The sequence below is a fragment of the Natrix helvetica genome, assembly GCF_964273705.1.
Source record: "Natrix helvetica genome assembly, chromosome: 3".
NCBI lineage: Eukaryota > Metazoa > Chordata > Lepidosauria > Squamata > Natricidae > Natrix > Natrix helvetica.
In genome coordinates, this window is record NC_138549.1 from 123,335,806 (window position 1) to 123,407,894 (window position 72,089).

Below are 72,089 nucleotides of genomic sequence, written 5' to 3' on the forward strand. Positions count from 1 at the left end.
ATGTGTGTGTATAATATATATTTTACAGACCCTGCTGTATAGCATTTATTTTCAACCAACAATGTGCTAGGCACTTCACAATTTGAGGATTTAAAAAAAAGTACATAAAAGATTCAGCTTTCTGGTAAAAACCCAATACATTTCCTCATGGATATGGCATACAATGAAATACTTATACATTTATGGTATATGATAAAGCACATTTTTTGTACCTCCAGAAATAATAGCAGCCCCCCTAGAGGTTCATTTCTTCTTTTTCTATGATAGAGGTAGAATGGAACCCACCTGTGGTTCTTTTTTACTTAAGACATGATTGATTTGATTATTTTCTTCATCCAACAACAGAAAAGTTTCTCCTCTTTGATATATTGTGGCCAGATGAAGCACCTCTACCAGTTGCCATCCTGTATTTAAATGTATTTTCAAACCTCAACCCAATGCAAGTAGAAAGGATAGTTAAGATCTCAACATCCTTCAAAAACCGAATTTATTCCAAAGCCTGTCTTTCTACACTTGGGTTTGACTGTACCTACCTACAGTACGTGATTTGAAAACTTCCAGAGGTATTTTGTGAGTGGAAAGCTCTTGCTTTCTCTGGCAATTCAAATTTCTAAATAAAATAATGGAAAAAAGGTGATTCTGGCTGCTTAGCAGAAAGGCTAGTACCTATTAAACAGTTCCCAGCCAGCGTGGGAATTTGGGGAATTGAAGTTGGCAAGTTTATTTGTTTAATTTCCTTTAATTCCCTTTAAACTCCTTTAGAAAGTGGGTTTTACAACAGGGTAAGATGCAATAAGTAGCCTTTTAAATTAGAGATGAAGCAACGTCATTCATTATTATATTTCTTTAAAATATAACTTAAAAACAGTATTTAATATTTAACTTAAAAAACAAAACAATGTATTTATTCATTGACTGGACAGTTCTTATTTAGTAAACCATTGTTTTTAACCTTCATGTATGTAAATTCAAAGTTGCCACAAAAATCATCAGGAATGTATACAATGCTTTAGTGAGGCACATGTTCCATGGTTCAGATGGAGAATTTAAATCAAATGGTGCTATCTAGTTCTCAAAAACCAGTTAATGCCAAGTCCTTTATGTACTGAGGCAAATACATCTTAAATCAACAGGGTGACAAAGATCAGGTTCTGTGTTACATGTTTATGGGTTAAAATACTATGCTCAGATTTGCCTCGCATTTTACACATAAAACTCACATTTTAAACCAAAAATGAAAAATTTGTTATCAGACATTGTTGTTCTCCCTCTCTCCCCCCATACAATACTGTAGTAACAGGCAAGATGATTTTGATTTTTAAACTGGGCTGGGAGTCCTGTCATACTTTCAGATCTTAATGGGGAAACTCAGTGTGATTAGCAATGGCAGGCAACTTTCTCTTAAAAAGGACTTTCTACCACTTCCGTGGTTTTTCCTGGTGGGTCAGGAAGAGCGGAATGTGGTGTAAGGCAGCCCTTTAGTTCAGACTGGGTGGCAGAACCAATGTTAGAGCATCTTGCGTGCCTTGCAACCTGCAGAAGGATTTTTGGCAGGGACTTGGAATTCCATAACAGTTATACCTATAATGAAATGTTTAAAAGGCCACATGCTGTCTTTTCTTGGGGGACGCCTGACAAAGCGAGGTCTCAAGCATCCACACCTAGTAAGAGGCAATTGGACCATCACAGGATATTTATTAAGCTTCTTCTGGCATATTTACCTATGAGCACAGTAGAAATGAGACCCGCATTTTCTCCAACTTGCAGGGAAGGACAACAGGTAGACGTACGAACATTTTATGCAGCAAGGCAAATTACGTTGTTTTAAGCCTATCTGCAGCTAGGCATTTATTCCATGCAATTATTTGCCTGCACTAGTCAACTGGAGTTCCTGAAGCTTCTGGAAAATGTCCTTGGAAGTCACATCCAGTTTTGCTTTGTAAATCTCACTGGGTATCCTCTTTTTGTTATTTATGCATTTGAGCCCTCACTTTCTCATTCATATAAAGCATTAGCCCAAAACGTTTTGTCACCTGAGGCAGAAGAGCAAAATTTCCTGCTACTTTTCTTGCTTGCAAAGTTAAGGATTATCATTCCAAAACTACCAAATTATTTTGACACCCAAGGCAGAAAAATCCATAAATTCCAGTCTCTCCTGTTGTAAAAACAATAATCAGTTCCAGGGTCTCCAGGAGGCACCTAAGGTAGCCTCAATGCTGCCTATAAACAAAGTTAGCCTAAAGCAAGAGAGAACTGTGTGGGAATGATGATGGCCTTCACATAAAACTGCCAAAGACCATAGAATAATGGCAGCAGAGAGAGGAAAACTTTGCTGCTTGGTATAGTAGGAGGACCAGAAACCTAGATCTCAACAAACTCTAGAGCCAATAATAGACGAAAAAGCACAGCCTATTACAGTCCCTGTAAGCCTATATAAGGAGTTACGGTTAACTGCACCTGGCTAAAAGATGTTCCTGTCCTGACTATGGTCAGTTTCGGTGATAGGCGCCTTGCTTTCCCTTGGGCCCAAACCTGAGGGTTCTGAGGTAGTTTCACCCACTAAGTGAAGGGAAACCTGTTAGGCAAACTTGAGATAAGGCCTCAAAAGTAGTTACTGAGGAAAAATACCCAATTCATGTGCACCACTGAGGAAGCAAAATTAACTGCAATAGATGCTTCCAGTACTTTGCAGATCCTAATGTTGATCCTAATATTACAAAAGATGATTTTTTTTCAATGCCCTTCCAAGTTTCTGCTCTGGACTGCTACATATCAGTAGCTGTTTTAGTACTGGTTTTGTGGACTACAGGTAAACTACTCACTGCTCTAACTGTATTCTATTTGCTCTGGTTGTAATTATGACCATCATACAACTCTTACTTACCAGAAACATCTGCCTGAACCCCTAACTATAAGTCATTTTATCTTAAGTTACTATGCTGAACCATTCAAACAGGAAGGTCTTTCGAAAGGGTTCTTTTACAAAGAATTTCTGGAAATAAGGTTTATTCTAAAGATTATGTTCCAGAATTGAAAGCATTGTCAGCAAGTTCCAGCACAAAAAAAGGGGGGACATCCTTTGAAGTAAGCAGGTGTAAGATAAACATGGCAGAGTACCATGTTTAGGAATAAGAAAGAAATGTGTTCAATTAGTATAAGAACTTATCAGGCTCACAAGCAGGGGTGAAATGCTACCATTTCGGGTGAACTGGTATTTCTGATGATCAGCTGTGACATGCAATTTATATTAGCTAGAAAGCAAGATTCCCTGCTTTCTAGCTAATCTAAATAGCATGGCACAGCAGATTTCCCCCCCTCCCCCTGCTATTTGCTTACCTTTGCAGGTGTGCTCGGTAGCATGCTCTGCCCACCTGCCTGAATGTTATCACATCCGTTTTTGACGCTCTGTGCATCCGCGCACTCACATTGCAACCGAACCGGTAAGCAAAGGTAAGTTGATTTCACCCTTGCTCACAAGTATGAATCTACATATTGCAATCTGCAGAATTTGCAATTCAAAAATAATAATATAATTGTGTATTCGTATATCTTGATGTGCACACAAAAATGTCTATATTAGGGTAAGATGTAAATACAGCTTTTTAAGGAAAGTTCAAGAAGAAAAGTGCATTAAAATGAGTATATTAGATTACTCTTCTGCCACAAGAGATTCAAACATTGGCCAAATCCTCAAACACTGATTCAGGTAAAAGGAAATAGATATATTTATCTATCCTTTGTCATGACAATTCGTTTAAGACTATGATCAGGTTCAGATTGATACTATCTTTAAACTGAAAACTGCTAATGTTTTTCAGTATTAAAAATAAATTGATATATGCATTCAGGAAATCTCAGGAGTATCTTTTTAAAAAAAAAATCAGAAATATAAAAAATATTCTTACTATATTCAAGTCATCTGCTTAAGAATTTTTGGTAACTGTATGGCAGGAAAAACTACTCAAGTTTCACTGTTGAGTTATGGCTTTATAAAGTGTGCAAAGAGAACAAACATGTATCCAAAATATCAGTTTTTCCTGACATAGTAGTAGTTTTATCTTAAATGTCAAAATGAGACTCAGCATTACAAAAAAAACCAAACAAAGTAAGCATTTGGGAGAGTATTGGATAAAAAAAATAACAGAATTGGCTCTGGATTTTTTTTTTAAAAAAACCAAAATAAAAAAACCCCAAGATGAAAAAAGCAATCATTTTGAACAGATAAAGTCAGCTTTGCATATTTGCCTGCTTTTGTTACAAACAATTCTGTATTCCCACTGAGATGTTTCATGAAACATGCAAGGAGGAAATTAGTTAAGCATGATCCAATTAATGTTAAACACTTATATATTCCACCAATTTCAGATGGAAGATTAAAAAAATATTCAACCTCTCACTGAAATCAATACAAGATTGAGCATGATTGTATGCATATTTACTTAGGAGCAAGCCTCACTAATTTAAAAGGAAGTGGCCTTAAAATTTGCTCAACTTGGCTGGATTTTGCCAATTTTTCATTAGGGAAAGCATATTCCAACTCCTGTGACAGCAGGAAATCACGTTTTGTCCATCCTTTGGGCAAGACAGATTTAACGATTGTCAAAAAAGAAAAAAGAAAAAGAAAAATGGAACCTGAAGAAATGTTCTCATTTCTTTGTCACCCAATCCCAAACACACATCCACCTTTGAGGTGAACCACAATCAAAAGGGAAATAGAGCACCGTCCTTTGAAAAGAAGCAAGCCTCATTTCTTAATCTTTACAAGAAGCTGACTCTCTTCACCTCAGAAGAGTCATTACAATATTGTTTCAAAGCAAGATGAGCTACTCTGCCCATAGTACAACCAACTTAAGACAGCAATTATCAAGTGCATGGAAAAAGTGCCTATAAAATAATGTCGCTACTATCACTTTTCTCTCTCTTCTCTTCTGGAATATCTAGATATATATTCATATCTAGCCTATCTAACTTTGCATGTGATTCTCAGATAAATTCAGAGAGCTCTATAATTACTCAATTATTTCAGCCCTTGTCCAGCTCCTAGGAGCAGAAATGCTCAAAATTGGTTTGCAGAGATCAAGGATCATTCCCCTTGTGGTTTTACTCTTTCTATGGTGATGAGGTTCAGCTGATTGAGAATTCAATTAATCCTGAGAATGTTCTTCTTAAAAAGACCTTGCAGAGGAAAGTGCATCTAATTTTCTCATCTGCAATACCATGAGTACCTGCCTGGAGTTTCCCATGAAGAACTGCTGGTCAATGGCTGCATGATGGAATGAATTCTGCCTCAGGCTTGGTTCCACTCTTCTTTTAACTAAACTACAGGTTCTTTTGCTTTGGAATCACCACGCAGAGGATAAATAAACAAATGTCCTGGTGGAATAGAAGCTGGTAACATGCATCATTTCCTCTTTTGTTGTTTCTTGAATCTTTCTTTCTTATGCAATAAACCAGCAGCATTTTCCTTTCCTGTCAGTCATTGAAGAAACGCCGTAGAACAAATTGGCCCAGCAAAATCACGCTTGCTACCATCAACATGTATTTCCAATAAACATTGCTCAAGTCCAGTGCTGCCACCTAGAGAGAGAACGGTACCATTATAGAACCAATTCTGTATTAGCCTTCTGCAAACCTGGTGCTATCTAGAAGTGTTGGTTTTAAATTCCCTGCGCTGCTATCAGCCTGCTCACTGGGAATTACAGCCCCCAAAAGAGGAAGCATTAAGTTGGGGCAGGCTGTTTTAAGAGCTTTTCTCGGCCTATTAACTCCAGAAAGGGACACTAATATCTGAAGAAGTGAAAAGTATACACTTGATTTTTAGAAGGAAGACAACCCTCCCCTGTGCCTTTCTTCACAATTATTCATCAACGTCCATGTATTATTTTACTGTTTGCTTAGCTGTTTTGCATCATGGTTCAGAGGCAGAATGGGTGCTTTAGAATCGGAAAATATTAGCTTCAGTATCCCCAGATAGATTTAGGAAACCACTTGGAGCATTTGTAAACTGAGTGGCATATAAATTATAGCAAAGCAATTGACCCATCTGCCAATCAATCAGTCTTGGACAGCCTCTATTAAACAATGCAAAGCTAGAAAGGCCAATTATTTGACCCAGCTGAAAAGACAGCTTCATAGATTCCAAAAGCCTCTGGCTCAAATCCCTGCCAAGAGCAGCTATGCATTTTCTTTGGCCTCTTCAGTTGAAGGAACCAAATAGGATGCTAGGCTTCCACACTGTCTAGAAGCCCTAAATACCGTACTTTTCAGAATATAAGACACACTCCCCCCCCAAAAAAAGGGGCTGAAAATTTGGGCGCATCTTATACTCTGAATGTAGCTTTTTCGAAGCTTTTATTCCAGCCCTAACGAGTGAAGCGATCTTTCCTGTTTTGCCTGCTTTTCTCATTGCTGCTCCCTCCTACGATCAGCTGTGCTTTAGAAGCTGTTTTTCAGCCCCAATGAAGCACTAATGAGTGAAGTGATCTTTCGGGCTTCCCCTGCTTTTCTCATTGCTTCTCTCTCTGATGATCAGCTGTGCTTTACAAACTGTTTTAGTCCCCAACCAGGGGATAAAAAGAGCATGCGCGCTCAAAATCAGCAAACCTATGTGCTGAAGTTGACCAGACTAAGGATGCTAACCAGATGTATACCTGGTAGGCAGAATTTTTTTCCCTATATTGCTCCCCCAAAACTAAGGTGCTTCTTATACTCCGGTGCATCTTATACTCTGAAAAATATGGTAGTTCTTGCCCATCAGAATAGATTCTAGTTGCCTAAATGGAGAAGTAGACTTTATACAAACTAGAAGCTTATGTAATTTATATTATTTCAAAGAATACTACTGTTTCTTCGGTTCACTTACCCATCCTCCTTGCTGAGCAATCCATTGTGCAATGTGATTGTGTAGCACAAATTCAGCCATGTAATGTGCAATTCTTCTCAGGAAGCCAGTGATGCCATGCTGGTATACATGGATTGCCATCCTGTAGCCGAAGCCCAGCAAGGCTATCACACGCCCCCAATTGATGCCACTTTCAAACAAACTGGGGAAGAGAAGGGTCAGTTGCAATTAAGAGATTTTCTAGAGCAGGTTCTTTGCTGGTTAAGGAAAGGCATTACACAGATGCCTTGATCACAGCAACTAACATCTAGTTCATGCTAATGGGTCTAAAGGGAAGAAGAACTGCAGCTCGATCCTGGGAAAACACTTCTGCAGTTTCAGGAACTGCTGACAGGTGTTATATGTGTACCTGTGCGCTTTCTAAAGCAGTGTTTCTTAACCTTAGCAACTTTATGATGAGTGTATTTCAACTCCCAGGATTCCCCAGCCAGCCAAGTCCACTCATCGTAAAGTTGAGAAACACTCTGTAAAGTACCTTCCTTCCTCTGAATCTGATGGACTTCCCAGACCAATAATAATAATTATTATCATGATGATTAGATTTTGATTCCAGCTTTTTTACATATAAAACTCAAGGCAATGAACATTCATACTCCTACCCCCGTTTCCTATGACTTGCCCTTACAGTAAATCTAGGAGAAAGGCTGAGATGCCACGTGTTTCAATCTCTAGGCTTTTTGAAATGGTTTTGAAAACTGGAAGTTAAACACAAAGATGGGTTCTATTTCAGACTGGACAACTTACCACCCACAATCCCCGTGTTTGCCAATCCTGAAAAACTAGAAAATGCCAACACCAAAACTGGCAACAAATCACTGAATTATAAGCAGTGCAAGTTCATACCAGTTTCTAAGGGGGGAAAGAAATTACAAATTAATTTTTGGGAAAAGCTCAGCCCAGTGGTGGGATTCAATTTTTTTTTTACTACTGGTTCTGTGGGTGTGGCTTCGTGGGCGTGGCAGGGGAAGGTTACTACAAAATCCACATTCCCGCCCGATCAGCTGGGACTTGGGAGGCAGAGAATAGATTGGGGGGGGGCAGTCTACCTCCTGGCATATATATTTCCTACTGGTTTTTTAGGGGACTTAATTTTATAGGACACTGGGGTTTTAAATTTTGTATATTTTAAATTATTTATTTAGCAATTACAGTTCTGTCTATTTTATCCTCCTCTTATTTATGTATTTATCCATTTAATAATTTTTAATTGTTATTGTATGATGTTTTTGATATGGACTGTACACCGCCCCGAGTCCCTTTTGGGAGAGGGGCGGTCTAGAAGTGCTAATTAAATTAAATTAAAATTAAATTATTCTGCCATCATGAAGTTGGAAAGCATCCTTTTTAAAAAAATCTGTGCTTGCATGTAGCTATAGATCTTTCATTTTTAACAGGCTGTCTGGTTGCTTAGAAATAATCTTTAGCTATCTGATGGGATGATTCTGATATCCAATTTTAAACATCCGCTTTATTAACATTAGAATTTCAATGCGGCTGAAAACACAGCAGGAATCGCATGGAGTATGTCCCCATACATAGCAACTGAAAAAGAGGAAAGAGTAGGTGCTGTTTTACCTCAAGGCAGCAAAATCGTGCAACTTCCCAAGGAGGAGACAGCAAGAAAAGAGGACAGGAGAGAGAGAGAGTTAAATATTCTTTACATGGAACAGGAAAACAATGCTTGTGAATGTAAAGATGCAAGTATACACATTGTCACTGTTTTCTCTCTGTTGGTGACTTTACACTTTGTCACTTCCTTTCTTTAATATAAATCAAAGGGAAAGGAAAGAAAGAAACAGAAGGGGAAACTGTGGCTAAATCTTTCCTAAGCGGAACACCATAGACCACTTTGGAGTTCCGTACGGTCTCTTGTCTAGGTATCACTGCCATTATAATCTCCAGGTTCATAGCAGTTTTCACGGCCTTCATGTTATTTCTGAAGGCTTAAGACAGGGGTCGGCAATCTTAAACCCTCAAGGAGCCATTTGGACCCTTTTCCCATAGAAAGGAAACACTGGGAGCCACAAAGCCCTTCCCGTGCATGACTATTTCCTGAGCGCCCACAAAACTAGCATATGTTTTTGAATTAAAGGTTCTGTTTTCTTCTGAAACGTTTCTTTTCTTGGATTTATCCATGGTTGGCCTACTGGGGGGGGGGGGGGTGTCAATAAATCGCGTGCTGGAGGGTGTCGCACATTGGCGGTTGTGATACATATTTTGAACGACAGGGAACTGCAGCAGAGGGATGAAAGAGCCACATGTGGCTATAGAGCCACGGATTGTTGACCCCTGGCCTAAGAACCTGAAGAGGAATTCTTCTGAATCAGATCAAAGGCTATTTTTTTTAGTCCAGCATCCTCTTTCCCATACTAAGATAACACATCTGGCAAGCTTATAGGCAGGCCAATAGTCTACTCTTGCTGCTGTACGCCAGCAACCAGCCCTGATTGGTGCCCACTGCTGTGTGTGATTGAAGACCCTCTTTTTCCAATCTGGCTTGGACCCCTTCCTGCATGGAGTTCCAGATGAGAGAGATATCCTGGCTCTGATTCTGGGGATGAACTGGTTTCATGTAGCTTCAGTGCAGTGACGTGCAGTCAGGGGAGGCAAGTGAGGCACAGCCTCACCGCTCTCATCATGAAAAGAAAAAAAAATGTAAAAGGAAAAAGCTGAGCTAGTTGCTGCCTCACCGTGGATGACTCTGCTTAACTGTGTTAAAAAAAGCCTCTAAAAAAGCGCCCTCTACTATGAGGCAGGAGAACTGCATGCCTCATCTAGTCTGACCTTAGGTGTTTTATGATCACTCGAGCAGAGTTAAGCAAGGGTTAAAAGCCTAAAAATTCCTGATGTAGGGGAGGCACGCAGTTCTTCTGCCTCATAGTAGAGGGCACTTTTTTAGAGGCTTTTTTAAACAGTTAAGCAGAGTCATCCATGGAAGCCAGGCAAAGAGCCATGCTGTAGCACACAGACTTTCCCCCAGCCTCTTTCTTTTGGAAGGCTCGGATCGGCTCCCCTCCGGCTTCTCTGCCTCTCCTCTCACCCCAGCATGCCAGCAGGAGGTGAGTGGATGAGCTTTATTGCGTTCCAGGCATTTCCCACCCAGACAGCAGGCTGCATTTGCAATGGTGGAGGTGTTTGGGGAAGGCAGCAGGGGAATGGGGGGGATGGCAGAGGAGCTGCTTTCAAGCCACTGGAAAAGCTATCCAATCCAACTTGTGTGTGTGTGTGTGTGTGTGTGTGTGTGTTTGAGAGAGGGGGAGGAAGGGAGAGAGGGAGGAAGGAGGGGAACGGAGAAGAAAAAGAAAATGAAAAAAGGAAACTTATTTCGCAAAGGAGAAAAATAAATGCTGTCGTTTTAAATCGGAACTGAGCATGCGTGGCTGTGGAATTCTAGGAGTTGAAGTCCACAAGTCTAAAAATATTTGAAACCCACCACTGTGTCAGTGCCTCACCAGCCATAAACCTCACTGCACGTCACTGCTTCAGTGAGGATGAGAGACAGCTTCTGAAATCAGAGCACCTTGTCCCAAGTTGATCCTTTCTCTCCACCTTCACAGGGAAAGATCTAACTTATCCTTTGCTCTGTGGGAACCTTTTCCAGAGGCCACAAAATTGCAGATTCCATGTAGTTAATACAGTAAACAGGAATGCAAATACATAAGTTTTTATAAGATGCAACAAGGCTGGCCTTGCATTCAGAAGATTTTTAAAAAAACCTGAAGAACCAATTGCCTTTACACTTCACACAGTAGTAAATCCAAGACCCTGCTATCAAGAGATGCTCTGTGTGACAGAGAAGATTCCCTAATCCTCCTGAAGGCTCAAAAACCATTTACACAGAACATGTGTTACCCAAAGCTACAGCAACATATGATTAAATTAGGGGCTGGATTTTGGAACCAAGGTAGTAATTAGCATATTTTTTTATAAAAAGTTTGATATATCTAATTATGAGAACAGCTTAAGCTAGGGCAGTGGTCGGCAAGCCGCGGCTCGCGAGCCACATGCGGCTCTTTACACCCTTTAATGCGGCTCTTCTGTGTGCTGGGCGCCCGCTCCCATCCCTCCTCTCGGGCTTCGGAGGGAAGCTTCTGCAAAAGCCCGGGCGAGTGACAACAAGTTCCCGCCGTTACGAAGTCTCCGAGGCTGTAATTTTCTGAGCTGTGCGCGCGCGCCTGTTTTCCACGGTGTGGAGCAGCGGCGAGCGATGATTCCGGAGGCCATCAGTGGGGGGGGGGGCAGGGTCCCCCCTCGCGTTCCTCATCTTCCTGGATGGCCCCCGGAATCATCGCTCGCCACGCAGAATCTCGCCGCTGCTCTACGCCGTGGAAAACAGGCGCGCGCGCACAGCTCAGAAAATTACAGCCTCGGAGACTTCGTAACGGCGGGAACTTGTTGTCACTCGCCCGGGCTTTTGCAGAAGCTTCCCTCCGAAGCGTTCAGAGGGAGGAAGGGCCAGTTGGGAAAGGGGCTTTGCTCCTGCTCCGGGCTGTAAGCTTCCCTCCGAAGTCTTGGGATGTTCTGAGGAGCCCCCCAAGGCAAAACGCCGCTGCCAGGTAGTTAAAAGTACCTCTCTGATTCTGTCAGACTCTGTCAGTCTCTCTCTGATTCCCTCTCTCACTCCCTCTCTCTGTTCCTCTCTCTATCTGTCTGTCTGTCTCACTCACACACACACACACACTGTGGTCACCTTGTTGAGTGTTCCAATCACATTTGAAACACTCAACAACTGGCCTGCATTTATGGTATTTTGCAGCATTCTGCAGTCATAGGACCAATGCAGGCCAGTTGTTGAGTGTTTCAAATGTGATTGGAACACTCAACAAGGTGACCACAGTGTGTGTGTGTATGTGAGTGAGACAGACAGACAGAGAGAGGAACAGAGAGGGAGTGAGGGAGGGAATCAGAGAGAGACTGACAGACACACACACACAGACAGAGGGAGGGAGAGAGGGGGAGGGAGGGAGAGAAAGATAGACAGACACAGAGAGAGACACACACAGAGTGAGTGATTAAGTGAATGAGTGAGAGACAGACACACCCACATACACAGAGTGACAGAGAGAGAGGAAGGGAGGGGAGAGAGACAGAGACAGAGACAGACACACACACACAGAGTGAGTGAGAGACAGACACACACAGAGAGAGAGAGAGAGAGAGAGTGACAGAGATGGGGGAAGGAGGAGAGAGAGACAGAGATACAGAGAGAGAGACAGACAGATAGGCACCCAGAGAAAATGACAGAGGGAGACAGAGAGGGAGGGAGGGAGAGAGAGACAAAGAGCCAGAGAGAGAGAGAAAGAAAAAGAAAGAAAGAAAGAAAGTGGGAGAGAGAGATGAAATTAAAAACAACAACATACAAACCTGACTTACTCAAACTATCCAAGGAAATGCAAGGCCAATGTTCACATTAGTGGTTGTGACTTTGTCAGTCATTGTCAGGATGTAATTTTCTCTACATTGTAAGGCAAATTTTACGGAATTTAACGTTATCGATAAATAATATCGTTCTAAAGTTTTTGTTTTATTAGTTGTGTTATTTGTATCCTCCCGACCTATGTGGATACTTGCATGCAGAATATTCTCAATAAAAACTTATTGAAACTAAAAACAGTGTACCATCCTATGTATTTTCGGTTTTAAAAATGTGGCTCTCAAAATAAATTTCAATCGTGGTTTTGGCGAGATTTGGCTCAGTTGAAAAAAAAGGTTGCCCACCACTGAGCTAGGGGAAAAGCAATCCCCCCCCCCCAAAAGATCAGAGTTGTGATTTTAGTCTGCTCCATCTTTGTTATTTATTTGGTTATTTGTTTGGTTTTGATACTACCAGGGATCCTTGTCATGTACAAGCAGTATAGAGGTTAACATCAACCACAACTTTAAAAAAAACCATAAGCATGAAACTCTAGTAGATGGCTCTGATCTCACTTACCTGGAGGCTATTCTGGTGAAGTACTCATATGCATTGTCCTTGGAAAGCTGCAAAGGCTTCAGCATCTCAGCGAAATCCTTGTCATACCGTTTATTGATGTCATCAGCAATGATAGCTAAGCGTCGACCCACCTGACTGTTGATGCTGCACAGTGAACAAATGAACCGGTTAAATTGGAACATGGAGGGAGACTAAGTAAGCATTTAAGAGCCTGTGGTACTTACCTGTTTGGCTCCTGCTGAATTGCGGCAATTTCTGGATCAACTGGCACATCCCCCTCAGTTTGCTCCTGCTCCTGCTGGTATCGATGGAAAGCATAGCTCTGGAACACCTCCTCAGTCTGCTGAGCTACCAAGTCCTCTGCAGAAGAGATAATAGGATCCTTCAGCTTCATTTTGAGCAGATGTAGGTCACAATTATTGAAGCCCAAGGCAGTCTCCTCACGAGCGAATGTCACGAACAAAAACATCAACTTTCAGCAGGACATGTTTTGCCCCCTTCCCTAAAACCCTGAGAATGTGTCTCTTAAGCCTTTAAAGCAGGGGTGTCAAACCTGATTTCATTGAGGGCTGCATCAGGGTGGGGGGAGGGGGCGTGGCTGGGAAGCGTGACCAGTTCGACATGTGGCCCTTTGCTGTTTCCAGGATGGGCCTGCGTGCCAGATCTAAACACCCCTGCTTTAAAGGCATTAACACATCTATTATTCTTCCAACCGCTCCACATCGACTTTTTCCCAAGTAGTCCAGGCCACAGAGATATGGTTTTCCCTTCTTTACTTGCTTATATTATTATCACAAAACCCTCTAAAGCAGGAGAGACATTTTTTTCCTGCTTTACAAATCCAGAAAACTTTCTTCATTGGATTTAATATGTTTTCCCAGTTAAAAGTTGCTCAAACCTGCTTATGGACAGAACATCACCTAATAATAATGTGCCAACATCATCACTCACCTTGATAGTCAAGTCAGAATTTGAATCTCATTTTCCTGGTTCAAGTATTTTCCAATTAATTCTCTTTAAATGTGTTCAGCAACATTGTCTATTATACCGCAGATGCTGATGGAAAAAGGCAGCTTCTGCTTAAGGATATTGACAGAGTTTGACCCACAATTCATCTTTTAAGAAATTCAAATTCTAGGTCTTAACTAATGTGCGGCTTGTTTCTTTATCCCATAAGGCAACTGAACTTTCTTGGGTTTTTTTTTTGGCTTGAAAACGTTTCGCTTCTCATCCAAGAAGCTTCTTCAGTTCATGAAAGTCCAGCTGCTTTTTGAAAAGCACCTTTGGGACAACCACGACCTGGATGATTGACATTCTCCATAGACTTGTTTCATTATGTTGCCAATCCACCAAAAGGGTGTCAAACTCAATGGGAGGGGGGGGGAGCTTTTCCATTGCCTTTCTTATCCAGTTTTGTTTTTTAATCTCAGCAAAGAGTTACAACAGGTGAGGCATGGCATTCTGAATGGCTGTCTTCACATACAAAGGAAGAACTACTTTTACTAAACAGCAATGTAACTATATTATAAAGAGCAAGGAAACTTCTTAAAAAGAACTGTGACTTATGAATTTACAGAACTTAATATCTGACACCTAGGAACAGCAGCGAAGAGCAATGGTGAAGCAGTAAAAACTGAATGGTAATTTGGTCACCGATATATTAAGTAACAGAAAAAAACCCCAAATCATATTATACAATAATACAATAGCAGAGTTGGAAGGGACCTTGGAGGTCTTCTAGTCCAACCCCCTGCCTAGGCAGGAAACCATATACCATTTCAGACAAATGGCTATCCAACATCTTTTTAAAGACTTCCAGTGTTGGAGCATTCACAACTTCTGGAGGCAAGCTGTTCCACTGATTAATTGTTCTAACTGTCAGGAAGTTTCTCCTCAGTTCTAAGTTGCTTCTCTCCTTGATTAGTTTCCACCCATTGCTTCTTGTTCTGTCCTCAGGTGCCTTGGAGAATAGCTTGACTCCCTCTTCTTTGTGGCAACCCCTGAGATATTGGAACACTGCTATCATGTCTCCCCTAGTCCTTCTTTCTCTTAAGCTAGACATACCTAGTTCCTGCAACCGTTCTTCATATGTTTTAGTCTCCAGTCCCCTAATCATCTTTGTTGCTCTTCTCTGCACTCTTTCTAGATTCTCCACATCTTTTCTACATCATGGTGACCAAAACTGAATGCAGTATTCCAAGTGTGGCCTTATCAAGGCATTATAAAGTGGTATTAACATTTCACATGATCTTGATTCTATTCTATAAATTAAGCATGATAGTATCTTAATCTTCCACAATATACTAAGGGCTACTTCACCACATTATCCCAAAGACCATCTAAAAAGCCAGGTCTTCATAGCTTTCCTGAATGAAACAGTAGTAGGAATATGGCTGTTCTCATCTCTGGGAGCGCCTTTTATTCAGAGAAAGGAGGAGAACTGCAGAGAACTCTCACCTAAGAGCCTATGATGATAAAATGCCCAAAGTCTCAATTCTGCAGCAAGCCTTCTTTTTTTTAAATTCATCAGATGGTCAAATTTCACTCAAGGAAGGCAGCCTTGAAGGAGCTAGAAGTAGGGATTGGGCTCAAATTTCCAATCCCCCTTCTTCTCCATCAGTATACACTTATGGGCTGAGTTCTATATATAGGTGAGGTACAGATCAGAGGTGGTATTCTGCCACCTCTGTCAGTTCACGTGAACTAGTAGTGGTGGCGGCTCCGCCCACTTGCCCAGACATCATCACGGACACTCTGTGCATGCGTAGAAGGTTCTGCACATGTGCAGAAGCGCTGTGCGCGAGCGCTCCCTGTTCTGAACCGGGAGTGAAGGTAAGAAGATTTCATGCCTGATACAGATGTCTATAATACTCATCACACATTGTCATAGTCCCGTGATGGCGAACCTATGGCACGCGTGCCACAAGTGGCACGCGGAGCCATTTGTCAGGGCACGCGAGGCGCTGCCCTGTCAACTAGCCAGCGCGCATGCGCGCGCTGGCCAGCTGACTTCACCTTTTTAAAAGCTATTTTTCGCCTTCCCCAGGCTCCAGAGGCTTTATTAGGAGCCTGGGGAGGGCGAAAAGAGCCTCCCCCGCCCCCCCGGAGGCTTCAGGGACCGTCCCTGAAGCCTTCGGAACGCTTAAAACCACCCTCCGAGCAAACCGGAAGTGACTTCCGGGTTGCTTGGAGGGTCGTTTTAAGCGCTCCGAAGGCTTCAGGGACCGTCCGAGGCTTCCCTGATGCCTTCGGAGCGCTTAAAACCACCCTCCGAGCAACCCGGAAGTCACTTCCGGTTTGCTCGGAGGGTGGCTTTAAGCGCTCCGAAGGCTTCAGGGACCGTCCGAGGCTTTCCTGATGCCTTCGGAGCGCTTAAAACGACGCTCCGAGCAACCCGGAAGTCACTTCCGGTTTGCTCAGAGGGTGGTTTTAAGCACTCCGAAGGCTTCAGGGAAGTCTCTGGACAGTCCCTGAAGCCTCTGGAGGGCCTCCGGGGGGGTCGGGGGAGGCTCTTTTCGCCTTCCCCAGGCTCCTATAAAGCCCCTGGAGCATGGGGAGGGCAAAAAAAAATGTAAAAATGGGGGGGTTGCGCGTTTTGCGCGCATGCGCACTGGGGGGGTCGCGCATTGCATTATGGGTGTGGCACGCCTGCACTCGACCCCCCTGCACTCCCCCCACTTGTGGCACGCGAGCCAAAAAAGGTTCGCCATCACTGTCATAGTCCATGCAGGCTGGAATATAACTATCCACAAGTAAGAATTCACTTAACAGAGCAGCAACATGGAAGAAGACAATGCAATCTGCAGAAAAACAACTGGAAATAGGATTATTCCCCCAACCCCGCCCCGTTTGCTTATCTCTCTACACTTCTCTCTCCCATAATTCTTTTTTTTTTAACCCATTAAAACACCCAAAAAGATTTCGCGGAGAAATTTTACTCTGGCTTTGAGAAGGAAGGGGGAAGAGGTGAAATGACTCAGCCCTGACAAACTGTATGAGAAAACATGAGAATCAGGATAGCTTTGTGTTGTCCTTTAAAAAGATAGTACAGATTCTGTTAATATATTCTGAAATGATAAAATAGCGTTCCTAGAATCCCTGTGGTGCCTATTTCTTGATCTGATTTACCTTGGAGGGCTGACAGATATTAATGTTTCATATGCTGGATGAGAAGAAATGCAGAAGAGAAGGCAGCAAAGAAAGAGATCAACCTTTTGTCATTGGTTACTTCTTCTAAACGGTGCCTGCCCCTCCGCCTCCCTATTTTTAGCTGCTTTGATAAAAGACCTAAGCCTATTGCCAGTTTGTGGCCTCTCTACTCAAAAGACAAAGCCACAGTAGAGAGGCTCCATGTACTTTCCCCTCTGTTCTCCTATATTTAAACAGATAATATGATTGTGTGTGCTTAATGGACATTATTTTAAATATTTTTGCTCCATTATCTTTCTTTTCAGCTAGCAAGGGAAGCCAAGAAATGCAAACTTTTGTTCATCTCATTTCCCAACAAAAAAGCAAGACATTTCTATTGCACTAACTTATTTTAAGGTAATTTCCAAAGCAACAAAGATGCTTTCCAACTGCAGGATCATTATCATAGGCTAAAGTGGGAGCCAGCACAATGTGTACACACACACACACACACACACACACACACAGCCACACACTTGGGGTAAGCTTCAGTTCAATTCCTTGCGACTTTAGGTACATGTCCATACTATTTTTCTTAATCACAGCAAGAGCACAGGGATGGTTTGATACTGCCTTCTTCCATGATCTCTCTCCCCCCCCCCCATTTAATGTTATACAGCAGGAGTGTCCAAACTTGGGAACTTTAAGACTTGTGGACTTCAACTCCCAGAATTCCCCAGCCAGCATGGCTGGCTGGGGAATTCTGGGAGTTGAAGTCCACAAGTCTTAAAGTTCCCAAGTTTGGACACCCCTGTTATACAGCCTTGGGACAGGAGCATCTGCAGAATTTGATGAATTTGTCAAAACGACAAAACAAATGTGGAGAGGGTACCACATGAAAGTTGCTTTTTGCATGTACAATATTACAATGAATAAGGGATGGATCTTGTATCACAATTGCAGTGTCTTTTGTGATCTGTACTCCTGTCTGGGATTTCCTTGTGATCCTCCTTCCAAGAGCTAAGTAAGCCTGACTCTGTTTATTTCTTGAGTCCAAACAAAGTCTTGTAGCAAAGAGATTGGAGTGATCTTGAAAATGCCCTCTTCTACAGGACTTTACGAATCATTATGAGGTTCTATGTACTTTTATTTGGATTATGTTATATTTATCATTTATGTTTTATATCTAACAACATTTAAAATCACCAAAGTTTCATGTAGGTCCTATACGCTCCTGCCACTTGCTATATACTTCACCATGTACTTACTGTTATTCCCAAAATCATTTAAGATCAGAAGCAAGTTGATGCCATAATTTTGTCCACACTGCGTGTGCCACTAATACTACTATATTACTGAGTTATCATGTTTGGGCTGCACATTTGACATTCAGCTTCCAGGTGGATTTAGGATTAGTATCTTTATACTAAATGCAATTAAGACATCTCGTCAAATGTTTATGTCATGTATGGCCACTGCAGGTTAAAATAAAACATTCATTTTCAGAGGGCTGCAAAGGACGATAGCTATAACCTACAACCTTAAATGAGATTTTGTGGTAAGTGCAGTGCCGTGTTCTTTACTTTCCGGTTAGGCATGAGTTTTTTTTAACCAACCAATCTGCAATCTTATGAAATATTCTGTGCCCCCTCACCAAACCTTCTCCAATTACATTCTTCTCTCCTTTCCACTCCAACAAGACTGCACTATTACCAACAGCCATTAGGAAAAAAAATCCCCAATGCTCTTTTTGTCTTTACAAAAACATTATTTCCTTTTGCTATCTAAGATTTTTGATATTTTTACAATAAATCTTAGTAGGATTTGTATTGTGAAAGGCAAAATAAAATTAGTATTGTGAATAAGAAATTATACCCAAGAAAGCTGTAATGCGGTTAACATTTTTTTTGTACTACTATAGTTTTCGGAGTATGAGACGCACCTTTTTTCCTCAAAAAAGAGGCTGAAAATCTGGGCGTGTCTTATACATCGAATACAGCATTTTTTGCCTTCTGAAGCCCCACCCCTTCACCAAAATGGCCGTGCATAATCTTATGGAGGCTTTCAGAGAGCTCCTGGGGGGCTGGGGAGGGCAGAAATGAGCAAAAAATGGGCCGTTTTATGCCCCTCAGCCCCCAGCAGCACTCTATAAGCCTCCATAAGGCTATGCATGCAATTTTTTAAACAAAAAACGGGCCAGTTTTTGCTTGTCCCCCCCCCCCCCCAGGAGCACTCTGCAAGCCCCCCCCCCCCCCCCCCAAGGCTATTCATTCATGAAAAATGGACCATTTTGGGGAGGTTTGCAGAATGCAAAAAATTTTTTTTTCCTTTTGGAAAGCTCTTTAACTGATTGATGAGAATTACATTGATCAAGTGCTGTGCCAGCAGAAACAAAGTTAGGTGCTGCAGATTGCCAGCGATTTCCTTCTCCAGCACATGGATAAATACACCTGGAAACATCCACTTACCTACCTACTCCCTGCAACCTAGTTTACTAAGAACACAGTTTCTATTTCTACCATTTCTTAGCAAGTACTGTAAATGAATCCTGAAAAAAAAGCGAATAGGAAAGTGAACTGCCTCTAAAAACAGCTATAAAATTGCATTTGTGTCATATATTATTAACAGAACTTCTGTTACCAAAAAATCAGGCCGCCTATTATTGACCACACTATTTTCCACTGCCTTAAGACCCTTCACCCCCAACCCAAAGGGACACCTGACAGCATAGATTTTATTCTATTTAATCTGCCTGAAAATCTAAACATTTCATCCTCCTCCTCTTCTTTCGTGACATCATTCTACCAGCATCATGTCACCAGCAGTCCTAAAAAACACAAAAGTAAAAAGCACAAAAAATATGCAAACCCCCCCCCCCCATCTTTAAAGGATTCTATTCCAGGTCAGATAAAGATGTAACCTTCCGAAAAAGAGAAAAAAACACAGCTCCATGCAATTTTGAACCACACTATGTTTATGGCATTATATAAGGATCTTTTTTGACATGCTTTTAAATAGATTTTCAAGTTTGGATGTTAATAGCCCATTCTTCTTGCCTCATAGGACCGTTTAAAATTGTTCTACTGTAATCAAGGAGAGAAGCAACTTAGAACTGAGGAGAAACTTCCTGACAGTTAGAACAATTAATCAGTGGAACAGAAGTTGCCTCCAGAAGTCGTGAATGCCCCAATACTGGAAGTCTTAAAGAAGATGTTGGATAGCCATTTGTCTGAAACGGTATAGGGTTTCCTGCCTAGGCAGGGGGTTGGACTAGAAGACCTCCAAGGTCCCTTCCAACTCTGCTATTGTATTGTATTGTATTGTATTGTATTGTATTGTAATTCACTAACAAATTCAAATAAAGCTGGTTGTTTCCTCCTTGCTAGTCCTTCTTGCATTAATCTCCTTGAACTATAAATTGTTGCCTCAAAGGCAAACAATGATTAATAATAAGTGGAGTGATAAATAAGTATCTCATGTGCAGCAGGTCAACGTTAGCTCATACAGCAGGATTTAAAGGAAGAGATGATTATTGTAGCACAAACAGGAAAGAAATGTGCTTGCTGGAATATAATAAAATGATTCCTAATTTGTACAAAAGACCCAGAATTAATTCTCTAGTTTTGTAAAACATCGCACATTGCTAACAAAACTTTTGTATATTTACATTTTATAATTAGTCATTTGTCCCGCCCCCCCCTGTAATGCTTAAAAGGATAAAAATAATAATTGAAGTAGAGCAAATTATGTAACATTATCTAAAAATCCTGCTCATGCAGTATATTTTGCTCCGTATCATATAATTAAGTCTGCTTTGGAACAAGCCTATGTAAGTTAAATATGCTCGATATTCATTCATTTCAATTTCTGCCCAACTCAACCAAGTGACTCTGGCTGGAGTCCAGGATATTTAAGGATGCAAAAACACAATGGTTTACACAAAGATCAAAGTATAAACAAATATATTGGTATTAGGTGCGTTGGAATGTGTAAATAATAGGGGCAATCTTAGAAGGAAAATTATTTTTTCAAAAAATCAGTCATCCAAGTTGAAACAAAGTTAAATATTCAAAATTTTCAAAGTAAAAAAGAGCATATTCATATACACATTCTTAATTTTGATCTCAAAGTTCCAATATCTTAGCAATGATTTTAATTTTGCACTAATTCTGTGTATTTACTTTTTAAAAATTCAGTAAATAAGACATTGTGATCCCAAAGTCATTGAAAACACCACTGTCATTCGTTGATTAGGAATTATTCATAATTACACATCGGGCAGGTGTGTTCTTTTGTACAGTGAGTTCTGCCGGGATATTTGCGGCCATGTAATTACCTCTTTTTCATCTATATTTCAGAGGCACCCTGATAATTTTTATTTGCAATGTCTGTTGGGTATCCAGGATAAATCTCCTTAAAAACTTTGCTCCATTATGTGTAAGCTTCACTCCCAAATGTCTTTTGAGATTCTCAGTCATCCAGGTCATGCTTGTCTCAAAGGTGCTTTTTCAAAAGGCAACTGGAGTTTGTTTTTCCTTGAAGACATTTTGCTTTTAAAAGAACTTTTGAAAAAGCACCTTTGGGACAACGGTGACCTGGATGACTGAGAATCTCCATAGACATTTGGGAGCGAAGCTTACACATAATGGAGCAAAATTATGGAAATATAAGGAAAAACAACGGAAGTCTAATTGCCTTTTGAAAAAACACCTTTGGGACTTCACTCACAAATCATTTCTGGTAGTCATTGATGTTATGAGTTAACTTTGCTTGTTTTGCCAAACATTTTTTTCAATGGTCAATGACTAAAATAAAATTTCTGTCTGCCATTTATTGTGCAGATTCAGAGGATGCAAATGAAGCTGTGGCAATGAAAACATACTCTATGCATTAATGCATACAAAATGATTCTGCAGAACTCATATCTCAAGGCAATGCAGTGGCATAGGAGCCAAGTATCCTAGTAACTAACATTTTATCTCAGATAATCTATACAGCAGGTATCCATTTAAGATTATTATCCCCATATGGTTGAGGCTAATAGCAAGCACTACAGTTTCTTAAAATTTCCAGAGTTTTAAGAGTTTTGCATTGAGAAAATAAGCAATTTTTTTCCTTATTAAATCTGCACATGCAAAAGTTGAACCAAATAGTCTATAAACTGCCACAAAATTTAAGGAGCTGCCAATAGGTGGGATGAATGCAAATGCCAATCCCAAGTGGTTTAGTGTATTAATGAATACATAATAGCAGACTAAATTTTCTTCTAAAACAGAAATCTGTAAAATTATAATCCAAAGTAATCTTGGACTTGATTCTGAACAATATACTGTCCCGTGTATTATTTGTATGTTAGTGACAAACCAGTGGTGGTATTCAGCCGGTTCGGATTGGTTCGGGTGAACTGGTAGTGGCAACCTGCCAGCACTACACCGTCTTATTTAGCCACGTTTTTTAAGCTGCGCACATGCGTGCAAGCCGCACGGGTGAGCAAAGTGCATGGTGTAAGGCCACGTGCATGTGTTGAAAGTGCGCGAATGAGCGAAGCAAGCTCACATTTTCAGTGTATGGCGAACCGGTAGTAAAATTATGTGAAACCCACCTCTGGACAAAGCTATGCTTAAATTTAATATTTGCACAGCCTTAGGTAACTGCATCCCTGGGATAGGAAATAAAAACCTGCAACAAGTTTATCTCTAATGAGATGTTAACACACTCCAAACAAAATATTTGACAATTATTTTGGGAAACAGCTTGAATCGTCTGCAGAGTCTAATCCAGCAGAATCCCTGGCCCCAATCTAAAAATTTTCATACCTTGGTCATTCACAAATAAGAACAAAAGTCCTCAGAAAATAAATTTACCTGCTGTCACATATTTTAAGATGGAGCTTACACATTGATCAATTTTTTCTAATGACTATTGCACATATGGGTGGATGACGCTGAAATATAACTGCCAAGCTGAAGGAATTATTCAAAATTGTAGCTTAGCTTCCAACAATCTACTATACAATGAACACACTCCAATAATAATTTTGAAACCCTTTCCTTGGGAGCAGGCTTGTCAAATGAGTAAATTACACCAGATACTTATTCATTTTTCCTTCATATCAGAATATAGAAAAAGGATTTTTTTTTCTGGGAAAGAAAAAGGTGCCAATAAATTCTTGGGCACAATCATAAAATACTACACATAGATTATGCCTACCATGACATCAACAACTCCACATTATCAAGAGCTGATGCAGATGTCATTTTATGGTTCCCATATATCAAAAGCTGGTAACTGAATGAAACCTCAGTGGAATTTTCTCCCCTTATAGCTGCTTATCATGTCCAACAAAAATTGTTATAAAGTGACAGCCACCAATAAAACATGAAGAATTATTTCAACCTGATGATTACTTATATAGTACTCCCCTTTATCTCCTTGATACAAAAGCAATACTGATTATATATATAGTTAGTCACTTTACAATGGCTTGATTACATACTTTGGTGCCCTCCAAATAATAGGGATGTTTATTATTGGTCACCCGGCAGGCAGAAGACATGGACGAGACTTTTCTGACACCAAGGCTTTCAAAGAGACATGTAACAGCGATAATGGGGGATGGAGGGGATATCAATTATCCTGATATGTGCTGTCAATCCAACTCTACCAGCAGCCAGAGATGCAACAAATTCTTGGACTCCATTGCTGGAAACTTTACTTGTCGGAGTAAGCAAAAAGAAGCAAAAAGAGAGAGGAAAGTGCTTTCTCCACTTAAGCAAAAGGTTTGGATGTAGTTTTTTTTGAATTTGAGAATTAAATAATAGGAAAAGCAGTCACAGCACACTTATTAATTCAAAGAAAGAAAGAAAGACAGAAAGCCCTAAACATGTGTGCTCAAAATCTGAATTCAAAAATCCTAAACAAGCTTGCTCCAAATTAGAACCCCCCCCCCCCAAAATCCAGGGGCATTATCAATATTAGGTATTAATTAGGTTTTATGTTTAGGATGGGGCACATTGGAAAACAGATGAGGATTGTAACTCTTAGTATATTATTTAGTATAATTTACTGCAATAAGTGAAGGGTTTCTCCCCTTCCTGTATGGTAATCCACCTTCTGTTTAAACCCTGGTGCTTCTGAGCTGGCATCGGGAGATGTGTTTGATGTACCCTATGCCATGATCCATTTGTTGTTCTGATCTGATCTCTCTACATAAATTCCTACAAAAAGCATTGAAATGTGATAAAGCTATATTCTTAGCAGAAGCCATTGCTACTGCCATGCTTAAGAAGATTGCCAATTGGTTATTCATCATCAAAGTCAATGGAAGAGCTGCAGCCATGTTTACCTGATGTTGTTTCTTGAGATGATCTGCGCCTTTCTCCTGTTCTTCTCCTGTCTGCTGAGTTGCTGCCATTCCTTGAGGCCATGTTGGTGGTATGTGCTTTGGTAGAACCGAATTAATCTGAAAAAGACAGACAAAATAGTCCTTATAAATGTTCCAGGATCACAAGCCCGTTCGCTTTCATCACTCAAACGTCTACCTCACTTTCTTTGAAAAGCAATCCTTCCCCCCAAACATTGATCCTTAACTTCCTTAACTTAATTTTTGACACACTCATTTCAATTGTTCTCATAGATATACAGCAAAACAGCTCCTGAAAAGCAGACTGGAAATGAGAGCTGCTTAAAAAACTTACAATGGTTTGAATTGATTCATTCATGTAGAAAATGTATATTTCCTCCTACTCTCACATGGAGATTCAAGGCAGCTTATAAGGATACAAAAACACCATATAAAAGAAATAAAAATAATAAAAGGAAAAATAATAAAATAATTGCTGAGGCAGTGTTGGACATCTACAGATAAATAAAATATACCTATATATGTAATACCCATTCCTTCAATTCTGAGATTGGCAAATTGATATCATAAATAAATATGTCAATATCTGATGAAGTTGCACAGCAATAAGAGAAACATTTATAAATAGATTTAGTCACATACTTGTACATTAGGATTTGTATAAAACATAAGACTTATTATTAAAATGTAATACTTCCAAATCCTAACCAAGAACCTAAGAATTATAGTGTCTTTAAAAAGAGGTAATTCCATGCAGGGTGTTGTTTTTGTAAAATTAGGGTGTTCAGGTCTGATAAACTCAATAATTCCAGATTTGAGAAAGTCTTTTATCTCTTTGATGGTTCCAATTATGCTTGCTGTAAAGCAAAAGATTTCTTTTCCTATAAGTGCTTATTATTAAATTAAACATAGTACAATTCTTAGTTTTCTTGGCCTCTAAAGAATAGATGAGCCATGGTCCCAATTCTTCTTGACAAAATTTTTTATTGGTTTTTCAACATTTATAGGGAAAAGGGTAAATGGACAGGTATACAAATTATGGCAGTTGCAAAGTGTGACAGGCGCCCCTCTCTCCATACTCTTAGTATACATTTATATATAATGCATTGGTATATAATTGATTACAATCAGCATATTAGTTATGTTACTAAATTCAATCAGATTAGACATTACAATATAAAATCCAGATATAATTCCATTATCACTTTCGGTCAGTTTATAATAATATGATTTTCTTGTTTATTTTTGTGATCTGAGTCTTCTTGCTATTGCCCCATCTCCCTCCACTGGCAGAGCTCTGGCCCCTCCCATGTCCTGCGTGTCCGCTGTAGTGTCTCGTGTTTTTTCTAGGAGTGTTCTGTTTTTTTCCATAAAGGCCTGCGCCTCTATGGGTGAATTGATTCCAATTCTTGTCTCCTCCCAGAATATCAGCATACCTTCAGGCATCAACCATCTAAACCACACCCCTTTCTGGTATAATTTATTCGCTAATTGCGAATAATTCTTCCTTTTTTCTCTAATCTTCTTAGGGATCTGCTTCAGAATGGTTATCTCCATATCATGGTATGTCAATGCTTGCCCCCTTTGTACACCCAGAATTTCATCTCTTGTGCTTTTTCTAAGAAATTTAATGTGAACCTCCCTGGGTACATTGTGAGTTCTAGCATAAGCTGAGTTCACTCTATAAACCAGGTCTATATCCCACCCCATCTGTTGTTTTTCTTTATGTGTGTAGTCAGCCAGGATGTTTATCATGATGTCCCTTATGTTTTCCCCATCTTCTTCTATAACATTTTGAAATCTAAGGTAATAGGACATTCTCTCAAATTCTATTTTCATCTGTTGGATGTCAAGATCTTTGTTCCCTTTCTGCACAGCTTCTACCCCCCCCCTCACCTCCTCCACCCCCCCCTTCCACAAGATTCAGTCTTTGTGAGTTCTTATATATTTGGGCTTGATTTTCTTTAATTTCATCTTTCATTTCCCTTAGCTGTTTCTTGATTTCCTCCTGGCCCTGTAAAATTTGTTGAAGCATTTGTTGAAAGTCCATCTCTGTAGTCTTATGTTGCATCAGTTCTGTTATCTTTGACTGTGTGGCTGGACTGGATGTTGCGGATGTTGGAGCAGAAGTGGCCAAGCCAGGTTTTCCAGGAGGGGGTCTCTTGGATGCCATCCTTTATAACGTTAGAAGTTCAATCCAAATATGAAGTAAACAGTTAGAAAAGAAGGGTAGCCAGGTGAATCCGGGAGCAGAAGAACCAGGCAGAAGAGAGTCTCTCCAATAAGTCTGGCAATAGATAGAAAATTTCCCCTAGAAGGTTTAAAAAATACCAATCCACAAGAGATTCCTCTGGGAGACACGGAGACAAAGACCGGAAGCCTGAATTTTAAAGGTGGAGTCAGGTTTCAGAGTTCATAAAGACAACGGAAGTGTGCCATCTTGCCCTGCCAGTTTTGGGCACAGAGGCATAACAGAGTTTTAAAAAGTTCCAAAAGTCCTCAAATCATTGTAATATGTAGGATTAAATTGAAAAGAAAATCATCTCAGCCTAAGTGAGGCTTCATTCGTTGGCTCTCCCCCCTCCTCCTTCCCCGGGGGCTGAGAGCAAAATTGTTCCTCGCCGCTTGTCCAAGGGGGGGGGGAAACCCCCCTCCCTCCAGCCGCACCTCCAAAATGCTCCGAAAGTTATTTTAAAGTTTTAAAAGGCTGAGTAAATCTTCATGCAGAATAAGGGATGAAGAGAGAAGCAACCTCACCGCACTGCAGCTGCTTCCTTCAATTGTTGCATTCTCCAGTCGGCTTATAGCGAGGCGCGAGGCGTAGGAACGCGAAGCGCCCTCCGAGCTTGCTCCCCGGTGCCTTGGGCGCGTGAGAGACCTCCTGCCGGCCGCCGCCGCTGCAGGAGTCCTCTGCGATGCCGCCCCTCCGGCAGGACCCCTCTGCGGGGTGTCCTGTGCCCCCCAAGGAGTGGGGAAGCCCACCGGGGAGCCGGAGCGGGCAAAGAGCTGCCCGCCGCCGCCGCCGGCACCGGAACTCCCGCCATGGTCCCAATTCTGATACCTGCTTTCTCCCAACTCCAGCTTAAATGTATTGCTGTTAGTTGTGAAGTCGTGTCCAACCCATCACGACCCCATGGACAATGTTCTTCCAGGCCTTTCTGTCCTCTACCATCCTCTGGAGTCCATTTAAGCTCACTCCTACTGCTTCGGTGACACCATCCTGCCACCTCATTCCCTGTCGTCCCTTTCTACTTTTGCCCTCAATCTTTCCCAGCATTAGGCTCTTCTCCAGTGAGTCCTTCCTTCTCATTAGGTGGCCGAAGTATTTAACCAGCTTAAATTAGAGATGTTTATATCTGAGATGGCATGAAACCACTCATTTTTAGCCTTTCTTTCAGCAATTCTGGACTGCTTTTTAAAAGTAATGGCCATTTTTATCTTTTAACAGAATGAGAAGTTTGGGAGTTATTTGCTTATGTGCTCAAACTCATGTAGATCTACTCAAGGTAATATGCAGCTGAAGTTAAGGCTGATATGACTAAGCAGAGAATCTGGTGCTGCTCTGAAGGGCTGGCTGACAGGCTAGTAAACAGCTACTGTTGAAAGAGGAGGGAAAGAAAATGATGATATTCTGGAAGAGTATGATATACTCAGTCATTTAATGGGTATACAACGTAATGGTTGGCTTGGTGCCCTGCTTATTTATTTCTGATTAATGCAGTCCAACAGTTCTAATCCCCTTCACAATCCCATAAATCTGCCCTGAAAAAACCCACTTTACAATCTAATGAGACCCAAGGCCCAATTTCTGACTCAATTTCAGTTAAATACAGATGTTATTAATTGTTTTGGAGAGCCCCTTCTCTTGCTTATGTAAGAAATTATGAGGTTTAAATTTATCAGCTTCCGTGTCTTCCTGGGTCAACTTCTGTTTTCACTATTGTTTGTCACATGCAATGGTTTCCAAGAAATCACCTTAGGCATAATTTTGATAAAGAAAGGGTTTCATGACAGAAGGAAGTTGCTGCTCTTTGCATGCAGCTACTGCAGGAGTTGGAAAGTCAGAAGAGGCAAAGGTCTGTTTTAAAGTTAGCACTAAGGACCTATATGACTTAGACAAACTGATAAGCAGTTGCTTATTCCTGGCTTTGCTTACTGATGCATCTATTTACTTGGGACTGGTTCTGGTTCCTCTTTCATTTCTTCTGCAAAAGAAAACTACTAGCATTGTGATGAATTAACTCTTTTCTAGTTGGAAGGAAAGAGAAGAGGTTGACCAGGAGTAAGGTGGATGAACAAAGGCAACCCGTGTATCCTTGGGAGACGTGAAAGAACAAGTTAAGGATAAATTGTCACGGAGACCATCTACACCTGTGGTGCCTGGGACTCAAAATGTCGATATATCAGTCAATCAGCTGTTAGAGGCCCTGAATTTGCTTGTACCTTCATAGATTTATTTTACATTTCTAACATGCAGGATGAAAATGTTTTTTAAACTTTTTCTATTTTAAACAGAGACTGAACCAAAAGAAAGCTAGAAAAAATACAACGCCAGACAAACTAAGAAACAGAAAAGATAAAAACATTCCTTATAAGTATTTATAATAATAAATATACTGCTATCATATATATTACAAAATAGATCTATCATAATAACAAATATTGCAGCACCTTCTGATTAGTAAAATATACTGCCTTTTTCAAACTAGAGAGATCATGTATTTGACAAACACTGCTTAACATTTTAAGTATCACTTTTCAAATTTCTCAATATGATTCTTCTAGCTCACCCATTTGATACACCCACAATTCCTGATGTAAAGATTCCAACATTTTGGTAAATCGTTCAACCTCATATTAACATACTTAACATTTAGAGAGTTTCCTATAAATTTACTTATACATATTAGCACACTATTCCAAAAATATATAACCATGACCATATCATATGGGTCGGTGAATCCTCAAACATTTTATACTGCACTTCCAAAATAGAAAATCTGATGTCCATCTTTTAAAATATATTCTTCGGAGAGCCCAATACACCCGAAATACATTTTAATAATCTATAACAATCCATTTTAACAATTAATTTATTGATGGAAGAATTTGATACTTGGAGGAATAGAAGATTTTAATATGTCCTGTGTGGATTGCTTAATACAATGTTAAGTCTCCAGGGAGCCTTTACAATAAAAGACAGGTTGATGTTGAAGTTCTTTGTGCAGCATAATCACCTAAATAGTCTTGTGGTTGCTATAATGTCATCTGGTTGTTGGGGTCTAGCTTTTAGATGAAATCCAGGGAGTCTTGCCTTCTCCATAGGCACGTGAATATGATAAAATACCAATGCCTCTGTAGGAGTAGGGAAAATATAATGATTCATTTCCTTCTAATATGCCTTATCGTTAAAGGAGGTGGTAGTCTTCAAATTCTGAGATAATGTGACCCTCTAACATGATAAATCATATATGGTTGTATGGGAACTCCATTCCCCATGGATAAAAGGCATTATTTCATTGGGCTAGGGCAGTGATGGTGAACCTATGGCATGCGTGCCACAGGTAGCACACGGAGCCATTTGTCAGGGCACGCAAGGCGCTGCCCTGTCAGCTGGCCAGCACGCATGCTTGCACTGGCCAGCTGAGTTCACCCTTTTTAAAAGCCATTTTTCGCCCTCCCCAGGCTCCAGAGGCTTTATAAGAGACTGGAGAGGGAGAAAAGAGCCTCCCCCCGCCCCCCCGGAGGCCCTCCGGAGGCTTCATGAGCTTCCCTGAAGCCTCCGGAGCACAAAAAACCAGCCCTACAGGCAAACCAGAAGTCACTTCCTGTTTGCTCGGAGGGTTGTTTTGAGTGCTCCCAAGGCTTCAGGGAAGCCTCCTGAAGGTCCCTGAAGCCTTCGGAGCTCTCAAACGACCCTTGGAGCAAACCGGAAATGACTTCCGGTTTGCTCGGAGGGTTGTTTTGACTGTTTCGGAGGCTTCAGGGAAGCCTCCTGAAGGTCCCTGAAGCCTCCGGAGGGCTTCCTGGGGGACAGGGGAGGCTGTTTTCGCCCTCCCCATGCTCCTATAAAGCCTCTGGAGGCAGGGGAGGGCGAAAAAAGCATGCAAAAATGGGGGGGGTGTCGCGCCTGTAGTACGGCATGCACACTGGGGGGGTCGCACATTGCATTATGGGTGTGGCACTCCTGCACACGACCCCCCTGCGCTCCCCCCACTTATGGCACGCGAGCCAAAAAAGGTTCGCCATCGCTGGGCTAGGATTTGGCAAGAAATATACTACATACAGTTTTCTAAGGAGATTCTCAGTCATCCAGGTCAAGGTTGTCCCAAAGGTGCTTTTTCAAACTTAAACTTCAGATATATACAACACTAACACATTCACAGAGATGCTGGGGCCATGTATTTAGTTTTAAGACATCTAGTGGATTTCCAATATGTGGCAATAGTTTGTCACATGATCAACTGATATCAAGTATTATTAAAGTATGCAGAAATGAGAGACTGGTCCATCTCAATGGGGTCAATCCAATTCTATCCACAAATACATTAGGTTTCAATAAAATCAAATTACAAAAACCTTATCAACTTTTTTTCAACAGAACAGATTTCAATGCCTAAATGTAAACATTTTCTAAATCAAATAAACACAACAATATACCAATATTCCTTTCAGATTATCATGCTGTTATTTAAGGATCTTGACACACAGAAGCCTTGTACCTCTACTAAGAAATGTAAGCAGGTGGACAACTGATTAGTATCACTCATGATCCAAGCCTGAAACCCATACCTGAAGCCTATTGCAATCCCTTCTGTAAATTGCTTGGGACTCTGGTCAACTACCGTTTGAGAACCTTTGTGTAAAGAAATAACTAATATCTGCAATGGGATCTTAAATTCTAAGTAAATAAGGGTTTAGTCTTAAGCCAGAACATTTTCTTCCCCTTACTTGAATAAATTTCTGAGTCCTTGAAATGCCACAATAATCCGTATTTTTGTTCAGAATAATTAACAGATGGATAAATGGGAAAAGACATATATCATCGTCTATGAGGGCACTCAGTAACAAATTATGGTACTGGCAGTAATGAAATAATCTGCTGAGTCTATTTTATACTTATATGACGGAATTCTTTGCCACACTTAGAAAAGAATAGGAAACACCATGAGAATTAGCCCACTTAGATTATGTCTAGCTGTGTGTGTGTGTGTGTGTGTGTGTGTGAAAACATTTTTTCAAATGTTATTCCTATTTCATTATTTATTTGGTGGAAAGATGTCATGCATGTTGGCAGCTAATTTTGTACAATGATACAATTGTTCAAAATCACCACGGAGACTCCATTGAGCCCTTCATACATCACTGAAATGAAAAACTAAAGCCATTAATAATGGCAACTGATGAATTACCACTGCATCAAGTTATGTCAGTGAGACCAATGTTGCCAAGGAATTTCACAGAATTCTAGATCTTTAAGTTTCCTCAAAGGTTTTATTCAAAATAATATTGGGTTGCACTAGGAAGGTAATTTGTGTAGCATGATTTACCACATTATGCCAGGGCTGAGTATGCCCATTTTTCCTCTACTGACTGTTTACTTGATAATTCATTTACAGATACATAATTCATTTAGCTGTTCCTTTTTCTCTTTATTTGCACAGAGTTGCTATTGGGGAAAAAACTGTCAATCCTGGATAATATAGCTTGTTGTCTGAAGGCAATGGCAAGTGAATATAATATAAAATGTATTATTTTCTTCACAGCCCCTGCCCATTCAAAAATTCTGGCTGATGGAAGCCCTGATGTTCTGCCTCTTTGTCTTATGTAGAGATTATTTCCTACACTCTGGTTGTTATTTTCCCCCCTAACCACTATTGTCCCCCCCTCCCAAGACTGAATTAATGTTAGAACTTGAGTATGCTGGAAAGGCATAAACCAAAGATATAATTTGTGCCTAGTCTACCACCCATATGGCAAACTAAATGACACAATATTTGAAATTATTGCTAATGAACTGCTTTAAAAAATCTTAAGATTTTAAAGGAAAGAAATAATATAATCAGTATATGCTTTGATACTGCTTGGGCATAGATATAATAACCCTGATGTGTTTATTCAGAAAGTGAATATTTCAATACTTTAGATGACATAAGATCATCATGTAGTCCAGCATTCTAACTAACATAGTGTCCAATTAGTTTCCAATTGGGAAACTTGCAAGTCTGGACTAGTGTGGTATCTTCTTTTATTGGTTCCCAGCAAACTGCATTTAAGGCATGTTGCTGATGACTGGAGGGGGGGGGGCACAACAGATTTTCAAAGGAGTACCATATTTTTCAGAGATGTTCCGGAGTATAAGACGCACCTTAGTTTTGGGGGAGGAAAATAAGAAAAAAAAAACTTCTGCCTCTGCCTACCTGCATCGATCGGTATTCATCAGGCTAGCGTCCTTCGCAAACAGCCTGGTCACATTAGCCTGATTTAGCACGAGCAGCTGATTGGTGGGTTGATCGGCCTCCCAGAATACCTCCAATCAGTTGTTCCCAGAGGTGAACTTTAGCAACAGGTTCGCTGGTTATGCGTTCACGCACGCACTCACTACGATACTCATTGGGGCAGATACGCAACTTCAAAAATGCAGCTGATCGTTGCAAGACACTCCAGTGAGTACAGCAGGCGAAGCGCGGAACTGGTCCAACAAGGCAACAGCTCTTCTGGCTTGCCATTTTGGCCTCTGCGGCTTGCTTTTTCACTCTCCTAAATCTCTGCTTGAGAGGCTGAGTTTGCAGCCTCCAAAAGATCCAAAAGTTCCGATTGAGAGGACAGGTGGAGGCCGAAGAGTGGGGGGCAGTGGATGGGTGCGGCTACATTCAGTGTATAAGACAGCCAAATTTTCACCCTCTTTTAGTGGGGAGAAGTGTGTCTTATACTCCAAAAAATAAGGTACTTTGAATATCAAAGACCTACTCTATAGACGAGATACTGTAACAGAGAAGGCATACTTATAACAGAATGGGACAACTCGCCACAACCAACTCACCAAGCTGCAGAACAACTCACCGCGGGGACAATTAGACAATTCAAATTAATTATTTTTAATATATATTTAAATTTTTGTCATTCGCATTTCATTCTGCATCCTTTATTTAATTATTCTATTCCACCATTTCTTTGATATTAGTATAGCACCTGTTCTGCTGCGACTTGGTCGCGGCAAGTTGGTGAGGTGAGTTGCCCATGGTGAGCTGGCTGTAGCGAATTGTCATAGATCCTGTTTACAAGACATTGATTAATGGATGGGACATGAAATATGCCTGCTCTATCAGACTTTGAGAAATAGACAGAAATGAGGGGATAGAAGTGATCCCTCAGACCAACTCTCTGCCTTCATTTAATGATAAGCAACCATCAAAATTCCTACCTGCTAACAGCCAAATCCTCTATGAACTTGTCCAGTCCTCTTTTAAAACCATCCAAATTGGCTATTGTTACCACTAGACTCTTTGCCAACTTTCTTGCCAGACAGGCTCACATATCCCGTCTATTGTTGCTCATTTTTGGACATAGAATTTACTCTTTAGCTAGAGAGGCAAATAAGATTCTTCTCCAATTTCTAATTAAAGTTATAATTTGCAAGAGGAAGACAAAAAGCTGCTCTAAGTTTAATAGCCTTTTGTGTTTTCAATCTGATCCCTTTTCTCTGTCAATGAAGGGAAGAGCTGGATGAAGAACCACAAAAATGATTTGGAAAAAGCGCTCAGGGGATCATGGGAATCCCACATCTCTCTCCTATTCAAAAGCCAGAATACATTTCTTCAAGATTTCCCCCCATTCAAATAAATGCAACTTGGAAAGGAGTATCATCTTCAGGATTGTGTGGAAGCTTGAAAAATGTTGGTCAGCTTTAATGAAATACCTATAATACTCAGAGCTGTTTCCAATAAAAAGACATCTCAAGCAAATTATGGTACCTTATTCTTTTCTTCCTTCAATTCCCTGCTCCCATATTCCATTGTAATACAACAAAAGACAAGCTGCTTTCAATCACCACTTTTTCTTTCACTGCTTTCTCTTGCAGTCCTTTTCCTCCCTCTCCCCTTTAATTTTCCTGGTTCAGTTTTACACAAGACAGCAATCCGTCCTGCTGCTAGAGAACTAGGTTCAACAATAACCGTAACTGCCAAGCACAAACGAAATGATGCATCACCAAGTCTATGAACACAATTAGCAAATTAATACAGGAAATCCTCGACTTACAACCACAATTGAGCCCAAAATTTCTGTTGTTAAGTGAGACATTTGTTAAGTGAATTTCCTCCCATTTTACAACTTTTCTTGCTCAACGGGCCATTTCCAGCTTCCAAAGGCCTCCGGGGATGTGGGGAAGGCCATTTTCACCCTCCCCAAGCTCCTAGAAAGCCTCTGGAGCCTAGGGAGGGCGAAAAACGGATCCATCATGCCATTGCACCCCAAAAGAGAGCGTGGGGAGAGCGTGGGGTTGAACGCATGCGCAGGAGGGTGTTGCGTGCATTCACGGGAAGGGCACATAGAATTATGGATGTGGGTATGCACGCACACCCCCTGTCTCCCTGCTTTTGGCACGCAATGGCAAAAAGGTTAGCCATCACTGCTCTATTATGTTCCTCATATGCAGTTGCCAACCTTGTGAATAATCTTTGCTTATTTTTACAGCTCTCGGTAGTTATGGGCAGTGATAACCTCAGTGCAAATAATACAAGACTCCTCTTGCTTTCTTAGAGTAAACAATCCATTGGGCCTTCCCCACACAAAATAATTTAAGAGCCTTCCGTGTTAACTTCTTGTACTGCACTTCTCTCACCTTTTATCACAGTAAATCATTTATCACACATCACACTTGGTTTGCCTGTAGCAAGCCTACAGAGAACATAAGCTTGACCTAACACTGAGCCAGGTTCTTACGAAGCCCTATTTGAACTTTATTGTATCAAACATAATGGCTATTTTGTTAAACAAATTATTCCAGTTGCTACTGGCCCAAATGCCACCAAGTGCTTGGAAAATGTGTCTCTAAACAATTTAATACATTTGTTTAACCATGGCTAATTAAATAAGCAACAGCTGACTGAGTTTATATATCCCATTCTTTTTACCACGTGGTTTAATTTTGGCTTAGCGTGTTTTGTGAACTCATCCAGATTCTCTCAAATCGTGAAATATACAGGAGCTAAAAAGTGTATTAAACGGAAAAGTCATTTTGATAATTCATTCAACTGGCATCTAAATTGGGGGGGGGGGGGAGGTCGGCGATTCTATTTGTTTCTTTATTCTCTTTCACAGTAAATAGCAAAACTAAGCTAGGATTGGTTCTTACTTTGATATAAGGCCATCAAGGAATACCAAGGCACTTGGAAGCCCCCCTCCCCCCAAAAACCTCAGAAGGTACTAAGGGCAAACCACTTCCCTACTGCTCTTAATAAATCTACACTGATAACAAAACACCAAGAATAAATCTCAACTGAAGATTTATTCTTGAAGATCTGGAAAAAAAACAATGTTAATTTACACTGGCATGGAGTATTTATACCACATCATTCTTGTCATTTTGCAGCTATTTGTTACTTTTGTATATTGTTGCTTATTTAGAGAAAAAAACAAGTATGAAAGTAATTCCTTGTTTTTTTTTCTCCTTTATTTTGCCTTCCTGCTCCTCATCTATCCCAAAATTAAATTGGCAATTGAAAAGGAAGAGTTGTGACTAATAGATTGAACCTAATAATATTTTTCTAATTATTATGAAAGTGAAAGTCAAATATCTCTGGGCTATCCAAATTAGAGTAGAAGCCACCTAAAGCCAGTCCTATGCTATTTTTTTTGTCCTGAATAATTCATTGTATTCGTATTTGTATAGGAGAAACAATTAAAATGATTAATTGTTAGGTAAAGGAGGTTTAGAAAAGCCTCATTTTCTGATGCCTTATATTTATAGTATTAACACAGTCAGATTTAATAATAGTTTAATCTTTAAAGGAACAATTATAAAATCATATTTCTAAAATTATCCACCTTATAATGCCATTCATAAACTGATGCAAATATTGCTGTAAAATACCTTGGTAACTTCCAGATATATGAACTTGAATTCCCTGAATTCCCCAAGCAGTAGGTCTACTGCTGACAATTCTGAGAGTTGAAGTGCATAGATCTGGAAGTTGCCAAAATTGGAAAACAATATTCTAAAGCCATATCATAAGTTAGATTTTGACCAATTAAATTACAATTAAACTATCTACTAACCAACTCCATGCAAACGCATGAATTGCAAAGCACAATGCATCTTAAGTTAAAATCAAACGGGCTAGGTTCATGCAACCCAATAAGGTCCCGTCTCATAGGCTTCCTGTTGTGACAAACCCTTATTATTATTACTTTTTAAATTCAGGTGAAACAAATGTTAACTCTGGCAACAGTACGCTTCATACTTGTGATAACCCCTCTTGCTGTGGCCGGTTAAAACGGAAGTTTTGAGTTAGGGATACCATTCGCAACGGTATCGGAGCAAGCCTTACACTTTCCGGGGCTCGTTTTAAATTGCGTTTTTGTTACTCCCGAGAAAAGTCAGCAAGTATTCCGTGCAGCCCTACATTATAAGGCACAAGAAGAGAGGAGCAAGTCAAAACAACCACCGATGAACATTTATAACGCACCTGGGGAAATTTGTCACTGTTAATAGTACCATCGTTAAGAAGGGGGGGGGGGATGAACGTAGGTCCGTTAAGGAAAGCACGGACACCCCTTGTAAATTTCACGCCCCAAATTAAAAGCTTATTAATCCGGAGTAACTGCCACCACGTAGTCCCCAACTTACAATATCTATCTTTCAAGGGCGAGAGCAAGGTTTTATCCCCAGCGATGCACCGCGAAGCTCGGAGGAAAGAGGTGGATTGCCGCGTTCTGTTTTTCGGCGATCTCTCGCCTGGAGGCTCGTCCTTCTCCCCGGGTCCTCCCTGCTTGACCCTCCTGCTCCTCGGAAGCACCTCTTAGGCCTGCGGCGCACTTTTGCTCAGCCGAGCAGGCGGCGCTTCAGGGCGCAAGCGTGGCCAGCAGCAGAGCCTCGCATCCCCCGCTCCACCCACCCACGAGAACCGAATCCCCCCCCCCCCCAAGAAATAGATGCGATATTTCTTCCTGTTTTCCTCGGGCCGGGAAGAGGCAGAAGATCGCGGCTTATGCACGGCTCGGGCATCCCACGACGCCAGGACCCGCCTTCGCGCGGATTCCCCGCCTTTCCCGGCCGCGGCAACTCACCGCGCTCCTAGGGATCGGTGGCGGCGGCCGCGCCCTTTCCACCCAGCCGGCTTTTCCAGAACAAAGTTGGCTCAGCTCTTGCACCGCTGTCGTTCTCCGCCGCCCGCGGTCTTGCGCTGCAGGGCAGGAGAAAGCCAGACAGCCTTTGCTCCGAAAGGAAGGATGAAGTCCAATGATAATAATAATCATCATAGATGCAAACCAGGTGAAAGCAACGGGACTTTATGCAGCGCCCTCTAGAGGAGGGGTCTCCAACCTTGGCAACTTTTAAGACTTGTGGACTTCAATTCCCAGAGTGCCTCAGCCGACTTTGCTGGCTGAGGAACTCTGGGAGTTGAAGTCCCCAAGTCTTAAAATTGCCAAGGTTGGAGACCCCTCCTCTAGAGGTCATGTCCTTCGTAGCTGCTGTATGCTGTGCAGGAAAATCTGGGGTGGAGAGGTGGGAGGGAAATCGCTTCCTTTTGCCCTGCGCGTAGGGGGCTCGGAAGCCTACGTTCGTATACGTGGGTCAGACTACTGGCAAGTTACGATTATGGGAAGCGGAGAAAAAGGGTTTAAAGATTCCAAAAAGAAAACTTGCTAAGTCTATACTAAGTCTATACTTAAACTTGATTGCAGAAAATAGGACTTCAGTAACAGAGCGGTCAATGCCTGGAATGCACTACCTGGCACTGTGGTTTCTTCCCCAAACCCCCAAAACTTTAACCTTAGACTGTCTGCTGTCGACCTCACCCCATTCCTAAGAGGTCTTTAAGGGGCGTGCATAAGCGCACCAGCGTGCCAACTGTCCCTGTCCTAATATTCCCTTGTATTTGTGTTTATTTCATGCATTCATAATCATGTGTATACTTATATCTCTTATCTAATTCATGCTTGATGAAATAAATAAAAATACGACAATACCATTCATCCGGTGTGTCCATTGGTGGTGGTGGTGGGGGGAAGGGTCAGTGGTGACTCCTGGACTAGTCCCTGTACTTTGGAAGTGGTTTGCCATTGCCTCCTCTCTAGGGCTGAGAAGGTGACTGGCCCAAGGTCACCAGTTGGCTTCATGTCTAAAGTGAGACTAGAACTCAGGGTTTCCTGGTTTCTAGCCTGATGCCTTACTCAATGCTTCAAACACCATATCTCCCTATCTCTCTCAAAACCATTTTTGCTTCTTACCACTTCCTACATTGCCTAGTTTCTCATCTTTCTCATTAACTCCATTCAGCTGTGCATTTTTGCAAGCTTCCTCTTTTTCTCCACTCATCTACCCTTCTTTCATATATTTCTTTTGTGACTTGATTCTTAATTCATCATTTAAAACACACCCAGTGTTGCCAAAGTTCAGCTGAAGCCTGTTATTCCTCATAATTTCCAGGCATTGGGATAGGACAGCGATGGCGAACCTTTTTTGGCTCGCGTGCCACAAGTGGGGGGAAGTGCAGGGGGGTCGTGTGCGGGCGTGCCATACCCATAATGCCACGTGCGACACCCCCAGTGCGCATGCGGGCACAACGCGTGATCCCCCCCCCATTTTACATGCTTTTTTCGCCCTCCCCAGGCTCCAGAGGCTTTATAGGAGCCTGGGGAGGGCGACAAGAGCCAAAAGCCATTTTTCGCCCTCCCCAGGCTCCTGTAAAGCCTCTGGAGCCTGGGGAGGGCGAAAAATGGCTTTTAAAAAGGGTGAAATCAGCTGGCCAGTGCACGCATGCGCACTGGCCAGCTGACAGGGCAGCGCCTCGCGTGCCCTGACAAATGGCTCTATGTGCCACTTGTGGCACGCGTGCCATAGGTTCCCCATCACTGGGATAGGACATCAAGAACATCACTTATTTCATCGGGTTAAAGATGTATCATGGTATATGGTATAGTATCAAGTTATATCATGATGGCAGATGATCTTATCTAATAGTTCATGTAGATGTTAAATAGAGAGGGTACTAGAGCTTCCTGGTAAGGAATGGGTAGAGATAGATGACGATCATGGCTAAGAACAAAGAACTGGCAAGTAGATTGGTCACCCAGAACCTTTCTGAACAAGGAGAGGATGGGAGATTGACCTCTTGCGCTCTGTATTGCTGCTTCTTGCGAGGAGGTTGCAGGACAGGACAGCAGTTTCCCTTGGGTTTGAATGTCAGGTGGCAAAGGGAACCCTCATGCTTTCAACTTTTGAGGGCACCAAGTTTATTAACTCACTTTCTAATCACTTCTGAAAATTACTTATTCAGCTGCATTAAGAATATTGGAGATCCTCAAAACAAGTTTGAAATATCATAAGTATCATCTATATAAATAAAAATGTAATGTTTGTTTGTTCAAAATCTCAAATCTCCGAAAGTTCTTCACCGATTGCTTTGAAATTTTGACACAACGTTGCATTTGAATATGCGCATGTTTTTATATATGTATATTATATAGAAGTCACACCTGTGACAGGAAAAACATGCTTTTCTCCCCTCTCCTCCCTCCGGGCCTTTGCTGTCTGAGGAGGGGTGGCGCCTACGCCATCCCTCGGCTGTCTCCCCCCGCCCAGCCCAGCGGAGCTCCAGAGGAGGCGGAGGCAGAGCATCTCCCCAGCCCGGCCAGCCGCGTTCGCTCTCCACCACCCCCTCACAGCGAGCCAGCTACGGCCTCGCCAAGGCGTCTCTGATGGGGGGCGGTGGCAGCAGTGTCAGCCTGAGGTGCAGTGGGGCTGGGGCGCTCACTGTGTGCCCCATGAGGTGGCAGCTGCAGCGGCGGCGGCATCTCTGGATGAGGCTGGTGGGGGCTGCCTTGCATCCTTCCTCCTCCTCATCCTGCTCCTCAGGGGACGCCAGCCACCTCCTCTTGCTGCCGCCGCTGAAGGAAGCTGGGTTGGGGGCGGCGGCCACCTTCTCCTCCTGTCCTCCTCAGCCTGGCTGGGCCGGCACCTGAGGGAGGTGTTGTCATTGTCTGTGGTGGCGTTGGGCCTTCCGCTGGCCCCAATGCAGCAGCAGCCACAGCAGCCTGACTCAGCGGCAGAAGCGCAGGAGAGGAAGAAGATGGCGCAGCCCGCGATGCTGCCTCGGTGGCCCAGCAGCAGCAGCAGCGGCTTGGAGCACTTCCCGCCCAACCTGCTGGGTCAACCGACGCCGCCTCCCCCAGCCTCCAATGCCGCCTCCATCTCGGTCTCCTCCTGCCCTCCTGGGGCATCTTCGCCGCAGAGCCTGGCGCTGCTCTCGCAGGGAGGAGGAGGCGTTGAGGGTCCGGCAGGCACCCAGTTGAAGAAGAAAAGCGGTTTCTAGATCACTAGCGTGACCCCAGTGCAGATCTCGGCCAGCCTCAGCTCCAACAACAGCATCGCTGAAGACACGGAGAGCTATGACAGCCTGGACAAGTCGCACACCGAGGACTTCTCCTCCTTCAAGATCCTGGACGTCTTGCTCTCCCGGGCTACCAACTTGGGGGAGCCTGAGCGCAGCTCCTCCGAGGAGACGCTCAACAACTTCCATGAGGCCGACAGCCCCGACTCATCTCCCCCAACCAGACTTGTCCGGTCCAGCAGCCCTGAGGCCTGACCAACAGCAGCACCCACCTGCCACCCCACTACGCCCATGGGAGACACCCCCAGACTCCCTCCCACGCTGGGGTCTGGAGGGGCCCCATCCAGCCCGTTGTTCCGGAGGTTGCCCGTCGTGGGGAGCTTGGAGGGCGCCAGGCCGGGGGCCTGCGGGAGCGTCCTCCGTGGCAGCTCTTGCAGGGGCCACCGTGGCTCACTTCCATGCCTCTGCTGGGGGAGCCGTGGCCAATGCAGCGAGTGGCAGGTGAGCAAGGTGAGCAAGACCCTCACGAACCTTGCCGCTGCTGGTAACGGCATGGCCTTGCCCAGAGGGGAACCACCCTGGGAATGTTTCTTTCTTTGCATGCTTTTGGTAAATGTGCCTGGTCCAACGTCTTTCCAGCAATTTCAAATTCTTTCTCACATGGACAATTATATGTTGCATGTTCTAGAGTCGGCAAACCAGACAATCTCTATATCTGCACAGACAATGGAACAACAAAAAATATTGTATATCCACAAGCCTTGTGAAATTAAACATATTATAAACTTGCGCTTTCTCTTTTCTTTCTTTTCCATTTAACCAGACTGGGCCACAGCAACGCATGGCCGGGTAGAGCTAGTTTTGAATAAAAGAAAAATGAACTATAAGCTTAAAAACATAAAGACTTAGAAATAAACGGAAAAGATAAATACAAAATCTGATTTAAGAAGGTTAAAAATGAACTAAAAGATCAGACACACTTGAAATATGGGTAAGAATGTTTTTCAAAAGGCAACTGGACTGTTTTTTTCCCTTGAAAATGATGAAGCTTCTCACCTAAGAAGCTTCATCAGTTGATTTATGACCATTCATTTAGCCACCACACAAAGGTTCAATGATGCTGAAAAAACTTCGCATGTACAAGTTACAACTATCACACCATGCCCATGATCACATGATCGCAATTTGGACACTTGACAACTGACCCTGCATTTATGACCAGTTGCAGTGTCTTGTGGTCACATGATTATGATTTGCAACCTTTTTTTTGCTATTTTTCAGAAAAATTGATTCACACTTACAACTGTGGTGTTCACTCAGTGACTGCATATTAGCTTAATGACCATAGTATTTTGCTTAACAAGTTGAAGTCCTCACATCTTAAACCTGCTAAGGTTGAAAAACACTGTCACCGTGCCACATGCACAATTCTGAAAACTTGAAGGGGAAGTAAAACTGTTCCACATGAATCAATTTCGGAGGAGAATAGCAACAGGATGTATCAATTAACTTCTCCATACCCATCTTTAATGCTAATAATAAAAACCTTGCAGGTGACCTGATAATGTTTAGTGTAGTGGTTAAGGTGCTGTCCTAGAAACCAGGAAACTGAATTCTAGTCCTGCCTTGGGCATGAAAGCCGGCTGGTGGTTTTGGGCCGATTTCTCGGTTGAGCCCACTTCACAGGGTTCTGGCTGGAGTAAAGAGTATTATGTATATTCACTACTCTGAGTTATCTATAAAGTAATAAAGGTGGGATAGAAATGTAATACATTAAATAAAATGGTATAAAATGGGATATACAGGTAGTCCTCAACTTATGAACACAATTGAGCCCAAAATTTCTGTTGTTAAGTGAGTTTTGCCCCATTTTACAAGTTTTCTTGCCAGAGTTGTTAAGTGAATCACTGCAATTATTAGTAACATGGTTGTTGAGTGAATCTGGCTACCCCTATTGACTTGGCTTATCAGAAGGTCACAACAGGGGATCACGTGACCCTGGGACAATACAACTGTCATAAATATGAGACCGTTGACAAATATCTGAATTTTGATCACATGACCATGGGGCTGCTACAATGGTTGTAAATGTAAAAAATGGTCATAAGTCACTTTTTTCTGTGCTGTTGTAATTTTCAACGGTCACTATAGGAACTGCTGTAAGTCAAGGATTACCTCCAATACAAACTTATCTGTAAGCAGTTGAAACATTTTAAAATCATGCATAATTGAAACCATTTGGTAGCTGACATGCACGCTTTTTTGACTGTATTTGACAGTTTGCATTTGACAATTCCGCAACACCTCTCCTCCAGGAAAAAAAAGGAGAACAGCAAAGCACTGTAAATGGTAGATCTTTAATCATGTGACAATTTCCATAAGAACACAAAACATCTTCAACATACAATAATTACAAAATTGACATCCTATATCGGAATGGGTCTCGTCGAAAGACTATTGGACTACAGTTTGATGGAACCATATTTTTTTATTTCAGTTGATGTGCACAAATAATAATAGGAAAGTTGTTGAAGATAATTGTCACTAACGATATCGGAATCTGGCTGGGTATAAGCTTCTTTAGTATTTCTAAGGAGCTTTTTTTGTTCTGAAAAATGAATGCGAGTGATGCAGTTATGTTGACATATTCTTTATTTTCTATCTGATGAAAGTTGTGCCAATTCAAAGGTAGAAAGAAGCTGCAAATCATGCAGGGGCCTGGATAGAGCATCCATCAGGCGTTCTCTAGATCAAACACATCTTTATTACATGCCATCTGACAGCAGAAATGTTTCTACTGGCTGCCCTATAATTCTCATGATGCTATGCAGACTGCATACATATACCTTTTGTGGAACACAGAAGTCTATGACAATAGATTCTTGGGGCACGCAGGAGCTAAAACATTTAACGTGGCTTAAAGTTTAATTAAAATTTCATGGGTTCCTCTGCATCAGATGCATGAGAATTTTGTAACCAAATAAAAATAACAAAGACTTGTTCGATTTGAGTTGCACTTCTGGTGATCTCATGGACTCATTCATGCAAATTTTGTGGTGAGAGGATGGAAGTCATTGCTTTCTTTGACCGGGTGGGGTGGGGGTGGGGGTATTGGCTTCCCAGTCTTGCCTGTAGCCATGGAATTCTCTGGTCATCTTCTACCTGCGTACTTATTAGGTCCATCATTGCTTAGCTTCTGAGTCCGAACAAAGGTTCTTTCCATTGCCATTGTGTTAGTAGCAATGAGGACTGGGAGAGAACCTAAGAATTCCAGAGTTCTGGACTTGCAGTTGTAATTGCCAGTGTAAATGAGCAATAATATTATAGGTAGTCCACGACTTACGACCACAATAGAGCCCAAAATTTCTGTTGGTAGGACAGTTGAGTTTTGCCCCATTTTATGACAGTTGTTAAGTGAATCACTGCAGTTTTAAGTTAGCAAGATGGTTGTTATGTGAATTTGCCTTCTCCTTGACTTTGCTTCTCTGAAATAGCAAAAATGGATCACCTGACCCTGGGACACTGCAACTGTCATAAATACGAGCCAGTTGCCAAGCGTCTGAATTTTGAACACACCACCTTGGGGATCCTGCACATATGTGTGGACAATGGTCATAAGTCACTTTTTTCAGTGCCATTGTGCAACCATTAAATGAATGGTTGTAAGTTGAGGACTACAAATGGCAACCTCTTTGGGTTCAAAAACTAAGGAGTGATGAACCTAATACATAACTACCCCTATCCTACTTCTGTAAGAATTGCTATATTATTTATCATAAATAGCCTGTGGTTGATGATACAATGGCCTGTTAAAGTCTAAGGGCAAAGCATCTGAATGCTTAATTTTGCTGTTGATTGTATTTGCAATGTAGGCGCTAAAACAAAGGAGTGTTTAGGTTAGAAGTCTGATTTCGTTTTAAGTACACTGAGATATGTTCTATTAATTAAAGGTAAAGGTTCCCCTCCTACATATGTGCTAGTCATTCCTGACTCTAGGGGGCGGTGCTCATCTCTGTTTCCAAGCCAAAGAGCAAGCGCGGTCTGAAGACATCTCCATGGTCATATGGTCGGCATGACTAAACGCTGAAGGTGCACGGAACGCCTTCCCACCAAAGGTGGTTCCTACTTTTCTACTTGCATTTTTACATGCTTTTGAATTTTTAGTTTGGCAGAAGCTGGGACAAGTAACGGGAGCTCACTCCATTACACGGTGCTAGGGATTCGAACCGCTGAACTGCTGACTTTTTGATAGACAAGCTCAGCGTCTTAGCCACTGAGCCATTGTGTCCCTGTTCTATTTATTAAGAGCTCTCAAATATTAGCCTGAAAATGTAAAGTCTTGCTAGCCCAAGGATCTATTTTGTTCACAACAATATTAGTTTTGTTGCAATTACCAAGAAAACCCCAGCTAATGAAAATGCTACTGAGTGGACTGGATAGGATTTGTTAAAAAAACAATTGCCGTAAATCAAAACTGACTACGTAATTTGGAGAGAGAATAGAGGATCAAGAGTATTTGTAGAATTGAATTATGTTTGAAATTTTCAAAAGTGTTTCCCAACCTTGGCAACTTGGAGATATCCGGACTCCAACTCCCAGAATACCCCAGCCAGCATTCACTGGCTGGGGAATTCTGGGAGTTGAAGTCCAGACACATTCATGGAGGGAGACCAGAGGTGGGTTTCTGCTGATTTGCCCGATTGGGCAAAACGGTAGTGGTGGCGGCGGGAGGCTCCGCCCACCCACCTGGACGCTTCTGTGCATGCACAGTAGCATCGCGAGCGCACGAGCACACAAGCAAACCGTAGTAGTAAAATAAATTGAAATCCACCACTGAGGGAGAGGTGAACTTGGTAGGGCTACATGCTCAGAAAATGTGAGTTTGCACCTCCAGAATTCAGCACTCTTTTAACATGTTATCGAGATAGTGGGTTTAATATGCCTGCCGTCAGATTCTAAAAAGACACAAAGACTGCTAGTATAAAGTTGCTCTGTCCTGATAGATGGTCACTTCTCTACTTTGGGAATAAAGAAAGTAAAATCTGCTGTTCTAATAATTTCATGGAAAGAGGGCACTTAGAATGCAGCTATTGGTGTCTGCTTTGCCTCTCCCAACAATTGTGCACTCCCACCAGCCAGCTATGCAAGAAAAACCAGTCAGTTGCTATCCTTCACAAAGTAGTAGGGCAGGGCCATGTTAACAGCTCCATACTGCTTTGTCTTCTTCTGATTTTTTTTTTTTGGCCATTGCTTGTATAGGCTGCAATCTGATGTTACAGTCTGATAGTATTGTGAGCTACCTTCAGAGAACATTCCTTGAAAAGGGCTACACACGCATACAGGTACGCATATGCACATGTATACACAAACAAAGACACGCGAAGTTTCTTCCTGTAGAAATACACTGCTTATCTCAGAAGATATTGACATTTTGCTAGTTGAACACATGCCTTACATCTGAAGATTCCTGGTTCAGTCTGTAGCAGAGGTGTTATTCAGCAGGTTCTGACCAGTTCTGGAGAACTGGTAGCGGAAATTTTGAGCACTTCGGGGAATTGGTAAATGCCATCTCTGACTGGCCCCACCCCCATCTATTCTCTGCCTCCTGAGTCCCAGCTGATCAGGAGGGAATGGGGATTTTGCAGTAACCTTCCCCCGCCATGTCCACCAAGCCACACCCACCAAGCCAAGCCATGGATCAAGCCACACCCACAGAACCGGTAGTAAAAAAAATGGAATCCCACCATTGGTTTGTAGTACTTCTATTTAAAGGAGTGAAACAATGTGTCATATGACATGTCTCTTTAAGATTCTGGAGAGGTTGCTGGTGTTTTAGGCTTCATTATTAGCATTTAAAAAGGTGATATTGGTACTTTTAACATGGCGGTCTAGTCTTTTTTTTTTTAATCTTCCAGAAAGCAATTTTTATTTCTTAGCCAAGACAATGTCTTTTGCTATGCAAGAACTTGTCTTTTCAGCACTAAACAATAGAGTGTACTCTGAAAGTCCTTGAATACACTTGCACGTTTAAGGAAGATAAAAACTCAGCTGGGAAAGAGTAATGTAACCCATAATTTTGCCACTTCCTACATTTTCTATTGTTCAAGTCTCACATGTAATCAATGTCTTTCTTTGTTTGATTCACTTGTTTTCTAATGTATCACATAAACTGAATATATAAATGCTTTATTTCTGTGCCCTGTAAAAAGAATTGAGCCCCCCCCCCTTTAATATATGCTCCTTGCTTTGCCTGAATTAATGTACTTGGGGATTCATAATTTTAGGTGGGCAGAGAAGTCCCTTTGCAAAGGTAAAAGTATCTTTCTCAAATTCAGGGACAAAGTTCTTATCAGCATAATGCCAAGCTTATGGTGCCTGAGCTTCGCTGCAACACTGATAGACAGTAAAAGGCAATACTGGGATATTTGGATGAATGATACACTCCACTGTTATTAGAGGTATCCTGTTATCACCTATATAAGATCATTATTCAAATGTTACTAATTACCAAGAGATCGATAATTTAGGCCCAAGACACAGCTGTTTCAGAGGTGGTATTCAGCAGGTTCTGACCAGTTCTAGAGAACCGATAGCGGAAATTTTGAGTAGTTCAGAGAACCGGTAAATACCACCTCTGACTGGCCCCGTCCTCATCTATTCTCTCTCTCCCAGGTCCCAGTTGATCGGGAAGGAATGGGGATTTCGCAGTAACCTTTCCCTGGTGTAGGGAGGGAATGGAGATTCCCCTGCCTCACCCACCAAGCCACACCCACCAAGCCATGCCACACCCACCAAGCCATGCCCACAAAACCGGTAGTAAATGTTTTCGAATCCCACCACTGAGCTGTTTATGTGGAAACCTTCCTCATTACAGAATTTCTGAGAATTAGATTATGACTTCTATCTCTCAACAGGGAAATTGAGGTTATGAGAGACAGTCCAATACACCTGGAAACCACTAGACTACAGAAGTGTAATCGGAGGGATAGACATCTGATCCCAAGAAAGAAATCCAGGGAAATTCAGAAAGAAATCCAGGAAGTCCCTATTCTTAGACCCACCCCTCAGAGAACTTCAGAATTCCCAGAGGATTCTGGGCAGTTGGGTTTTCCGTTTGAAGCCTTGCTTTCAATCCCTTGAGTGGAGCAGCCATCTTGCCCCATAAGTGGCTCACAATGGAAACTCTTACAGCCTCCTCTGTTTCTAACAGGGCCTGGGTGCTTCAGTTCTTCCGAAACCTATTTGGAGGCAGCAGACATGTGACCCAAGAAGGGGAAAAACCTACGGCAGGTGTGAAAGAGAAAGATGACATCAAAAGTGAGCTCTTGGACTGTGCTCTGTCTGACACTGAAGTAGTCATCCCAAGCCAGGAGCCTTCCATTCCCAAAATGGCTTCGAGTGAAACCTGCCCGGTGGTAATGAGTAGCCACACTGAGGAGCTCTCCCTGATGAAGGAAGCAACTCTTGGAGAGACTGCCCTTAAGGATGAGAACAAAGTCTCTGCTTTATTTAACTCAACCAGGATGGACCTAGGCGACACAAACCCCTTTGCTGAATCTATGCCAAGTAACAATGAAAGTATTTCTGCTGCAGGAGAGGAGGACCATAATTCTAGTGATAGAGGAACACTAGGAAAGTATGTATTGTACTACCAATGTTGTGGCTACACAAGATAATGTGAATCAATATTTCTGATTGGCCTCACATCAAGTAGACTACTAGTTTTCATGGTGTACGATCTGAGACTGGCTCTTTCCCATGTTATCAGGGACAAGTAAAAGTGATTCTCTTTTTGGATTGACTGGCATAGTTCACTTAAGCCCTGTCTCGTTCACATGGCAGAATGTGAACAGAGAATTAGATAATAATCCAACAGGGATTACTATTAATTAGCTTCTAGTTATAGAGGCCAAGTTGTTCCTATTTTTATTTGGCTATGATTGGCTAAGACAATAGGTTTCCTTGTTAACTTTCCTTTAGATAGAATATCATACACTGAATTGATGGCATAAAGGTCTTCAGCTAACTAAAGCCCATGGTATGAGGCTCTGTACTACCCATAAAGACATGCAGGGAAGGAAGAGCAGAGCTGGCAGCCTGCCAATGCTTCACAGTATACACTTGTTATCATTTTGACTTGCTGCCAAGGGTGAAGGATGCAAAGCCAGAGAAAAATCCAGCAGAACTGGACTTAGCACAGGGGGACACATGTAGGCTCTAAAACAGGATATACATCTAATGAATACATGATAATAGTAACTTTGTTCATGCTCTTACTGAGAAATATGCAGAAGTGAATGTTGGCATTTGTCGCAGATCCTTTGGCAACATTGCACGAATGTGCTTGTCTCTGAGCTGCTGCTCTTAGATGAGCTTTTTCAGAGAAAGGCCCAGTCTGTTTCATCCTATGGTGCCCCCATTCATGGAAGACTGATGAAACCCAAGAGCAAAAACACAGAGTATTCCTTTCACAGAAGAAAGCCCCTTAGAACACATTATAAACAAAGTATATTACATTTCTCTAAAGGAGGGGGGGTTAGTAAAATATAATGTGACAATGTTAATTTGGCTTCCACAAACTAAATCTTTTGTGGGGCTTTTGTGTGAGAATTAGTAGTAATTAGGAATTAGTAGAATTAGTTATCCTGTGAAGGTAGCTTTGAGTATTATGGTTTACATAAACAATGACACAAGGACTAATGCTTTATGTAAGCTTTTCTGAGTGAAGACTTTTCCACACTCTATAATTATAATCATGGGGACTGAGTCACTGGGCTGATTAGCAGAAAGATTAATAGCTTAATTTATACAGTCAAACAAGGGGTATAGCTTCCGGATATGTGTGATCCTAGCAAATCCAATTCACTCTCCTTCCTCATTCCAAATAACACTGTTGTCAATGTGCTGGTTTTATTTACTCCGGCAATGTCTGTGCCTACGTTTATGTGGTACCACTGATATATCAAATAAATAAAGGATTTGGGCATAGGTGGGACCCAGTGGCTCAGTGGCTAAGACGCTGAGCTTGTCGATCAGAAAGGTTGGCAGTTCGAATCCCTAGCGTCATGTGACGGAGTGAGTTCTCGTTATTTGTCCCAGCTTCTGCCAATCTAGCTGTTTGAAAGCATGTAAAAATGCAAGTAGAAAAATAGGGACCATTTGATGGGAAGGTAACAGCGTTCTGGGCCCCTTCGACATTTAGTCATACTGGCCACATGACCACGGAGACATCTTCGGACAGCATTGGCTCTTCAACTTTGAAATGGAGATGAGCACCACCCCCTAGAGTCGGGAACGACTAACACATATGTGCAAGGGGAACCTTTGCTTTTACCTTTACCTTGACTAAGGTGGGAAGAGAAATGGGGATTTCCCCTTCCCCATGATAGGTAAAGAATCAAGTGCAAGGGAGCTTGTTCTTCAGAGGAATACTCATAAAAACCATGTTTTGGATGTAGGCATGAAATCACCCCAGTTACATATGCAGAGGATGGAGCCTCAATGGTTGCTGGATCCATGGCAGACATTAAGGATTGTAATGTTGAAGATGAAACGGAGCATCTGCTGAAAGGTGAAAAAACGGAGGAGGGGTCTTCTGATCTACTTTTCAAATAGCTATTGTTAATCCTATCCCTTGCATCTCCTTTGATATATGAATACTGAGAGTTTAAAGTAGTATTTAAAGAAACCAGGAGACATGTTACACTATATTGTAATGGGTACATTACATAGGTAAAAAAACAGAATTATTGGGAGCACTACACACTCCATCTGACTATATTGGCTGGTTCTCCTAGGAAGAAGAGAATCCTATTCTTGTATAATTTGAAGAAGGCTACACTATACTTTTCTAGAAGTAGAAGGAATCTTGTAGCACTCTTTTTCATCAACACGTTTAATTAAAAAACACACTGTATGCTTTTAGATGCTCACAAAAGTTTATGCCTTTTAATAAAATGTGTTAGTCGGAAAAGGTGTTATCAACTTTCAATTTTTGACTGCTGTGTACGGCTGCTCTACAATATCTTTTTGACTTCCTAACTAATACTCCCACTCAGGGGTCAGGGCCCTTTCTTTCCACTTCTTAATTGAACAGAACTCGAGCAAAAGGAAAGGGTGAGGGAGCTGCAGGTAGGTTTGGTCAATTGTTGGAGAATGTGCAAATGTCCTACTGCTCTGGGCAAATAAGCAGTTTGTTACTTTAAATTGCTTCTGATTTTTACCTTTTTTTTTTTTTTGCACCACACAAGTAAATAGAGTCAAATACATGATACTTTTATTATCTGGGGTAAGTGAAGGGGCAGAATCTGGGAAAACACCGGCTGTTGAAAGCTGTTGTGATGTGGCTTTTCTTTTCCGTAGAAGATGTACAAAAAGAACCTCCGAAATCGGAGCTCTCTCCCTGGAACAGACTCATCAATATGTACAAGCAGCGCCGGAGGCTTCCTGCTTCTAAAATGGTAATTATGTGATAGTAAGAAGCTTTTAGAAAGGCCTTTTCTCCCCCCCCCCCCCACTTTCTTCGCTTGTCTTTCTGCTGCTGCTCCAAGAGACATTTTTTAATATGAGCAATATAACTCCATTCAGGAAGGTGAGAAAGTCATAGCGAAAGCAAAACCCTGGAGCAGTGGTGAAATTCAAATTTTTTTATTACCGGTTCTGTGGGCGTGGCTTGGTGGGTGTGGCAGGGGAAGGATACCACAAAATCTCCATTCCTACTTCACTCTGGAGCCAGCCAGAGGTGGTATTCTCCAAACTACTCAAAATTTCCGCTACCAGTTCTCCAGAACCTGTCTGAATCTGCTGAATATCACTCCTGCACTGGAGGCTTACACACATTCCACAATTCCAAGAAAATTTGAGATGTATTCCATTAGATCAGGGGTGTCCAAACTTGGGAACTTTAAGACTTGTGGACTTCAACTCCCAGAATTCCCCAGCCAGCCATGCTGGCTGGGGAATTCTGGGAGTTGAAGTCCACAAGTCTTAAAGTTCCCAAGTTTGGACACCCCTGCATTAGATCAAAGAGGTAGAATCTTAGACTTTGAAAGTACCTCTGGTTTGGCTGCTGCAGTGCAGCCAGACTTCTGGTTGGCTGAAATAGGGAACTTGATACCCAGCCTCTGTCTGAAGACCACTTTAAAGAAACCACATGTTTTCTTAGGTTCTCCAAGAAATATATAGGTTTAAGGCAGGGGTGTCCAAACTTGGCAACTTTAAGACTTATGGACTTCAACTCCCAGAATTCCCCAGCCAGCATGGCTGGCTGGGGAATTCTGGGAGTTGAAGTCCACAAGTCTTAAAGTTGCCAAGTTTGGACACCCCTGGTTTAAGGAGATGCTGATAGGTCAGCTTACCCTGTCACCACCTCCTTTACTTAAAGTATTTTCCTGGAATCAGAAACACTATGTTTGTTGTCTTATTATTACTACCATTAATACTCCTAATGTTAGTAGTTCTCCAATTTCTACTCTAAGGTGCATTATAAGGAAAGATTTTCAGGAAGAACACAGCGGGGAGTATGAGTCTGGGTATCTGTGCTCTTGAGTGTATAAATGTATGCATATATTTTGGCATAGGCATATGAATATGCTGGAATTTGACAGGGAACATCCAGGTTCAAGTCTCCAGTCAACCAGAGAGCTCACAGCATGATTTGAACTCAAGTGCTCTCTCTCTCTCAACATTATATAGGTTAGTGGTGGTGGTGGTGGAAATGAGAGAGTCCACCCCCGCTCCCTGCTGCCTTGAGCTCTAAGGGAAAAGGTAGGATATAAAATGCAGAAATAATCTAAACATTTTGGAATGTTTTTTGTTTAAGAAGGTCCATTTGGGGTGATCTGAGATTATATAAAAATCCATCCCAAAGAAGCAGTAGTCATGTAGTTGTAATACTTTATGCTTAGTAACACAGTAAAGCAGATTTCTTTGAGGTATTCAGATTCTTAAAATATAGAAAGGCTAAGTAAATGATGACACTCTATATTTGCACTCTATATTCCCAGCTCCATAGTTAACTGGCATGCTTCAGCTTTCGTTCATTCTACAAATTGCTCAAAAAAAAGGATCACATTTGAGGTGTATGAGACATTTTAAAATGACATAATGAAATCAGCCAGAAATCTAATCTTCAGGGATTTCTTTTCTGATGGAAACTTTTGTAATTGTGGTTTTTGACAACTCAATACTTTGAAGAGAGCAAATCTTCTTTTAACATGCTTTTATAATATATTCACAGCTGAAGCATGGCCCTAATTGTACATTCACAGCTGAATGAGATGAAGTGACCTCTGCCATAGTTAGGAGAACCTGTTTCTATCAGCAAAAATTACAGATCTGTATTAGAAAGGCAGACTTACTGGTGTTTAAAAGTCTGTCAAGCTGCAGGGTACATCCAAGGTGGGAGAAGTATTTTCCCGAGCAGCTATTTCTAAATAAATGCTGCTGTTAAAGTCATTGTTTAAGTTTTAGTTTAGTCTTCGGGGTTGTTGTTGTTGTTTCATTGATTCTTCACTTTCTTTACTTTTTAGAAGTTTCCCATTAAGTCTTTGTGTAGCTGATTAGATATAACCTGATCTACAAGCCTGCTATGTGCCTGCTTCTGATATCAGAACAGCCCAATTGTCTTTTCCATAAAAACTTAACAGGTTTGCCTTGGGGCAAACTTTGGAAAAATAAACTGACATCAGGTTTCACCTTATTACAGCAATCTACTACATTAGATGTAAAGAATGTTCTTCTTAACTGGCAGATGTATTTACTTACTTAATTACAATAAAAACAATGGTAAAATTGAATAAAAAGACAGTGACTTGGGAGAATCATTATAATTTGGCTGTCATACATGGTCTTATTTTTCCCGTGTTTTCCTGGACACTATCAGTGTGCAACACAGTGGAAAAAACAAAATGGCCACAATGAAAAAACATAATGGCTGCCATGTATTGTAGTGTAAACATTTTGTAATGTTTTGGGCTGGTACAATTTTGGAACACAATGAGAAAACCAGAATGCTGGACCTTAAGAGGCTGCCCATGCTATTTTTCTCACAGCTTTTGCACCGCTTTGCTTTACTGCTGAGGTGCAATTGGCTGAGACATGGAACAAAGCCTTCGCTATAGGGATGGTCAATCAGGAAGCTGGATTGGTCTGATGCAAAAGAGGCAATGGGAGATACTTTCTCCCCTGCCTTTCTTCTGAATTCCTTGACCATTTCCCTCTGTGGGTGTTAGATATTAGCATAAACTGCTGTAAGTCTCCACTCAGGTCCGCCACTAGGGCGGGAACTAGGGGTTGTTCTGATTGGACGGGAGGTGTACCCGATCCCTATAAAAGGGGAGCTTCTAGACCCCAAGTCAAGCTGGATCACTACTACTACTAAATAAAGAGCTGTTGTTGTCACTATCGTCTGGAGTCTGTTCTCTCGTTGCCCGAATCTAACATTGGCGACGAAGGTGGGATCGAGAGACAGATAGGACGAAGAAGCTACCTCCAGAATCTACGGACCCAATCCAGCCCCGGAATTTGGCAGAAATTCCGGCAGCCATCTCAGCGCGGCAAATTCAAATGCAGACAAGATGTCGATGCACGCTCCACCAACTCCATACGACCCAATCGCCGAGCATTGGGAATCCTACATGCTGAGATTCGAATGCTTCCTCGAGGCAAACGATCTCACGGGAGTACCGGACTCTCGGAAAAAGAATATGTTCCTGAGCTACTGTGGTCGAGAGGTTTTCGAGATGGCCAGGGATCTCTCTGAGCCAACCCCCATCCAGGCGGTAACATGGACGGTGCTACAACAGACGCTGCAAACACATTACGCGCCAAAACTTTCCCGCCACGTTCGCTGCCAGGAATTCAACACGAGGAACCAGAAGGCGGGAGAATACATCAACCAGTACGTTGCAGCACTTCGGAAAGCAGCAACGCATTGCGAGTTCAGGGATCTGGACGAGCAAATCCTGGCACGCCTCATATGCGGGTTAAAAGACATTTCATTACAGAAACGATTGTTGGCCAAACCCAACCTAAGCCTGCAAATTGCACTAGACGAGGCGAGAGCTTCCGAATCAGCGGACAGATCTTCCGAAACAATACAACGCGGGTACAGCGCGATCCAGACCGGAGCCAGTACATTTTGAGGCTGCCGATCAAGAGACCGAGGACAGCAAATTCGAAGACAGTCATCGAATGCGGAGCAGTCACACAAGACCGGCGGGAAAACCCGAATTCCGTTTGCCCCCATGCGCAAGCTGCGGAGGGAACCACTCCCGGTCTACCTGCCGTTTCAGAAACGTTGTTTGCTCGCATTGCGACAAACTTGGGCACATCGCACGAGTGTGCCGGAGCGAAGTCCCTGCCACACAATGGCAGCCTCCTATGTACCGCCGACAGAAGCCCAACCCAGGGGCTTGGCGGAAAAACAAAGGGCGCCCAGAGAGAGAACCGAGGGAGTCAGCCGAGAGAGAATACACACAAAGAGCTGAAAGGGCGTATTACCAGAGAGCCGAGAGAGAGTATCCCCAGGATGCTGAGAGAGAGTACACCCAGAGAGAACCAATGCGAACCTATCTCACAACGATAAGTCAGGTCCGCACCAAGCGGCCTAAAAAGCTGAAAATCACTGTCCTCCTGGAGGACTCCCCTTGCGAGCTTGAAGTCGACACGGGATCGTCCCTGACGATCATTTCATGGTCGGCCATGAAAAAAGCAATTCCGAGCCTTAAGAAGCGCCAACTGCGAACACCAGACATCCTGCTACGAGACTACCAGGGGAACAGGGTCCCCATCGTGGGTCAAGGCACGTTTCGGGTCCAGTTCAAAGACATCATAGCCCAGCTGCCCGTGACCGTCGCCAGTGCGCCATTACAGAGCCTCCTGGGACTGAATTGGTTTGAAGCCCTGGGGCTAGAAGTCACCGGAATCAGCAGCGCTGAACAGATTTTTAAGAAGTTCAAGGATGTGTTCAGCCCTGGCCTTGGTAAGTATGTGGGAAAGCCAATATCATTCAATCTAGATCCAAAGGTGGCGCCAATCCGACTCAAACCTAGAAGAGTGCCTTTTGCACTCCGCCCCAAGATTGACAAAGAGATAGATAAGCTCGTAGAGCAAGGGATCCTTGAACCGGTGGATCACGCGCGCTGGGAAACCCCCATCGTGACCCCAGTTAAACCAGATGGGTCAGTCCGCATCTGCGCGGACTATAAATGCACAATTAATGTCGCCCTACAACAGAGCGCGTATCCTGTGCCCGTAGTCCAACACCTATTGCATTCGTTGGGGCCAGGAAAGATATTTGCAAAGTTAGACATGGCACAAGCGTATCAGCAGCTGCCTGTGGATAGTGCCACGGCGGAGGCCCAAACTATAGTGACGCACAGGGGTGCTTTCAAATGCAACCGGTTACAATTCGGCATAAGCATCGCTCCAGGTCTGTTCCAAAGCGTCATGGAACGGCTTTTGCAGGGCATACCAGGAGTCATCCCATATTTTGATGACATCTTGGTATCGGCTGCAAACGAGGAGCAACTATTAAAACGTGTTAGAACTGTTTTGGCCAGAATCAGAGAAAAGGGTCTCCGCCTAAAAAAGGAAAAATGCCAAATTAACGTGCATAGCGTAAAATTCCTGGGGTATAGAATCGATGGGCTGGGTATACACCCAACATCGAAGAAAATTAAGGCGATCCAGGACGCCCCCACACCACGAAATCAGACCGAGTTGCAGGCATTCCTCGGATTTCTTAACTTCTACAGCGTTTTTCTAAGAGAGAAAGCTACCGTCACTGAGCCGCTACACCGACTCCTAGCCAAGAACGCGAAATGGACCTGGGGATGTTCCGAGGCGGCCCCCTTCACCGCAGTCAAGCGCCTACTCACGACTGACTCGCTACTCATCCAATACAGCCAAACTCTACCACTGGTATTGACCTGCGATGCATCACCTTTCGGCGTTGGCGCAGTACTCAGCCACAGAATGCCAAACGGAAACGAAGCACCCATAGCGTTCTACTCAAGGACTTTATCATCGGCTGAACGAAACTATAGCCAAATGGACAGGGAAGCGTTAGCCGCTGTGGCTGGAGTCAAACGTTTCCACGAGTATCTCTACGGCCGCGATTTCGAACTTATCACAGACCACAAACCATATCTGGGTCTTTTGGCGGGAAACCGCCCCACACCGGTCTCACTCTCCCCGCGCATGACCAGGTGGACTGTTTTCCTGGCTGCGTATTCCTACAAGTTGATACATCGACTGGGTTCCACATTAGGGCACGCAGACGCACTCAGCCATTGCCCACTACCAGAACTGTTAACAGACCCCACTCCCGAAATACCGGTTCTCTTGATTGACTGTTTGGACTCTGGACCAGTTTCTTCTGTGGACGTTGCTAGGTTTTCTGCTAAGGACAATGTAATCAGACAGGTACAAACTTGGGTATGGAGGGGGTGGCCCAAAGGGAATGTGGGACCCGAATTCAAACTGTTTTGGTCTAAGCGCGACGAACTGTCGGTTTTACAAGGTTGTTTATTGTGGGGGGATCGAGTTGTTGTACCATACGCACTACGGAGAAATGTATTGGAGGCTTTACATGTTGGGCATCCAGGGATCGTAAGGATGAAAGCGTTAGCTAGGAGTTACGTTTGGTGGCCTAACATGGACAAAGAGATAGAGGAATGGGTAGCCACTTGCGATCCGTGCCAAGAATCCAGACCAGCCCCCCCTGAAGCGCCCGCCACGGAATGGGACAAACCAAAAGCACCCTGGTCGCGAATACACATTGATTTCGCAGGGCCAGTCCAAGGGCAAACGTTTCTAATAGTTGTGGATGCATACTCCAAATGGTTGGAAGTAGTCCTAATGACTTCAATCACGGCAGAGGCAGTCATTAAGGTACTTCGGCGACTTTTTGCCACTCACGGCCTGCCCGACCTCCTGGTCTCCGACAACGGGCCCCAATTCACGGCCATGCAATTCGAAACATACTTAGCGAGTCAGGGAATTCGGCATGCCCTCGTCGCGCCATTCCATCCGGCATCGAACGGACAGGCGGAGAGAATGGTGCGATCTGCAAAAGAGGCCCTCACTAGGATGGGCCCAGGTGATTGGCAAACACGAATCGACCATTACTTACTAATCCAACACATTACTCCTAGTGCCACGACCGGAAGGAGCCCCGCTGAACTCCTCATGGGTCGCCGATTACGGTCTCACCTGGACCGACTTCACCCAAACTACTCTGCCACATCGCCCCCAGACTCCACAAGCAAAATTCGGAACTTTAGCATAGGGGATTCAGTATATGCCCACAACTATGTAGGGGGGACGCTGTGGATTCCGGCAAGGGTAATTGGCATCACGGGTCCTCGATCATACTTGTTGGAACTAGAGGACAGGAGGAACTGGAAGAGGCACATAGACCAACTCCGAGGTCGCCTAGCGCACTCCAACCTACGATCAGCAAACGAAGACTTCATTCCGTCGGAAAATCCGCCAATGCATCAACCCGAATATCCGAGCACAGAGGACTTCAGCACCACGGAGCCTGGGGTGGACCCTGAGATCAACGATAGAGCGGAACAGCCTCCGAGCGAGGAGAACCGACCATCCCCTGCCAGCGAAGCAGAACAGGAGGAACACGCCGATCTCACGCCCGCTCCAACTCAACCCGAGATCCGACGGTCCACCCGAGTAAGGCAGAAACCGGCATACCTACAGGACTTTGTCACGAACCGAAACACTCCATCTAAGAGGGGAGGGGTGTTAGATATTAGCATAAACCGCTGTAAGTCTCCACTCAGGTCCACCACTAGGGCGGGAACTAGGGGTTGTTCTGATTGGACGGGAGGTGTACCCGATCCCTATAAAAGGGGAGCTTCTAGACCCCAAGTCAAGCTGGATCACTACTACTACTAAATAAAGAGCTGTTGTTGTCACTATCGTCTGGAGTCTGTTCTCTTGTTGCCCGAATCTAACAGTGGGGCTCTGTGTTACCCCAGCCAGATTTAATCTCTGATAACTATGATGCAAAAGCAGTTTGCCAATGACTTCTTCTGGGGTGCATTTTTAACTCCCTAGTCTAGTCAAACCTTCAACTCTTGGGTTTCTTGAGAGTCTTCCACCAAATACAAAACCTGAGCTTTGGCGCTTTATACAAGGTCACTTAGGTGCCATCACTTGTGACCTGCTGCCCATAGTTTTATTAAAAGTATCTATCAGCTCCAGTTAATTTCTGTATATAGAATGTAGGCGAGAGAGGAGTTATTTGTTTTAACCAATGAAGTATCTTGGACACACTATAAACATTGAGATTTTGTTCATGCTTAACTCCATTTGTCACAGTGTGTTACTACACAGAATATATGAGCAGCATAATATGAAAAGTGAACATTCACAGAAAGACCTGAAGTATCCTTTGACGCTCCCAGAGCTCTGTAGTCTAGCTACCCCTGGTTGTACAGTATCTCCTTTCATATGTAAAGTTGGTATTGTTTAAAATGTGGGATTGCAAAGATGCAAATGGAAGGAACTTTTAAGAACATGACAAGAATCTTCCACTGTGGGCCTTTTGTGTACCCAAATAAAGCACACTTTTAAATTTACTTTGTAAGAGTATTAATAGTAGTTATTATTTTGACTAAATATTTGACTTATCCTACTTCTGCTTTTTTCTAATGAAAGTATTGTTGTATTATGTATGATGGAAGTCTCTTCATCTTTCTGGGTAGATCTATCCCTTTGTCTTCTTAGATGTAATAGTTTTGCTGTAGATTTGAATGTTCTGCTGGATTTATAGCCTCTGTTGTTAATATTTGATATAAATTTACATAAAACACACCTGAAAGCTCTATTTTTGCTCTGAGAGAAAAGCAGTAAATGTTGCGTAGTAGTAGAAAAGCAGTAAAGGTTGTGGAAGAAGGTCTAAAAGATTGTAAGTTACTTGACAGGGACCCCACTACAACACCTACTTGTACCACCAAATAGTTCTAGCAGAACTATTCTGTTGGTAAATTAGTAGACATTGTCAAAATTGACAAAATTGTACTTGTTACATATTTTATACTACTCTTCACTGCATCTTATAGTGGTTATATACTTCATATCTTCATTAATAGTGGAACTTGGTACAGGTAGTCCTCGACTTATGACCACAATTTAGCCCAAAATTTCTGTTGCTAAGCAAGATGGTTAAGCAAGATTGCTTCATTTTATGACCTTTCTTGCTACAGTTGTTAAGTGAATCACTACAGTTGCTAAGTTAGTAATACTGTTGTTAAGTGAATCTGGCTTCCGCATTGATTTTGCTTGTCAGAAGGTCGCAAAAGGTGATCACATGATCTCGGGGCATAGCAACTGTCATAAATATGAACCAGTTGTCAACCACATGAATTTTGATCGCATGACTACGTGGATGCTGCAATGATCATAAGTATGAAAAATGGTCATAGATCACTCTTTTCAGTGTTGTTGTAACTTTGAATGGCCACTAAACGAATGGTTTTAAGTTGAGAACTACATGTACCAGCTTGGAACTGGCACAAAGATATCCTTCAGTATGCTTTCAGTATGAAGAAAAGGCATTTAAAATGTCTTGTTTCATTGAGAACAATTATGGAAAATTATCACATCAGTGTGATGTTAAGCATGTTTAGTTTTATTTGTTTATCTATTTATTGGCTTTATTTCTTCAATTTATATGACCACCCACCAGGCAAATAACTCTTATTTTCAGATTCCCTGTGGCTATCTATCCAGGTAAGTCTGCAAGGAGCTGTAAGGAACATGATTTTCACATATCATGCGTGTACATTCAAGATGTATGCTCCCCAATGTAATCTTAGGTTTTTTTTGTAATATCATTTCTAGTAATAAAAATGTAATGCAGTCATATGATCCTGTATAAAACCAAACACTAAAATTTATTTATTTGAAATGACAAGTGGATTCTTGGGTGTCTATGAATATTAATTGACTATAATTAAACATTTTTTATTAATAGAAAAATAGAAAATAACTTGCACCATGTAAAGTCAAAAACATTACTTTATTGATTCAGTTAACACAATGGGCAATTTCAAATAATTCCTTACTTGTGTTCTGCCTGTACTGTTTTGTAGTCCAATATTCAGGTTATTCCAACGCAACCAGTAACTGAAGACGAAGCCACATTGGATCTTATGATATATGGAATTGAAAACCCCAATGCTGCAACATCAACTTCCCCGAAGGCTTTTTGCATCTTAGAGTAAGTATATTTTGAGGGGTATCTCTCATTTAGAGACTTGAGGGGGACAGGTCCTGAAAGCCAAACAATCTGCAGTGTTACACCACGTAACCTAAATTACAGAATGTAATAATAGAGATGTGTAAACAAAAGTTACAAATCATGCTCATTATAGATAACGAGAGTCAAATGATTCTGAAAAGAACTATGTTAAGAAAGTTGACCCTGGCAAACAATTTAGAGATTCCAGTTAGTGTGGTATAAAAATTTGACAGATCTGTGAGGGTAGATTTAGGAAAAAGAAGATCACCTTTTCTTTCTCACTGTTTTCCTGTTGTACTATATGCAATATATATAGAGTTTAGACTAATAACTGACTAACAGACACAAATCTTTGTTTTTAATTATCGTATTGTGCAAAGAAAAGAGATATTTAACACCATGAATTCACGTCCTTTTTTCCCACCCTTAAGCCTTGCCTCTATTAGAACTGTTTGGGATTTTAAAAAAAACACAATTCCCTTTCCTCATTCATGGTACACAGTGGTTAGAATGTAGTATTGCAGGCTAACTCTGCTGACTGCCAGGAGTTTGATCCTGACTGGCTCAAGGTTGACCCAGCCTTACATTCTTCTGAGGATGATAACATGAGGATCCAGATTGTTGGGGATTAAATGTTGATATTGTATCCTGCCCAAAGAGTGCTGTAAAGGACTATGGAGCAGTGTATACTGTAAGTCTAAGTGCTATTGCTATCATTTCTCTGTCTCTTCATTGGGCACCCAACATCTTGTAGGCTTCACAGAGTAATATATTTCAAAGTTCATTCCAGAATAAGTAATATTTCAGTTTACTACTAATTTAATAGGAAAAGGAGCTGAGGACAGAGTGGATGCTTCTAAACAAATTCAGGACAGCTACTTCAATATCTGTTGGATAAAAGTCATTGAATAAAGTCAATATCATCTGTAAAGCAAAAGCAAAACCAGTGTTAATTCTATGAATAATCTGCATTTTAATTACATAAATATTATGTGCAATAGAAATTGGAAGAGGCAAATTTGTTTCGCAGCTTGCCATGATTCTGATAAATATGGCCTGTGGGAAGCCATTATTGTATTTGTAAGAAAATTTTCTACAAATTCATTGTCTGTAAGAGAGGGGGGGCGAGGGAGAGATGGGGGAGAAAGAGAGTGCAAGAGAGAGAGTGCGAGAGTGAGAGTGAGAGTGAGAGTGAGAGAGAGAGAGAGAGAGAGTAAAACAGTGACAACCTGATAGACTTATTCCCCAAAGAGAGCTTTTAAAATTTTCACTAAATGGATTGAAGATAAAAAGCATATTTGAATTTGGAGCACAGGTAGCATCTGGGGTTAATACTAGGTATGACCACTTGGTGTCACTGTCCAATTTAAAATAATTTTACTGAAGTTTATTCTGATGATACCAATCACAAATTCTAATAAATGGAGCACAATAATCATAACGCACTGTAATAATTTTTAAAGGACAGGGGAAAGATGGAAAGACAATTGGTTTTTTAAAAAAAGTTTGAGGTGGAAACAAATGGTCTGGAATATTATGTTTCAAACTTGAAAATATGAAATACAAATATGAAACATATTTGAAAATCTTCGCTTGAAAATTTTCTTCCTCCTCATGTTGGAAACCTCCCAGAAATGATAATTATATTATAATAATAAAATAAATATTCCTGCATATTAAGTATGGAGGTATCTTCTCTACATTATATGATAATTATTTAGCCAAATACAATGGAAATAGTCAAGAACATATTTATCTTTAATATGCGGTATTTCCTAAAGGAAACTAACCTTGACTGTTTTTGGAAGAAGAGATATTGAAGTTGAAGCTCAAATACATTACTTGAGTCATTAGAAAAGTCTCTGATGTTGGGAAAGGTTGAAGGCAAAAGGAGAAGGCAGGGGATGAGATGGTTAGATAGTGTCATCGACATAGGGGGGTTGAATTTAGACAAATAATAATAATAATAATAATAATAATAATAATAATAATAATAATAATAATAATAATATTTAATGCTTCTAGACCGCCCCCTCTCCCGCAAGGGACTCGGGGCGGTGTACAGTTCATACAAAATATAACAGGATACAATAAAATTAAATTAAATATGTACAGTTGACAATTGACATGGAGGAGGTTAAAATGTAGTTAAAAGAACTGTACAAAGCAGATATAAAATAAATTCAAACCCCTAAAAACAAATACAGTAAATTAAAAAGCCCCTAAAATAACCAGATATAATACATTTGCCAGGAGGGACAGTTGAATTATGCCAGGCCTGCTAATCGGAACAGGTGGGTCTTCAGTTTTTGCCGGAAGGAGCGGAGGTCAGAAGTGGTTCTAATGTCGGGGGGGAGGTCATTCCAGAGGGTTGGGCCCATCACAGAGAAGGCCCTACTCCTCGGTGTCGCCCGCTGGCATTGCCTAGTGGACGGCACCAGGAGAAGTCCCTCCCTGTGTGAGCGTATTGGCCGCAGGGATGTATGTGGGAGGATGCGATCCCGCAAGTAACTAGGTCCCGTGCCATGGAGCGCTTTAAAGATGGTAATCAGCACCTTGAAATGCACCCGGAAAACCACAGGCAGCCAGTGCAGCTCGCGCAGGAGAGGTGTTACGTGGGAGTACCTCGTACTCCCCATCACAGCCCGCGCGGCTGCGTTCTGAACTAACTGCAGTCTCCGGGCGCGTCCCAAGGGCAGCCCCATGTAGAGAGCGTTGCAGTAATCCAGGCGGGACGTCACCAGCGCATGAGTGACCGTGACAAACTCAGGGAGACAATGGAGCCTGGCATGCCATGGTCCATGGGGGTGCATAGAGTTGGACATGACTTAGTGATTGACAACAAACAATACAAGGATTGATCCAATGTCATGTTCACAATGGTATCTTTATATTGCTTTATATTTACATATATATTCATACAATATAGATAACATGGAAGCTGCAAATGTGATAATAATAGAAAGCCAAGCCATATGAGTTAATATTCTAACTCCCGAGTCTTCTTGTCAGAAATAAGGGGATCATAAACAACCTTTATTATACATTCTCTGCTCCGTGGTACAAAATCTGTGTTGCATTATCCTAATGTTAAGATTACAGGAAACTTACTTCATGGTGTTTAAATTGACCCTCAGCTGGTTAATTGGCCAAACCTAGTGTGCATACATCCCTTTTCTCCCTATTTGCTTATATTCACCTGCAGCTGCATAGTTTCTTCTTGGTGTGATAGATTAGAAATACAGCCACAGGAACACGCAAACAAATAATGTGAGATGTGATGAGCTATCTTAAGTTCTCATTATTCTTCTGTTTCAGTGATTTTTATGTGGGCATTGAGGACCTACTAATAAGATACAATATGGGGAAATCTGTGTAGAACTCTGATCATTGACCTTTAGAAGCAGTTCAATAGATTCTTCCAAAAGCTGTCTGATGTTTTTTCAGCTGGTTTAAAATTGCATACGTTTATGTTAAGCCTATAGGACAGACGTCTTGACAGCAGAAAATGATGTTTATTCAAAACAGAGTTGAACAGAGTTGCCTTATGGTGAGATCGGTGGCAAAGAAATGTAATAATAATAATAATAATAATAATAATAATAATAATAATAATAATAATAATAATAATAATAACAACAACAACAACAACAACAACAACAATATCATCATCATCATCATCATCAGGAGTAATGAAAAAAGAAACAGAAGGCTTTATTTTGGCAGCTCAAGAACAAGCCTTAGCCACAAATTGCATGAAGGCAAAAATTCAGCATGTTACCACCAACAGCAAATGCTGCCTCTGTAATGAGAAAGATGAGACAGTCGACCATTTGATCAGTGAGTGCAGCAAAATTTCACAAACTGACTATCTACAACACCATGACCGAGTTGCTAAAATCATTCACTGGAAACTGTGCCAGAAGTTTGAATGTGAGTACAGCAAAAACCATTGGAAACATCAGGTTGAGAAGTTTCTAGAGAATGAAAAAGCAAGATCTTGTGGGATTTCAGAATTCAGACAGACAGGCACTTGCCCACAACACACCTGATATAACAATAGTTGAAAAGAAAAAGTTTGGTTCATTGACATTGCAATACTTGATAATGCGTGAATTGAAGATAAGCAGCAAGAAAAAAATCACAAAGTACCAGGACTTGCAAATTGAAGCTGAATGACTTGAAGCTGAGTGACTGTGGAAAAAGAAATCAAATGTTGTCCTGATTGTAATTGGGGCCCTTGGAGCAATACCTAAAGGGCTACCTTGCTATTTGGAAATTCTAAATTTATTGGACTTGAACATTCTGACTCTACAAAAAACCACCCTACTTGGAACAGCTTATATCCTCTGACGTTACCTTAACAGTTCCTAGGTCCTTGGTTAAGACTCGAGCTGTTGAGCTACCAACCAGTCCCAAAGGCTGTGAATCTCACCAAAGATTAACCAAATAATAATAATAATAATGCATGAAACATGTAACAGTGATACCCACTTAGTACCATGTCCAAGAATTTTATAAGATACATCAACAAATTGCACCTACAATTACACCAGCGGAACTGCAAAAAACTGTGCTACTCAGAACATTGTATATTTTAAGAAGGTACTTGGTTGATACCTGGGACGCTGGCAGCAACCCATATCAACCATTAGCACCAGTCACTGGTATTTGTAATGCATTTTTGAATGTTCAGTTGACTGAGTTTCATGTTTAATGAATAAAGTATAGTAGTAGTAGTAGTAGTAGTAGTAGTAGTAGTAGTAGTAATAATAATAATAATAATAATAATAATAATAATATAATTTTGTAGAAGCTGTTTGTTGCAGCATTTAGATTTAGAGGCAAGATTGAAAGTACTGTTGAACTCATAGTAATCCCAAGAAAGACCCAATTTAAAAAAAGCAAGAATTTGCTAAGTTATGGCAATTCTAAATTTGCTTCTAATATGTTTAATGTTGCTTCTTTTTGTCTTCCTTTGATTCATTTCCAATCAAGACTGCCTGAAAATGAAATTAGGGAAATGGCTGATGACTGTGAGATAGCATGTCAAGATACAGGATCAAATGGTAGTGGTAGCCCGAAGGATTTTCAGGTGCGGTGTACACTCAAGTACTGTAGATTTTTGTTTGGGAAACTAATGGCTGCAATATTCCATACAATGGTGTGGTCATCTTTTCTCCAGAAAACATCTGAGCTTTGGAATCAAGATATAGTAACTGTCAGGACTTCATCAGTTGCATACAACATCCTGCCTAATGTGAGATGTTGAAAACTAATTTAAGTAGAAATACATCATATGTCTGCATTGCAGACACATACTGATTCAGCAATTCTTAAATTAGAATTGTGTGGTATTCTCTGTAACTGAATTTCCTTCCTCTTTTCTCTATATTTTGAACTATCATTTAAAACTGATGAGAAAACAGAACAGACATTTCATCTTAATGAAAATTCACCTTTAGAGACACTAGCCCTATTCATACATCGTGCTAAGCCAAAAACAAATTAGCCATGCTAAGTTTAGCACAATACGAAAAAAAATCCACTGTTGTTTAGCATAATGCAAAGAGAAATCCATTGACTTGGTCAATAAAAGCATGTTCTAAAATATCCTGGCTTGGTGTCATGTGAGAAGACAACTTTATTTCCAGTCTGGACTCCATATCTTGGTTAAAATATTTTTCTTCACCTTTGTATCTGATGAGCTCAGAATGAGATTATGTCTTTTGGACTATTACTTATGCCATATATGATAGTTAAGTTCCTAATCAATTCTCCAGTGTTTCTTGAGAGCACCAGGCTGTCATCTGGCTTAGACTAAGCAAAAATTCAAAATATCTGCAGTGAACAAAGGGTGGCAGAAAAAACAGACAGTAACTGCTTCTTCCATATGCACAAAAAATGTTTGGAATGTAATAGCATACAATAGGGCCTGCTACTCAGCATGTGTATGTATTTATAATTTACTGCCCTACACAAACACATCCTTGTTATTATTCCTTTTCTTTTTTACTTTATTTTATTCCATTTTGTTTTTCTCTTTTCAAAGTATAATTGTTCAAGAATGCATTTTATGTTCTGCTCAAGAACAATCTAACCATGAAGCTCTAGGAGATTTTTTTTTGTCTGAAATTAAAGGATTAGAAGGGCTGGAAGAAAAAGCATAATTATTGCCATCTCATTGAATTCCTTCATTTGCTACCTTCAGAGTCTATTGGAGTTGTGGAGGAGGATAAATTTAAACAAACAAACAAACAAACATTATCCAGATTGGAAACAAACTCTATTTCTTTATCATCATAAAAGGCAGCGGCCTTTTGGAAAGCCTTCAAAATACAATGGCTGCTGGCAGTTAGCTAGATCCAATGAAAGCAATGAGGCCTGTTCATGAGGCCTTCTTTCCTTGTGCCATTCTGTTGGCAGTATAGCAAGCAACGTTTTGTGTAGCTGTCAGAAACATAGATTCTGAATCTCCTTAAAGTATAACAGTTTGATTACGAGACAAGCTAATCTTTACCAGAATAGTATTCTCTCTAGATTTGGGTCTGTAGTTTTTAAAATTCCTAGCTACAATGGTCAGTGGCTGGAATTGTAGACCAGTATATGTCCACTAATTTGGGAAAAAATCACGAAAATCTTAGGTAAATGACCAGTAGCTAATGGTAGGAAACTATTTACTTGCTTTTAACCTGTAGAATTCTTTTTTCTAGCTTTGGAGGAAGGGGGTCTGATAGCCCACATTTAAATTATGATGCCCAAAGCAATGTGTATTGGGCACACTGTGGAATATCGAAATTTTGGCTTCTAGTCACCCAGCATTGTCTTTTCGCATGATACCAAGCCAGGATATTTTAGAACATGCTTTGTTGAACAGCATGTTTGATTGTTCCTAGTGCTTTCTGCCAGAAGTGCAAAGGCTTATTTATGTAAGAGAAGGACCATTTAAGAAGTCCCATCTCAAAACAGTAGTTGGGCTTATCCTTGGCAAGCCCCTCTTGGGCTCAACTGTTTCTCAAGAGTGGCTAGTGAGAAGGAGAACATTGTAACGAATATAAGAATAAGACAACAAAAAGTTGACTACTACTGAACTGTAATATTATTTCTGTCTTCTCTTATTATTTTTAGAGCATGTTGTGAAATAACACTGCTGAATTCCACTTGAGTCTGACAGCTTTCCCCTTCTCAACTTTACACAGGGCAGATCTACTGGAAAAAAGTATTTTCTATTCAGAAGGACATTTCAAATTTTTGTGTATTTTTCTTTTTTCTTCATGCTGCTCATTATCTATGTTCTCTTATTTTCTGTGGAATAAGCCTGTTAATATTAGCAGATGTGTTTTAGCATATGTTTCAGACAGATAAATTGTTCTATCCCCCCCCCCCCAAAAAAACTCTATTGCTTCTCTTTCCGTATTCCTAGAATACAGTTTTACAATGAATTGATATTTGTGTGTTGAGTATTTATCCTGGCACCTGACACTCATTCACAAGACACATGATGCATTTCCCCAATTGTCTATTTTCCTGTCAATAGTCTGAGTTTGGATTGGTGTTTTTTTTGCCTGTGTTTATAGCAGTTCTTTGGGATAATCACAATTTCGAAACACTACTAAGTAAAATGTTTTATGATTCATCCTGCAAAGAGTGGTTTTAAGGTCCAGCTGCATGGGATCTGCAGAGAAGCAAAATTACCTGGCTTGTGTATCTAGGAATGAAGCTGGGAAAGTTATACCTTATTGGAACAACATTGTAAGGAGTATGGTGCTGATGATGAGGGGAAAAAAATAAAAAGAGACACTACTAAGCAATCCTTTCACCTGATGTATCATGACTTGAAAAGTTTCATTTGATATGAAACTGTACACTATGGTCTCAGTTATTTGGGGGAGAAAGAACAAATGGGCAGGAAATTACTATATATTTTTAAAGCTACAGTACTTTACAAGCACAGAAATGAAATCTGACTGTACATAGTAGCCGTTTTAAAAAAATTGTTAAACATAGCTTTTGTATAGACTTCTCTGTTCAGAAATAGGTTGAAAGTAACAAACCTGGCAGAACCTTGCAGGGTTCTACATTGACAGAACACAAATCTCATATTTTATGCACTTGCATTGCTAGAAATTGGCAAGTGCCTTAAAGTCACACATTAAACACAATGGATTCTGCACTGCATTCAGTAGAAATGTCTCCTCAACAGCCATTGTACTTTGAAAAAATACCCTCACTGAAATAACACATACAGGAAATGGGTTTCAGTGAACATTTTATCACAGCTGAGATGACATTTGTCACAAAGATTCATCACAAGGGGCAAATAGTTATAACTCTTTCTCTGAAAAACATGGCTGAAGAAGATGTACTATGACTTCTTATTTTTTAAAGCAGGAGTGTCCAAACTTGGGAACTTTAAGACTTGTGGACTTCAACTCCCGGGAGTTGAAGTCCACAAGTCTTAAAGTTCCCAAGTTTGGACACCCCTATTTTAAAGCATTGTCCCCTTGGATCAGAGGAAAATACCTACCATGTCCTTAAATATATTATTCCTACTCCTTTTTCTTCTTCCCCCTCCCTCCCCCTCTTCTTTCTTTCTTTCTTTCTTTCTTTCTTTCTTTCTTTCTTTCTTTCTTTCTTTCTTTCTTTCTTTCTTTCTTTCTTTCTTTCTTTCTTTCTTTCTTTCTTTCTTTCTTTCTTTCTTTTCAGTATGAAGTGCTCCAAGGTGTTTTTCAGTATCAGTAATAGTTATTAGAAAACAAAATTGAAATAATATATCGGAATAATATTGGAAGATAGAAAATTTAAATATTCCACAAACACATATTAAAATGTACAGGAAATAATTTATTCTTTCTATCAGTATTAATAAATTAGATCAGGAATTTGGGACTATTGACAGCAGACAGTCTTTTGCAATATTATATATTACAAATAGCTGCTGTCAAAGTTTATACGCAGAATTTTTTTTATTCTTAAAATTTCAGATTCTTTGATATACTCTTTTCAATCACACAGCAGACTTAGGTCACAAAATGAATCTCTCAGCTTTTCTCTACCCGGATCTCTAGCTTTTAAATCAGAGTTTACCTATGAAACTTAGGCCAAAACTGTTCTACCAGCCTAAACTCCTTGTGAATATTGAAAGTTCACAAAAGGAAACACCCTGTCATCCTGTGTTAAGATCAAGTTTTCAGCTCATATGCTCCCTCCTAGGGATTTCTGGATACAAGTTAATTATTATTGTGCAAATTCTATTGATTATGTTTTAGGAGGATAAGTAGCTCTATTCATAATTTTGAATGTCTGAAAGGAACAGTATGGCGAGTCTTAAAATTTCAGTCATCTTTCTTGCACTAATTGTCCCATAAGAAGATATAGCCCATTCCTGAATTATATCTTTTTAGACATTACTTGTCTGATAGATTTATGCACAAGTCTGTAGCTGCTATCTTAGAAGAACCTCCTAGAAAACAAGGCTTCAGAATCCAAATCAGATCTGTGCAACAATTTATGGAGTGGTCTGAGATGTTCAGGTGGACAAGTAATACTCTTGGACCTAACAATGGCATTTTGAACAGACTTAAGGTATCTAAAGAACTGTCATTTAGAACATGGAACACAATTCTTCAGTGTTCAGAAAAAACAATGGGTTTAAATTCCAACAAGTTGATTTCAGCTGAATACCAGGAAGAATTTCCTAACCATATAAATTGTACAACAATGGAACAGAGTGCCTTTGGAGATGGTGGATTTTCCTTTGCTGAAAGGTTTAAACAGAAACTGAATAGTCCTATATTATAGATAGCATAGTACTGGATTTTGACACTTGTTAGGGGATTGGGCTAGATGCTATCCAAGGTCCCTTTTAACTCTTGCATTTCCTGATTCTATGATTGTAACTATAATATGATAGAGGTTAGGAAGTATTGGATATGAACGTGTGAGCATTTTCTGAAGTGGTTCTTGACTTGATGGAGTATGCCAAGGTAAAAGCAACTTTTTATAGCATTTCTTCTTTCTGTTTTCTCTTTTCTTCTTAAAAATGTTTACACATGACACATTATGAAGGGAATTGTAACTAGACAATTACAGATTCAGATTCAGGAATGATCTCTCCAAGAAATCACTGGAGTTAAGCTCACCTGAAGACTGCTTTTTTACACGAGGAAATGGAAATTAAGTCCCATAACCTCAGTGAGGCACAGTAGATATATACATAATTGTTCTGTCAGAAGTGAATTTAATCTTTACACACAAAGAACTGAAGAAACTTTTTGGATGAGAAATGACACATTTCTGAAAGGACACCCCTCCCCCCCAAAAAAAGTCCAATTGCCTTTTGGAAAAAAGCACCTTTGGGACATCCATGACATGGGAGAGTAAGAATCCCCATAGACATGTAAAACACAAAGAAGTCTTTAGCCAAGGTCTTGTCATTGTCTACATTTTCTCAATCTTAAACCGGCTATTTGCAAACTTAATAATTTCTGTTCCTCTTAATTTTTTAACGTGAGAACTTTCCATTGCTTTATCATATTTGGTTATCATTAGAAGGTTCTTCCTCTCAAGTTTCATAAGCAATAATGTATGTTTGTGTATGCACATGCACACACCCATACACAGCCAGAGAATATTCTGTCAACAAAAAATATAGCCATATTCTCTCTTGACTTTATATAAACTGAAGGTGAATCAAAGATACATTTACCAAGGCAAGCATTGGACTTAATAATTCCCACAGATACTGTAATTGTATGTGTTTTAGTGTGACAAAGTTTACTCCCTGGATATTAAAATGTGTGATTCCAGTTACCAAAAAGGATTTTTTTTTTGGCATATTACACAATGCATTTGAGGTTGCTATACTCATCAGTGATCACAGAATTTGTGAAGTGGCTATCCACTTGATAATTTCTCAAGCGTGAATCATCATTCATTGA

The 72,089-nt window shown here is 41.3% G+C and overlaps 2 protein-coding genes across 8 annotated transcripts; one reads left to right on the top strand and one right to left on the bottom strand.

Annotated features, from left to right (window-relative positions):
• Nucleotides 1-696: 696 nt before the first annotated feature.
• Nucleotides 697-37,815, bottom strand: BAK1 (BCL2 antagonist/killer 1). Of its 2 annotated transcripts, none has more exons than XM_081947273.1 (6): nucleotides 37,615-37,815; nucleotides 24,307-24,423; nucleotides 13,058-13,193; nucleotides 12,834-12,977; nucleotides 6,863-7,043; nucleotides 697-5,577 (listed from the first exon to the last, which is right to left on the bottom strand). In XM_081947273.1, the coding sequence occupies exons 2-6, from the start codon at nucleotides 24,386-24,388 to the stop codon at nucleotides 5,473-5,475; spliced, it is 648 nt and encodes a 215-aa protein (XP_081803399.1). In that variant the 5' UTR covers nucleotides 24,389-24,423; nucleotides 37,615-37,815; the 3' UTR covers nucleotides 697-5,472. The 2 variants fall into 2 exon arrangements, with proteins under 2 accessions (XP_081803399.1, XP_081803400.1); XM_081947274.1 differs by lacking the exon at nucleotides 37,615-37,815 and adding an exon at nucleotides 37,175-37,414.
• A 12,528-nt stretch (nucleotides 37,816-50,343) lies between these two features.
• Nucleotides 50,344-68,829, top strand: LOC309390126 (uncharacterized protein). 6 transcript variants are annotated; one of them, XM_081949210.1, is made up of 5 exons: nucleotides 50,344-50,451; nucleotides 51,243-51,340; nucleotides 61,001-61,128; nucleotides 66,148-66,244; nucleotides 68,278-68,829. In XM_081949210.1, exons 1-5 carry the CDS (start codon nucleotides 50,382-50,384, stop codon nucleotides 68,287-68,289), a joined length of 405 nt encoding a protein of 134 aa, XP_081805336.1. In that variant the 5' UTR covers nucleotides 50,344-50,381; the 3' UTR covers nucleotides 68,290-68,829. The 6 variants fall into 6 exon arrangements, with proteins under 6 accessions (XP_081805336.1, XP_081805333.1, XP_081805337.1 ...); XM_081949207.1 differs by having other exon boundaries at nucleotides 68,349-68,829; XM_081949211.1 differs by having other exon boundaries at nucleotides 66,148-66,218.
• Nucleotides 68,830-72,089: the final 3,260 nt, after the last annotated feature.

Excerpts from the sequence above, each read along its gene's own strand:
- LOC309390126 (XM_081949207.1), top strand. The coding sequence starts at position 50,382 with ATGGTTGCTGGATCCATGGCAGACATTAAGGATTGTAATGTTGAAGAT. Across the intron at positions 61,129-66,147 it reads AAGGCTTTTTGCATCTTAGA|ACTGCCTGAAAATGAAATTA; the intron begins GTAAGTATATTT and ends TTTCCAATCAAG. Across the intron at positions 66,245-68,348 it reads GTAGCCCGAAGGATTTTCAG|GGCAGATCTACTGGAAAAAA; the intron begins GTGCGGTGTACA and ends AACTTTACACAG.
- BAK1 (XM_081947273.1), bottom strand. The coding sequence starts at position 24,388 with ATGGCCTCAAGGAATGGCAGCAACTCAGCAGACAGGAGAAGAACAGGA. Across the intron at positions 12,978-13,057 it reads ATTCAGCAGGAGCCAAACAG|CATCAACAGTCAGGTGGGTC; the intron begins GTAAGTACCACA and ends TTCACTGTGCAG. Across the intron at positions 5,578-6,862 it reads TTGCTCAGCAAGGAGGATGG|GTGGCAGCACTGGACTTGAG; the intron begins GTAAGTGAACCG and ends TTCTCTCTCTAG.